The sequence below is a fragment of the Furipterus horrens genome, unplaced genomic scaffold, assembly GCF_987537825.1.
Source record: "Furipterus horrens unplaced genomic scaffold, mFurHor1.1.pri manual_scaffold_5, whole genome shotgun sequence".
NCBI lineage: Eukaryota > Metazoa > Chordata > Mammalia > Chiroptera > Furipteridae > Furipterus > Furipterus horrens.
This window is the reverse complement of record NW_028327175.1, coordinates 123133426-123204328: the sequence shown is the minus strand read 5'-3', so window position 1 is coordinate 123204328 and position 70903 is coordinate 123133426. Positions and strand designations below refer to the sequence as shown.

General features: G+C 45.9%; 2 protein-coding genes and 1 long non-coding RNA gene across 15 annotated transcripts in view; 1 reads left to right on the top strand and 2 right to left on the bottom strand.

Annotated features, from left to right (window-relative positions):
• The window catches only part of LOC150009731 (uncharacterized), a 16231-nt gene extending 15737 nt beyond the window's left edge, over window positions 1–494 (bottom strand). For both annotated transcript variants that reach the window (XR_016511198.1, XR_016511197.1), the window contains exon 1: window positions 90–494. This is a non-coding gene — a long non-coding RNA (uncharacterized LOC150009731). The remainder of the gene's footprint in view (window positions 1–89) is intronic.
• A 226-nt stretch (window positions 495–720) lies between these two features.
• KDM8 (lysine demethylase 8 (putative)) lies at window positions 721–19592 on the top strand. Of its 4 annotated transcripts, XM_090277695.1 has the most exons (8): window positions 721–774; window positions 3290–3813; window positions 5671–5837; window positions 7017–7149; window positions 11751–11795; window positions 17236–17385; window positions 18270–18362; window positions 18449–19592. In XM_090277695.1, exons 2-8 carry the CDS (start codon window positions 3319–3321, stop codon window positions 18611–18613), a joined length of 1248 nt encoding a protein of 415 aa, XP_090133821.1. In that variant the 5' UTR covers window positions 721–774; window positions 3290–3318; the 3' UTR covers window positions 18614–19592. The 4 variants fall into 4 exon arrangements, with proteins under 4 accessions (XP_090133821.1, XP_090133822.1, XP_090133823.1 ...); XM_090277696.1 differs by lacking the exon at window positions 11751–11795; XM_090277697.1 differs by lacking the exon at window positions 17236–17385.
• Window positions 19593–25974: 6382 nt separating this feature from the next.
• On the bottom strand, window positions 25975–64809 carry NSMCE1 (NSE1 component of SMC5/6 complex). Of its 9 annotated transcripts, XM_090277700.1 has the most exons (10): window positions 64742–64809; window positions 54391–54435; window positions 53804–53949; window positions 34489–34610; window positions 33407–33484; window positions 32113–32259; window positions 27719–27835; window positions 27452–27501; window positions 26722–26842; window positions 25975–26180 (listed from the first exon to the last, which is right to left on the bottom strand). In XM_090277700.1, exons 3-10 carry the CDS (start codon window positions 53937–53939, stop codon window positions 26043–26045), a joined length of 909 nt encoding a protein of 302 aa, XP_090133826.1. In that variant the 5' UTR covers window positions 53940–53949; window positions 54391–54435; window positions 64742–64809; the 3' UTR covers window positions 25975–26042. The 9 variants fall into 9 exon arrangements, with proteins under 9 accessions (XP_090133826.1, XP_090133825.1, XP_090133827.1 ...); XM_090277699.1 differs by lacking the exon at window positions 54391–54435; XM_090277701.1 differs by lacking the exon at window positions 54391–54435 and having other exon boundaries at window positions 64769–64809.
• Between the last annotated feature and the right edge of the window lie 6094 nt (window positions 64810–70903).

The following is a 70903-nucleotide window of genomic DNA, read 5'->3' as shown; positions in this document are numbered from 1 at the left end:
TACTACAGGAAGCAGCCCTCACATAAGAAACGAAGGCAGGACCCACGTGGAAGTAAAAATAAGAAGCCCAACCCTGCGCCACCACCGACCTAAAACCTTTTAACCCCGGCGGGCCCGCGGCACCCGCCCCTCCTGCAGGCACTGGGTCCGACCGGACAAGCTGTGAGAGATCGATATCCCTCGTTCAGGCCTCTGACAACTCGGAGGACACAACCCTATGTAGGGACCAAAAGGAACCAGTCGTCGCCGGACCCCAGACGACTCCACATGGTGCAAACGCGAGGAAAGTTAGCTGTAACTACTCGGGAGAGCGGACCCTCTCCTCACACGCTGAAGGGAGAACTGCGCGGGCGTCTTGCTAAATAACTAAGCAAGAAAGGACTCGCGCATGCCCCCTGCAAGGCTCGTCAAAGAGGTGCCAGTGCCGGTCCACGCGCTCTGAGAATGCCCATAGCATTCTCCAGCTCTCCAGCGCTGCGCGGAGTAGACAAAACTCTCTGCGCATGGGTAATGATTTTAATTTTCAGAATTCTGTTTTGCGCATGCGTTAGCCAGGCTTGTGCACCTGCGCAGTTCTTGGTGTTGCGCTCGTGCAACGCTAGTGCGCCTGTGCGGTCTTTTGTTTCTTCCTGGATTCTTCCGGTGGGTAGCAAGTTCCAGGGTGCCTGGAAACGCTTGACCGTGGGGTTCGGAATGGCCCTCCAGAAATAAAGCCCCGGCGGAGGGGCCGGGAAGGGAAAGGGTGTGAGGCCTCGGAGTGGAGAGTAGGTGTGGGTAAGTGCCGCACCGGGAGGGAGTAGGTGGGGCCGACGCGCTGGATGTCTGAAAGACAGCTTTTCCCCTCGGTGGGAGTTAACGCAGCATCGGTATCGCGTTATGAAATCGGTATCGGGATGCAAAAAATGGTTAAGTCACCCTGCTTATGCGTAACTGCCCAGGAGGGAGAGAGGGGTTGGGGCCACACTGGCAAAGTGTATGGAACAGAAAGAGTGCGTTCACCCTGCGCTAGCTGAGCCAAAAACTAAACAGGAGAATTACCATGGAGAAATACTGGACGTTTTACTTATCAGTGGTGTCATCCAGGAGAATGGGATGCTGTTGCTCAAAAGCGGGAACTTGATAGCGTGTAGGTTACAGATTATATCAGGCAAAAATTGAAAGACATCGTCGGTTAGGGGTTCCAGTTGCGCTGCGTGCTGATTGGTGGGAGGTGAGGTGAGGGTAATGAATCTTCAGGTCTTAGGACAGCTCTGAGGTCTTGTCCCGGTCCCTCTGTTCAGTCTTATGGGAAAGTAGCCAGGGAGTCATTTTACCTTAGGACTCAGGATCTGAAACATAAATTAGGTCAAGATATTATCTTCTTCCTGCCAGAGGTCCAGACCAGTGATCATTAAGTCAGGCCCAAGCTAGCGTCCAGCTGCCTGGTGTGTGTGTGTAGGGGTGGGGGGTGCAGAGGGGTTGCTGGTCATCTAGGGGAAAGGCTAGGTCTCTGAGTGGTATATATAGAGAGAGGGGGATGACTTCTAGAACTAGGATTTAAAACTAAATTAAAGTCATAAGGACCCTTCGTTTCAAAAGGTACCCTGTGCTGGTCAATTAAGCTTTCTGAAAAGTTGTACAGAGCTCTCTAGAAAGCTCTTGTTTTTGCAGTTTCTGTGGGATACTGCCATAATAAAATTGAAAAAATTATAATACAAAACTATTTGGGCAGCCTGTTCCCAGAAAGGCAGGTAGAGGTGATATATCCTGGATGCGGAGTGGAAGGCAGTGTCATGTCCAGCTGCTCTGGGAATGACTGTTCCAGGTCAGCCTGAGGCTTCTGTGGGGCTCTCGGGGCTGTTTCCTAGGCCGGCCAGATGTCCCCTGGGAATCGTGGTAAAATTCTCCAGGAAGCCATTTCACCCATCCAGTGTACGGACTAACCAGGGAAGTGCTTTAGAGTTTTAAAGATAATTTAAGGGAGTTCTGGGATGACTGATGGTTTCCTAGAAGGCCTTATCTTATAACCAACAGGAATCCATTTGGGCTGTTTACTAACAGCTAACCCAGGGCCGGCTTATGTTGTACATTCTGGATGTTTAATGTGACCAATAAGAAGCCTTTTATAAAGTTTGCAGTAGGCTGATATACAAAGCCAAGACTAAAGGCACTCAGAGGTTAGCTCATACAACCTTCATTGATCCCCCCTTTCCCAGATTATCATTTCATACACCAACAAACAGACCTTTATGTAAGAAACCAACACACAGGCCCTGAGAAAAGCTATTTTATGTAACCTATACCTGACCTTCCCCTGAAAGCTGTCATGGCCAATAAATGTGGCACTCTTGAAGGCTGTAATCAGATTGACCATAGGTCTGAATTTGGCTAGAATAACCCCAGTTTGTGATTTGTCCAGTCATTATATATAACCATAATTTTGAGCAGTAAAACCTATTCACATGTTAATATTTATACTTAAGGACATCCATATATAATGCCCTGGCTAATGCCACCAAAGGCACCAACTGTGATGTTTTTCCTTTCTGAATAAGCTTTATGTATTTATAGGTTTCTTCCTGAGAAGTTAAGATACCTTCTTTTTTTTTTTTTTTTTTTTTAATAGCCTTAATGAGTGCCTGCTGTGAGCCAGACTGCTTGTAGGTTCCCAGGATATGTGGAGAAGTGTTCTTGCCCTGGAAGAGCTCACAAGCTAGTATTAGAGAGAGAGATGTGTAAGCAGATATTTATGGTACATTATGACAACTGCTATAAAAGGAACTCAAGGGCTTTCGGAACACAAAACACTGTCAGAGCCTTGGCAGACTTCACACAGGGGATCACTGAAGGTGGGCCTTAAAGGTGGGATAGGTGTTTGCCACAGAGGAAGGATGTTGGAAGTGTTCCAAACAAGGACCATACATGTTCCTCTCTGAACAAATATTTATCTTGTGCCCACTGCATGCCTAATGTTGTGCCAGGACTGAACACAGTGGTGACCCCAGACAGATGGGGCCCTGCCCTCACAATTATGCCTGACAGAGAAGACCATTGTTGAAGAATCATCACAGGTGTGGTATGTGTTACAAAGGATAAGTGTAGGAAGCTCTGGGAACCTATAGGGGACCGAGTCTGTACATGATCTCCTTCTCGCTATGTTTTTTAAATCTCAGTGGTCTACATTTTGGCCACTGAATGTCATCACAACTCTGACTCTTTTACCTCAGCTTTATTTTGTAAAAACAAAATTGTATGGATTCAATTGTCCATCATGGCGTTTTGCTATCATTTTTATTTCTTCCTCCACCAGCACTCAGACTGAGCCGGCAAGTGTGCCTGATGACTGAAGGCGGCAGCCGAGACACCCAGCTGGGACTGGGGGCTCTCCAGGAGGCCCTCAGGGCACTGCTACCCCACACTAAAGAAGAACTGAAGTTGGACTTCAGTAAGAATATGGACAGGAGTGTGCAGATACTGCTGCAGCAAGCCGCCAACCTCTTCTATGGGGGCAGAAGAAGCGAGTGTCTGCAGATTAGCGAGGAGCTCCTTGACTATTCCTGGGAGAAACTCAATACCAGGGCATGGCAGGATGTGGACAAAGACTGGCGTCGGGTTTATTCCTTCAGCTGCCTTCTGAAAGCCATGTGTCTTTGTGAAGTGCCTGGGGACACTGACACTGTGGCTGCAGCCCTGAAAGTCTGTGACATGGGCCTGCTGATGGGGGCAGCCATCCTTGGGGACATCCTCAGTAAAGTCGCTGCTGTTCTCCACACGCACCTGCTCTCTGGAAAAAGACCTGCCCAAGGCCCAGCCCAGGAGCAGCCCAGCACAAAGGTACCTTGGTGGGATTGTCGGTGACCATCCTAACATAATACAGCAGCCCTGTTTTTCTAGAAGTGACAACTCCCCTCTTCCCTGAGGTGAGGCCTCAGCAGGCTGACCTCTCGGGCTGAATATAATGTCTTCATTGATTTGGAAATGGAATAGCTCCATCTGTTTTTCTTTTAATTTTTCTTCCAGTTTCTGCAGAAGCAGTACCCTTTCAGGAGAGGGGAAATATGGCAGCTTGTTGTTCCTAGGAAAGGCAGCTCAAAGGGGTTGTGTAGGAGGCTATTACTCTTGGTCAGCTGGTTGAAGTATCACCCACGTTTCTGGCAGCCTCTGTCTCTGCACTGCTGAGTTTGGGTGAGGTAGCACAACTAGCTATATTCTGTTCATGTGACAATCAGTCCTGCCCTTAGATCCTTGCACGTGTCCCTACTGGAGCTTAAGTGCATGTGGCAAAGGATACCCTAAGGCACCGAGCGTGGTTTAACTGAGAAGGCTTCAAATCCCAGTGCTGGCACACAGATCTCACTTACAATACCTCTGGGCAAGGAGGAAACAGATAAAGAAGTGTGAGAAAATGTTCAACCTCATCTCTGGCATAATACAAAAACAGGCAGTTTTATTGTATAAAACAAGGTTTTATTCAATACCCAGTGTTACCAAGGGTGCCGTGGAGCTATGGTTGTGGTGCATGGATAGACCTTATAGAGGGCAGGGCAGACATGGAGATCAAGGGACAAATACCTGTTCCCTTTCCCATGCTAAGTGTGTCCCAGGGGCACATGGAGGAGGCTTTGTGCCCAAGATGGTACTCATGGTGTGGGTGATGCTGGGCAGTGGATAGAGCTAAGGTGCCAGCCTCCCTGGGCTCAAGTTCTCACACTGCTGTCCACTGCCTGTGAGTCAGGCAAGTGCTGTGCCCCTTCTGTTCTCCTCCCTGTAAGAAGGGGTTTGCTCAGCAGCTTGATTGAGCACCAGTGGTGGCCCATTTGTGTCAGCTGCTAGGTGATGGTACAAAAGGGCCCAGACCCTGTCCTAGCACTTACAGTCCAGAGTGGTTATAAAAGGTGGGTGAAGGCAGCTTCTCGGAAGATGGTCAGGGAAGGCCTCCTTGATGAGGGATATGTGAACATAAAAGCCTGCCATGGATAGGGAGTTGTAATGTTGACGAGAACAGGCAGGTGTGCGACCTAGAGCATCGCCTGCAGGTGAGGGTGTTAGTTGCCACTGCTGCAGATGCTGAGGACTGGTTTGGGGTCCAGCGGTGGGGGAAGAAGGTGTTGACACCTACTAGGCAGTCCGTACTTTACACGAGAGCTTGTCTCTCAGTAGTTATACGGACAAGGAAACTGAAACTCAGACATAGTAATTTACTCAGCTCAGTCAGTTGGAAATGGTTAAGTAAATTATGATGCAACCACTCCTGAGACATTGCAAGGACTGCTGGTAACAGGGAAACTGGGTGGAAGAGGTAGAGTTGCTTATTCATCACCAGCATTACTACCCAGGGAGCAGGGATGTGTTTGTGAAAAGGTGGGAAAGAAACTAGGCAGTGGGAAAGAATGCTCTATGTTAGATGGTGGGGTGTGGGATAATAAGTTTCCTCAATTGCAGAATTTCTATGAAAGCAACATATTACTTTTATAATTGAACAAACATTTGAAATGACCTGGTAAGGAAAAAAATATCTTGCTCTAATGAGAAGTAAACAGTAGTAGTAGCAGTAATAATGGTAAGTGTTGACTGCCTTTGTAATCAAAGACACCTAAGCTCTCCTACCACTGATGCAAATGCCTAGAGGAATGTCTCAAATGTTGTCTTTCCTTTGTGGTTGCCATTCTGTTTTGTTTTGATTTTATACAGAAAGCCAGGAATGGCCATGTTTTGATTCCGGATATGAGGTCAGAAAAAGCAGTGGCCCGGCTTCGCTGTCCATCCCTCCCGTATTTCAGGAAGCATTATTTGGTTCCACAGAGGCCTGTGATCTTAGAAGGCGTGGCTGACCATTGGCCATGCATGAAGAAGTGGAGGTGGGTGGAAACTGAAAGCCAGAAGGTTCTCCCTCCCATTTTAGCATCCGCAGAGACTCCCTGCACTCCTCCCCCAAGTAAACACAGCCCCTGGACACATCACTACCAGTCCCTGGGATGGGTGGCCAAGGAACAAGAACTAGCAGTTGGTGCTCTGGATCTACACCAGATCTAAGACTCTTACCTCCTCCCAAGTGCTTGCCCTAAGCCATTTTTAATGAGGGCTTTAGGGGCAGACCAGTATTAAGTCTATTATGCAGTTTTATGGGATCTTAGGAATTCTATGTACTTTCTCAGGGTCCCTGAGGCTTCAGAGTAGAAAAGGAAACCAAGAGGTGGCCACATCCCCTTCTGTGTTTGCTTCCTCCTCACCCCTGCTTCTAGTCTCACCTTAGACTCAGGGGAGATAGGTCAGCTCAGGCAGCTGGAGAGTGGCCATAATGCAATAACTGTGCATAATTTTGGAAATGAGGAGTGGTCTCTACGGAGGGTTGATTGAGTCAGCCTGTCTTACAGTGGTAGCTTTATAGAGGGAGTGGCTTCCTCTGAGACTATGAGGAGGAATTCTGACTGTAGGAGCCGTCATCCTAGCAAACATGCAGTATACATACAGCGTACCAGGCACGTTATAAGTCTTACTACATACTAGGTGCCAAGGACAGGCACTTGCCACATTTTATCTCTTTATCCTTCCTGGTTCCTATGGGACAGGCATAGTCATCAACACCATTTTGCAGTGGTGAACAAGGGCTCAGAAAGGTGAAGTAGCTTGCTGAAGATTCCCCAGGTCAGTAACACTCAGGGTTGGAGTCAGTGCTGGGCCAGCAGAGTTGAGAACCCAGGCACTTCACCACCCCCTGTACTGTTGGCCGTTTACTCAGCTTAGTGACAAGGACAGCAAAGAGAGAAGGCTCTCGGCAAGCAGGGAAATATAGCCATTGGCAAGAACTGTGGCAAATGAGATTTACTGGGTCTCTCTGCAAAGCTACCCAGTGCCAGATGGGCCAGGGTCCTCACCTCTTTGCCTGAGTTGTCTTGTTGGTGGGGTGGGGGATAATGATGGTCTCCACTTCGTGAGACTTTGTGGTGATGAAAGGAGACCGTGTAAAGTATGGTAAGCAGAGTGCCTGGCAAGCAGTAGCAATAGTGATGAAATAATGATACATGTTTTTCTAATAGTTTGGAGTACATCCAAGAAATTGCTGGCTGCCGAACTGTCCCAGTGGAAGTTGGCTCCAGGTACACAGACAAGGAATGGTCCCAGAGACTCATGACGGTCAGGGAGTTCATCAGCAAATACATCCTGAATGAGGTATGTCATTTTGACTCCTTTCTCCTAATACTTACAAGGGGGAGAACACATTACATTTGGGCAAAGACCCACCATGCATTGAACTGGAAGGTTTGGAGTACAGTGTAGCCAGTCTTTAAGAGTTTAGGTCAGTAGACTGGCCAGAGCTGGGAAGGCAGGCTGCTGGGTAGGCAGGTGGGCAGACATGGCATGAAGGACTCATTTCAGAAGCTTTTTTGTTATTGTATATTTCAGGGCTTCTAAGTATATTCTAAGATTGTGCAACTGTCACCACTGTGTAATTCCAGAACATTTTCATCACACCAAAAGAAACCTCAAACTAAATAATAGTCACCTCACTCCCTTCACCAGTCAACTATGGATCTGCTTATGGTCTCTGTGGATTTGCCAATTCTGGACATTTCATATAAATGGAGTCACACAATATGTGGCCTCTATGTCTGGCTTCTGTCACTGAGCATCATGTTTTCAAGGTTCATCCATGTAGCATTTATCAGTACTGTACTTTATTCTTTTATGGCCGAATAATACTCCACTGTATGGATGGACCACGTTTTGTTTACCCATTGGACAGTTGATGGCCATTTGTGTTGTATGCACTTTTGACTAGTATGGAAAATGCTGCTGTGAACATTCATGTGTAAGTTTTTGTGTGGGCATATATTTTCATTTCTTTTAGGTATATACGAAGTGAAATTGCTGGCAGCTCCATGTGGTAGCTCTGTGTTTAACCTTTTGAGGAACTGCCAAACTGTTTTCCAAAGCAGCTGCACCATTTTATCATTTCAGATTCTGAATGGTAAGGGCAGGGGGTGATTTCCTCTCCTGACACTGGGTGGCAGAGAATGTAGATTGTCTGCCTGTGGTGCCTGAATCATCCCTATTGGCTGGGAACAAGGGGAGCCTTCAGGAGAGGGTTGTCCACCCAGCATCTGTGGTGGGCAAGGTCCTTCACGAGGTGCAGGAAGTTAGCATCAGTGGCTTGCAACTCTTCCACACATTCCCCACAGGCCGCAGCCCAGGCCCTGACTCTATAAAGCTCTGACTGAATTTGGTCATGGATCTGCCACAATAAATGGGTCCAGGTGTGTGACCATGGGGGCCTTCTCGACATTGTGACTGAACTGAGGGACCACCCTGTTACCCTTCCTAACCCCATCTCTTCCACTTCTAGATTTCCAGCCCCCTCCACAGGCACTCGGTGCAGTTCCCTGGGCTGTGGACTCCTCTGCCAGTGCCCAGAGACATCTTTCCATTTCTGCTTCTCATGCATTCCTCTCTACCCCCGCCTCTGCTCAGTTCACTGTCACCCAGGGCCTGGAAATGGGAGCTGTGGACTAGAGATGCCCCCTATTGCCATGTCCCTCTGCTTGTAGACATAAACCCAGCTAGGAGAGCCCTGCTAGCACTCTGCTGGGATGGGAAGAAGCGTAAGGCATTTTACGGAGCAGGCAGAATGGGCACTTTGGAGTCAGGCCAAACAGCACTGAATCCTGCACTGACCCTTGCTTGCTCTGTGTCCTTGGCTGGTTACTTAACCTCTCTGATCGTCAGTGCCCTAAGTTTTGGTTAGTTAGGGCTGGTTGGGGTTAGTTAGAGGTTGGCGATGCTTCATAGGGTCTTTGTGAGAATAGCACTTGTGAAGCTAAGCACAATGTGCACAGCACTGTTACTGTCGGCGGTTAGTGTCCTCTGTGCCAGGCTCTGGGAGGGCAGCGGTCACATCAGGTCTGGCTCTGCCCGGTGCTTAGCACAGGCTCTGCCATTTTGTAAGCTCTTAATGTTTGTTGGAAGAAAGAGAGAATGAGAGAGAGAAAGACAAGTTTTCGAGGAATCTTAGAGGAGGCTTCTTTACTTCAACACCATGTCAGCTTGAGAGTAGTTAGACCCAAGCTGACCCTACCTGGAGAGTTGGGAGAGAGGCATCTGGCATGCCTACTGCTCTGCCCACCAGTCCTCGCAGAGGCCTGCAGGCACCTTCAGGCAAGCCCTCAGCACCGCATAGCCCAATTTGTAAAGCACTGACCTTTTTACCCATCAGAGCAGCAGAAGTTTTCACCAAATGATAATTTCCAAGGTTAATTGCCAGAGAGAATATAAATCATTTAACTTTGAGGAAAGTAACCTGGCAGAAGCTATGAAAATTTTAAATGCACATACTCCTTGACTCGGATGTTCTGTTTTTGGACGAGATTATTAGACTGTTTATTGAAACACTGGCAAAACAACCCTACGGTCCACCAGTAGGGGAAAGGTGAGTTAATTATGATGTGTCTATAAAATGTGTATCCATCAAAAGAATGACTCTGACACGAGTGTATGGACTTGAAGGGATATTTGTGCTGTATCGTTAACCGAAAAAAAGATTTCAAATTAATACATATAGTATGATTTCATTTTTTCCCAAGAGGATGTTAAAGAGTATATTAATGATACATGATAATGGATGATACACAAGCTTTATTCCCATCTATAATTTTATCTGGTACTATAATTCAATTAAATATATTACATAGGATTGGCCAACAATCATTAATAACCAGACAAACTCCATGACTCTGTTTGGGTGACCCTTTTAATGGTGAACCCCGGGTCACAACACAGTAACTGTCAATTCCACTACACCAAAGTTTCTGGAAACAATGGCTTCTAGGCCCAAGCAGACTGTAAATAAGTTTCAAGTGGATCCTGGCATCACCCTGAAGGAATTCTAACTTCACACTGTTGGGATAATTTACCAATATGGCTCCAGAGTAGAGTAACTTTACATAGCACATTTTTTAAAAGATGCATTTATTCAGAGTCATGATCAGACTATTAATTACATTTAGCAATCAACAGCATGGGTGAAAAAGAAGAACTACATTAAAACACTTCGTAGGAATGCTTTACATGTTCCACAGAACAGAAACTAAAATCACTTGTTATACAATTAGTCACAAATACAGTCCTTGAGGCTTCTTAGACAACATTCACATGAGTGTTGTCTAAAACATGTTCTTTGTAGCAGCTGGGCCCTGCCACCACTGTGCTTGGCTGAGTTCACAAATCTTGTCTTAACTGTAGCTTCCCTCTCACTTCTCTGGCTCTCCTCTCCTGCTAAGTTTTGTTTCCTGGCAGTAATTAAAACCTTCTACCACTGCCATTGCTACTGCTGCTGCTGGAACCATCACAGCCACCTGGGTTTTGTGGTTTGACAAAGAATTGGCCTCTACCACCACAGAGCCAGAGCTTCTGCCTCCAAAGTTTCCTCCTTTCATGGGTCCACAATTTGAAGATTGATTGTTGTAATTGCCAAAATCATTGTAGCTTCTGCCACCTGCAGAGTTGTTTCCATCATTACGAAATCCATGATAGCCATCGCCACTGCCACCATATCCACCACCACCACAGCTGCCACCAAAGCGCCTTGACCACTGAAGTTTCCTCCACAACCAAAGTTGTCATTCCCACCAAAACCACCTTCACAACCACCTCTGAAGTTTCCAGAACCACTTTGACCTCTTTGGCTGGATGAAGCACTAGCCATCTCTTGCTTCGATAGGGCTTTCCTACTTCACAGTTGTGGCCGTTCACAGTACGTTATTCCTGAGTGACAGTCTTGTCTATGGAATCATGGCCATCAAAGGTTGCAAAAGCAAAGCCTCTCTTCTTGCCGTTGCCTTGATCAGTATGGTTTCGATCACTTTGCTTTTCCCATACTGTTCAAAATAATCCCTTCTGTGATGTTCTTCAGTTTCTTCCTTAGTACCACTGATAGAAATCCTTTTTACAGTGCAGTGGGCACCAGGGCTTTGAGAATCCTCTCTTAAGACAGCCCTCTTTGGTACCACCCGCCTCGTGTGGCCTTGCACTCCTGACTGCATCCACCTCCTCCACAGTGGTGTATGTGACAAACCGAAGCCCCTGGAGCCCGTGGTGTTTGTATCTCACCACCACACAGCATCCCCATTGCTCACCATGGCTCCCCAGACTCTCTTCAGATGTTTTCAAAGCTCAAACCTCTGGTAAAGAGCTCCTGCAGCTGTTCCGGCTCTTTGGGAGACTCTGACTTAGGCATGATGACTGCAGGAGGGGAGATTTTTTTTCTTAAACTGATTTTTAGAGAGAGAAATAAAAGTACTGATTTGTTCCACTTACTTATGCATTCATTGGTTGCTTCTTGTACGTGCCCTGACCAGAGATATAACCTACAACCTTGGCATACCGGGACGATGCTCTAACCAACTGAGCTACCCAGCCAGGGCAGGAGGGGAGACTTTAATGATGCTTACTCAGCAACAGCCACTGGCAGAAAAGAGTGATCTAAGAAATATATCTGCCCCTTCATTTTTAATTTGAGGAACAGCCCCGGGTCACAGGGTGACAAACCAGGCAACCTCCGTGGCAGAGGCAGTGCCAGATCCTGAGTCTCCCCATCAGCCAGTCCTGCCCAGGAGGGAGCTGATCACATCAGCCCCTGGGTCTGAAAGGAGGGCCCTCCGGGTGGCTGCCCAGGGCTGGGGCAGAAGCATGTGGGTGCTGAGAGCCAGCTAAACAGCAGTAGCTATCACCATTAACAGGCTTTCTGTGTCACCTCTGGTTTTTCTTCCATGGATTAGCCGAGGGACGTCGGGTACCTGGCCCAGCACCAGCTCTTTGACCAGGTAAGTCTGAGACCATGCTCCTCTGGCCTTCACTCTCTTGGCTTTCCTCCTCCCTTCCTGGGCTCTGGCCCCAAAGGGCAGCAAAGGATGTAGCAACCTTGTTTGCCATCCACTGGTGCTGCTCCCTGCAGTGAGCAGGGTGGCTGTCTGTGCATCGCCTGGTTCCTCTTCACCAGCCTACTAGTAGCAGGAGAGCAGGAAGGCCACCAGACCTGAGAGGCTAGGAGTGCTGAGCCCAGGGCCCCCAGGACTGAGGGTGGGGGGTGGGCCCACAAACACCAGGGTGACCCCCGGGGTGTGGAGTCAGAAGTCCATCTGTGGTCAGAACTGGGAGAGGGGTCTCAGGGAACCAGGCAAGGGTGGCAGACTCTGACCTGACCCAGAAAGAGCAAGTTGCTACCTTCATTGCAGCAGAGCTCAGGGTAGGTCCCAGCACTGCCCTTAGCATGTCTCAGATGTCTCCCAGCAAGACTGTCTCCCTACCCCTGCGCCTGTGTGTCTCTTGCAGGGGCCAGGTTCAATTCTCTGGGTACTAAGCCCTGGTGGGCCAGATTAAAGGCCCTCTGGACACACTTGTTGAAGAATGAAAGAGGAGGGGGCTGGGGCAAGAGGACGCTCCCAGTGAGGACCATCTCATGCCAAGAGCCCCAGAGGGCAGAGTGGGAGAGGTCCATGTGCTGGGCATCTCGACCAGTCTGAGAGGGTTTGTCCAGAATTACAGAGCAAGGAGAAGGCAAAGAGGAAGGCTGGGGCCAAACTAGGGAGGACCTTGAATGCCAGGTCAACAGCTCGGATTTCTCTGGAAGACAGAAGAGCCCTGTGAGGTTTTCAGCAGGAGGGTTCCCAGTAAGAGGTAGTATTCCCAAAAGAACCCAGCAGGACAGACAGGGTACTTGCAAGGGACACTGGCTGTGGACAAGCAGAGAGAGAGAGTGCAAGTTGCAAAAATACTCCTCTCGCTCTTTCTCTGTCACAAATCAGCCCCTACAGACAGACACCAGAGTGCGGCCCAGTCTGCATTGGCATCCCTGGGGACTTGAAGCAACACGGGCCGTGTCCCAGGGCCTGGTGATTAGGCTTAAGGTGACCAGGACTCCATAGCCAGCAAATGCAGAGCTCACGGGGATTGCCTGCCTGTGGAGAGTGAGAAAAGCAGGGTGCATGCGTAACTGTAGAGAATGTTCTTAGCTGTGCTGAGGACAGGAGAAATGCCACAAAAGATCAACTATAATTGTCTGTGGGAGGTGAGTGGTTTTTCCTTCTGCAGTTTCCAAGTCATCTGTGACTGTACACTCATCATGAGAAAAAAATACTTTATTTTTAAATGCAAACAAAACAGAACAAAATATGGCAGGGATCAGATTGCGCTCCATGTTTTCACAGCTGTCTAGTGAGGATGTTGGAGCAGTCAGAGGAAGCCTTGTCCTGGGGAAATGATTGAACAGTTTGGCTTTCTATCCAGTCCCTTTCCCCATCCTCACTCACTTCCTCATTCGGTACTTGGGGGTGTGGCTGCACCAGGACCATGGAGGCACTGCAGGAATGGGTTTCTTTGTAGGCCCCTGTGCACCAAGCACTGGGCTCTGCCCTGGGTACAAGGCTAAAGAAGTCAGTCACTCCCTGCCCCAGTGGACCTAAAAACCAACACCACAGATGGCGGCCTTACAGAAGGCAGCTGGGAAGGAGAGAGCTCTTTGGATCAGTCAGGGAAGGGGTTTCAAGGAGGTAACATTTGAGCAATGACCCAAAAGAAGAGCAGTGGCCAGCCATGTGAGGAGGTAAGAGAAGGGGCGAGCCAGCTAGAAACGCAAAAGGGGTTAACTTTCACCTTCAAGGGGCACAAAAGTTCAGCATTGCTGGAGCAGAGTGCATGAGGGGGCGGGAAGCAGCAGGTGGGGGCTGAGTGAGGACGGATGGTTTTCTGAGCGTGGCTGGAAACGGAAGGGTGGTGTTTCTAGCATCTCTGGCCACTTTCTGGAGATGAAGTTGATGTGAGCAGGTGTGGTGGCAGGGAGACCATTAGGAGGCAGTCGCAATGGTCCAGAGATAGCTGATGCCGTGGCAGTGGAGAGGGTTAAGAGACATGGAGTGCTGACACTGTACACTGGTGGGTGGGTGGAGGTCAAGGGAAAGGAACCAGTCAAGGAAGACCCCTAGATCTTGGAGTCAACCAACTAGTTAAATGAAGCTGAGGAGTCCAGGAGAGGCTGCTGGGGTGGTCTCAGCCAGCCCAGAGACACTCAGGGCAGGGCTCAGCAGGAGGCAAGGCCAGGCAGGGTCAGTCTGGGTCAGGACCATGGCCAACATGAGCTGGGCCCCTATCTGCCAGCACTGCTGTGTCTGCTGCTGGGGGGAGGGGGGTATCCCAGGTTCAGATGGGGCTGGATCGGCTGTGGTGTCTTTCCCAGGCCTCCCATATTAGGACTTATAGGTCCTGCCTCCTGAACTCTCTTACTAAGAAGAAAAGGAGGATTCTAATGGATCAACTCCTACTGTGTGATCCCAAGAGATCAGTCGCACTGGGCACAGCCCCTGGGCCTTTTGAAGCCACAGGTAAACTTGGCTTCCTGCCCTGGAGCAGCCAGATATCTTCCATCCGACTAGAACAAGAGGGAGCCATTTTAGAAGGCAAAGTTTGTGATTATTTTGAAGACGTTTTGGCTATTGCAGGGCCACCAGTCTTTATCTGGGGTCCCCAGAGGTGTTCGCCTCTGCTGTTCAGAGCACCTTAGGGGAAAGTCTGAGCAGCCTGGCACTGGGGCATCATGTTGGGGCGGGAGGTGGGGAGCTCTGCACTGTTTTCTGGGCCTTCTGTGCTCACTTAAAGCTCAGTGGCTCCCACTGAAAGCCTCTGGCCCAAAAACCTCTTACTGACTTTCCTTTCAGAGACCCCATGTTTTAGAATTAGAATATTTTGGCTACTACACTAGGCCTACCTTCAATTGTCAGTTATATTGCGGGGGCCTTTTCTCTTGGGGTCTCTGAATTCTTGGCCAGTGCTCTGATAACATCAACCAAGCACCTCTGGGAAATCCCAGTGATGTCATCAGGAGCCAATCAGCCTCTCAGCATTCCACAGCACTAGGTGTGTAATCCTCTGGTAGGAGGTTCCCAGCAGCCTTTTGGAATCTTGTACGCAGCTTGAGAATCCAGGGACCTTCTACTCTAAGCAGCGGACATAGTACATGTCTGTGTTTATACATAGGCTGTTGGAGGCAGACCTAAAGTGCAGAAGAGCAGTGTCTGGGTCAAGGCTGCCTGCAGGAGGACATTCCAGCTGTTCTTTTCTCTCTTTTTTATTGATTGGAGATAGACATTGATTTGTTGTTCCACTTATTTAATTTACACATTCTTTGGTTGATTACTGTATGTGCCCTGACCAGGGATCAAGCCCGCAACCTTGGCATGTTGGGACAACGCTCTAACCAACTGAGCTACCTGGCCAGAGCTTGATCAGTACTTAACCAGCAACCTGAACTCAGAGTAGCTGCTACTGAAGGAATGCCCAGTCTCCCTGCAGTTGTCTCTTCAGACCAATGGGTGCTTATTCTGAAAATACCTGAGTAAAGTAGCAGAGGCAGCTCATCCTTACAACCCTGTTTTCATACCTCTCAAGCTTGAAAAATGCCACTGGGTTCAGAGATTGTCCCAACAGGGGCCTGTGAGGAATCCAGACACCCTGAGTGGGGCGCTGGAGGCTGGCTCAGGGACATTCAGCACTGAGTTGCCTTCTGAAGGTCAGGTCAGGAAATGGGTTTATTCTGGGTGAGTTGTGTCTTCACTGTGAGCTGCTGGCTGGTTCTTTCCAAATGAGGCCAAGACCACCGCAGTCCTGCCCTGCCCTGCCTTGTCGCTCCAAGGTTGTCTGCTGTGCTGACAAATGGCCCTGAGGTTTTGGGAAATTAAATAGAAACTTAAATCTGGTCCCTAAAAGAATCATGTTAAAGCCATAAAGGTAAATCTGGTTGTGAGCATAAAATGGGCTGAGCTTGAAGTGAAAATGTCTAAGAGATGGTCTCCCCCTCAGTGCACTGAACACAAACTCTCTGGCCTGCCTGTTTCACCAGATTCTTTCTATGCTCAGCCTGTTTCTGCTGGCTTTGGAAACATGCTTTGTACCTGCCCTGGCTTTTCAAAGGAAGAAGCCAAGAATCCACACTTTGATTTTAGGTGTCCTCTTGGTTCATCCTTCCCCTGAGGCAAAGATGTTAGAATGCCTCTGCCCAAAAGAGGGTGTGGGGCTGGGGAGGAGCTAGGGTAAGAAGACACTAGAGGAGACAAGTGCTTGCAGTCTTCAAGTATATTTTTTCAGACACATTGACGTCAGACACTGATGGTACCCAGGACAGGCGACAGACAGCGCCTGCTTTCTGGGGCAGCCTCCTCCCTCCTGCAAGCCAGAACATCAGTCTCCTTGAGGGATTCCATGGCCTCCACGCAGAGGAGCGCTGCACAAGCTCACTTCCATCTGAGTCAGAGAAGTGTGGACGCTTCTGAAGACCTGTGCACATCCCCACTTTGTATGTGGGCAGTTGCCCCACTGGACACACTAGCAGCCCTGCAGTAGGGTGCCCCCCCCCCCCCATCCTCACCACCCCCGGTGTTACCACTTCTTCAGCTTTTGCTAATTTGGATAGCAGGAAATGATGGCACTTCATCTGGATTTCTTTGCTAATAGGACTGAACCACAACCTTATATTTAATTCATTTTTATGTATTATTTTTGTCCTGTGTATTGGGATCCTTATTATCTGTGTACATTCATCCTTATTTACCACAGTTAGTTCAAGTAGGTTTCCTAGTCTGTTGGTCTTTATAAATAATTTACTTAACATGTGCCAATTGTCACTGCTTTACCATTAGCAAATTTGGAAAATCTTCCCCTTTACAGATTTGCTAGTCAATCCCATTTTTTTGTTTGTTCCTTGATTTTTTTTTAATAATTAACTTTAGAAAATTATCAACTGGTTTATCTTTTTCTTTTTTTGTTGTTTTTTTTTTTTAATTAATCTCGGAGTGAGACAAACATTGATTTGTTGTTCCACTTATCTATGCATTAATTAGTTGCTTCTTGTATATGCCCTGACCAGGGATCACACCCACAACCTTGGCATATTGGGACAATGCTCTAATCTACGAAGCTACTCAGCCAGGGCTCAACTGGTGTATCTCTAAGTACAAATACAAGGAATCTGTATCAGGTTTATTTAAAAGGAAGCAAAAATAAAATGCATATGACATGAAAACAAATCTGAAAATAAAATAACTTTTCTCTAGTGATTATCTATTTTTTAAATTGATTTTTAAATTCCTGTTCAGCAAAATGTGAATACAGTGGTACTATTACACAAGAGGACAATGCATGTTTGGCTCTTCTGTCAGATAGTCATATGACTTCTGGCCTGGTTTCAACCTTCCCCATCTGCTCTGACACCCACAGATCCCGGAGCTGAAGCAGGACATCAGCGTCCCTGATTACTGCTGCCTGGGCGATGGGGAGGAAGAAGAGATCACCATTAACGCCTGGCTCGGTCCCCCAGGCACCGTCTCCCCCCTTCATCAGGACCCCCAGCAGAACTTCCTAGTCCAGGTGGCAGTCACTGCAGAGCACTGGCCCAGCCCCATGCCCACCACATTACCCACCTTCACACCCCAGAGAGGCGAACCACTGACAGGGCCGTGGGCACAAATGAAAACAGAAATGCTATTGGACCTGGGGGTAGGGGGTGCGGGGGCAGAGCATGTAGAGGAGCTGCTTCCAGAAGTGCTTCCTGGACAACCAGGGCTCATCCACTGGGACCCTGGCACCTCACTCCCACAGGGCAGGGCCAGCACCGCCTCCCACCTTGGGACAGGAGGGAGCTGAGTGCCCTCTGGCTGCCTCTGCCCTCCCTCCCCCTGCCTGCCCTCCATCAGAACCAGGCCAGCTTCTCCTTGCCAAAACCCTCTCTCCAAATGAGGAACAGCTCCTCGGCCCCTCGGTGGTTTTCCTGAGACCCAGAAGAGGGTCAGAGGGAGCAGCACCTTGTAAAGCCACCTTCGTGTTTTCCTAAGCAGAGGGTTGAACAGAAGAGCACGTGCTTCCAGCCAGGTGGACTGGTCTGTAGAGCACAGACAGGTGCTGGGGTGGGTCCCAGTGTCTTCATCTGTAAAATGGGGTGACAAACCACTTCCTTGTTGTGAGGATTACAGTTAATACACATAAAGCACTTAAACTGGTTGTCACAGTCAGGTGCTTCATAGTCGGCTACAGTAACAACCTGAGTGATTTATAATGTATCTGGAGGAAAAACACCCTGAGACTCCAAGCACATGTGTGGTAGGACTGGGGCTGGCTGGGCACAGGGAACAGCTTGGGGAAAGGCTCAGAGAGAAAAGGGAGGATGAAGGTTCAGGGACCTGCAGTTAGTGTAGGGGCAGCAGTGGGAAGTGAGGTCACTAGCCAACTGGTTGACAGGGTCGCTCTCTTCCCAGGTGCTCGGGAGGAAATATATCCGGCTGTATTCCCCACAAGAGTCAGAAGCTTTATATCCTCATGACACGCACCTTCTTCATAACACAAGTCAGGTGGGACCCAGTGTGGTATTGCAGCTTCTCACCCATCCCACCCTGTTTCTGGAGACCAGGCACATTACTTCTTTTGCTTTCTTCAGGTTGACGTGGAGAATCCTGACTTGGAGAAGTTCCCCAAGTTTGCTGAGGCCCCATTCCTGTCCTGCATCCTGTCTCCTGGAGAAATCCTGTTCATCCCAGTTGAATATTGGCATTATGTGCGAGCCCTGGACTTGAGCTTCTCGGTCAGCTTCTGGTGGTCATAGCCAGGACAAGAGGAAGGGCCTGCTCTATGCCCACCTGGCGTGGCATCCTGGAGTCCAGAGACATGTTGACTGATCCTGTGCCCTGAAGAAGCCTTCACTGGGCGGACAAAGCAGAGTGTCCAGGCCAAGTGTGTGCAGCAGAGGCAGGCAGGGGAGAGCCCAGGACATTTGAGGCCACACTGAGTTATAAGGCATCAGAAGGCCTAGAATGTGTGGGAAATGGGCAGGCAGCATGTGCTCTGAGGTTGGCTGCCTGGGTTTAAACCCGGCCCCACTGCTTAACTGCCCCGTGCTTCAGGCAAGTGTGTCCATCTGAAAACGGCAGCACTGGGCCTCATCACAGAGGGTCTGGGAGGTTAACATCTACAGAGCCCCTGCCACTCCCCAGCCCCATGACTGAGAGGCAGGCTTATCCCAGAAGCTGACACCAGAAACGTCCCAGGCCCCTACTTGCTGGGAGAATCACTGATCAGTGACATTTATGCAGTATTGTCTGGATTTGACAACATTTGTCACACCATGAGGTAAACAGTAATCTCTTGCAAAGAGATTTCTTTCATAAAAGAAATTTTAGAAGCTTATAATAGGCCTTAAAAAAATACAGTCTTACTAATACTCAAAAATACGCAGTTAAAGCCACCAGTGAAATTATAGCACCATGTTTAAACCTCTTGGACTCAGTGCTGAGGGGGTAAGATACCCGGCTGGCAGTTTAGCTCAACAGAATCAGCGCAAACCAAGCAGCTACAGCTCATGCACATGTTGGGTCTGGTGATCCTACTAACAGAAGTCTACCCTAAGGAAATACTTGAAAACTGGCCCAAGGTATGCATACAAGTGACTATCATAGCATCTTTTGTATTAGCAAACCTTAAGGAAAAAGCTGTATTGTTTTCATTACACACAGCCCTCTTGGAGTACTGCCGACACCCCTGGTCACCAGGTATGTGGGTCCAAAACAGGAAATTCTGCAACACCAGCTGGGAGTCCTGTGATTTACTTCACTCTGACACTGTCTACCTGGAGGGAGAGTTGGTCCCACAAGACTTGGGGCAGGCAGCCTTTGAGGCGCCAAGAACAGAAGAGTAGGGTGTCCTCAGGGAGCAGGCAGTGTAGGGGAGGCAGGGAGAGTCCAACGCATTGGCAGGAGTCACAGCGCTGGAGGCTGCTGGGAGCCATGTGAGGTGGTCATATGAAGGAGGAAAAATTCGATCAGGGAGGCTAAGGCCAGAGATGGGTCTAGAAGGATACATAGGAGATGGAGCGTGGGCCCAGAGGCAGAGGTGAAGCTTACTGTGTAGGGGACTGCAGGAGGCCGGGGGTGAGGGGGGCAGTGAGGGCAGGGGTGTGGGATAAAATAAAGGTGTAGCAGGAGTCTAGACTGCAGGTTCTGACTGCCAGGCAGGCTGGGACAGAAACCGAGCTTGGAGCAGTTTAAGCAGAAATACACCAAAGCAGAGACATTGGCTCCAGAAGCATAAAGGGGTACTGCGGGAGGAAGCCCAGCTCAGGCCTCCCCTGCCAGGCTTCTCTCCATCCTCGCCAGCACCTGCTGGTCTTGCTCCATTCTTCCCCATCTTGCAGGTAGGCCTCCTTAGAGGAGAACATGACCCCAGCTGATCAGCTCCATATCCTTCAGCACCAGTATCCGACCTGTAGGTTCAGAAACCTCAGGGTAGATCTGACTCCCAGGGTCACCCTGAGTAACTAGGAGAAGAGGGGATGGAAGACTGTTGGTGAAAGCTGAACTAGCTGCTAATGTAACCAGGCCAAGGAATTTTAACTTTACCTCAAAGGTCTTGGGGCTTCAGAGATTTGAGCAGACTTGGAATATACACAAGAAAGTTGCTGGTGGCAGGGAGGCTGTGGAACTAATTGAGGAGCAATCACAGGTAAGGCTGTGTGCATGGAGGACCAGCAAACACCAGAGTTATTTAGAACATGGAGTCAAGGGTTCCAAGCAACTGCTGGTGAGGAGAGTGTTTACTCCCTTCTCTGGCATCATTGTTATTTACTTAATTTTTCATATGAAGAATTTCTCCCAAATAGTAACACCACTGAGTGTAGTGAGGCATAAAACAGACATGCCACCAAGCCTCACAAGCTAATGAGGCATGACTGGTGCAGGCTGCAGAGAAGCCATAACACAGGGGCCTTGAGTTTAACTGTTGCCCTTCCCTTCTGCAGTGGGAGATAGGGAGCGGCTACGGCTCCTGCTCTCACCATGGGCCCAGCCTTCCCGGCTACCCCACTCCTGCTCGAACCCGCTGTGGAAGAACAGCAGTTCACCTGGAATGGGGTGTGATTCTAAAGTCAGGCACTACTTCCCGCCAAGATGGAGGCCTAGACAGACATGCTTTATCTCCCTCCACAACTAAGAAGGAATACAACTACCTCAAAACTAGAGACAACTAGAAGTTCCAGAAAATCGAGCTGTATGGAAGTCCAACAGAAAAAGATATAAAGAAGAAATACTCATCCAGACAGGTAGGAGGGGTGGAGCCGGGGCAGAAAGGACATGGTGTGGGGGCAGCAGCGGTGGCAGTGGCAGGCCAGTGGAAAGCGCAGTCACATGTTTCAAAAACTAGGGAGGGACACCTGGGGAGTACTCCCAGCACCAGATCAGAGCACACAGTTCACAGTTCCAGCACTGAGAAAAATAAATCCTCATTGCTCTGACTGTGAAAACCAGTAGGGGTTGGGGTGGAGGAAGAAACTGCCAGTCTCTCGGTAGAGTCAGCTTGTTTAAAGGGCCCCCATGGTCCTAGAACATCCACAGACCCACCCACTCTGGGAACAACAGCCAGGGCAACAGCTAGAGAGGTGCCAGTCCCACATGGAAGTGGGAGAAGTGCCTGAAAAAGGGGCGTGTGCTGAGCAAGCAGGATTGTTCCCTCTCAGACCCCTCCCGCACATACAGCGCCACAACATGGTGAAACGGTTCGCCCTGTACTGACAAATACCTAAGGCTTCACCCCTTACAATGTAACAGGTGCGACAGCTCTACCTAAGACACAGAGGCAAACGAACAGCAGCATGTCAAGATGAGGAGACAGAGAAGTATGGCCGAAAAGGGAACGAATCAAGGTTCCAGTGGGAGACCTAAGCGACAAGGAGATAGCCAACCTAACAGACATAGAGTTCAAAACAGTGGTGATGAAGATGCTCACAGGCTTAACGCAAAAGGGAAGAAGTGAAAGCTATGCTAAATGAAGGAAAATCCACACAAAACCACTGATGAAGAAAAGGAAGCCAAGGTTCAAATCAATGATTTGGAACAAAAGGAAAAAATAAACAACCAGTACAAAATGAGAAAACAGAAATTGAAAAAACTAGGAGAGGTTTAGGAACCTATGGGACAACTTTAAACATGCCAACATCCGAATCATAGGGGTGCCAGAAGGAGAAGAGGAAGAATAAGAAGTTGAAAGCTTATATGCAAAAATAATGAAAGAAAACTTCCCAAATTTGGCAAAGGAAATAGACATACAAGTCCAGGAAGCATAGAGTCCCAAACAAGCTAGACCAAAAGAGGACCACACCAAGACACATCTTAATTAAAATGCCAAAGGTTCAAGATAAAGAATCTTAAAAGCAGCAAGAGAAAAGCAGAGAGTTACCTACAAAGGAGTGCCTATAAGACTATCAGCTGATTTCTCAAAAGAAACTTTGCAGGTATGAAGGTACTAGCAAGAAGTATTCAATGTGATGAAAAGCAAGGGCCTACCACCAAGATTACTGTATCCAGCAAAGCTATCATTTAGAATGGAAGGGCAGATAAAGTGCTTCCTAGACAAGGTAAAGCTAAAGGAGTTCATTAGCCCTTACTATGTGCAATGTTAAAGGGACTTACTTAAGAAAAAGAAGATCAAAACTATGAACATTAAAATGACAACTCACAACTATCAACAACTGAATCTAAAAAATAAAAACAAAACCCAATTAAGCAAACCAGAATAGGAACAGAATCATAGGTATAGGGATCATTTGGAGGGTTATCTGTTGGTAGGGGGGAGGGGGAGAAATGGGGAAATGGTGCAGGGATTAAGAGCATAATTGGTTGATACAAAATAGATGGGGAAGTTAATAATAATATAGGAACGAGTGAAGCCAAAGAACTTAAATGCACGATCCATGGACATGAACTAAGGAGGGTGGGATTGCTGGAGGGAAGGGGGTTACTTGGCGGAGGGGAGCAAAGGGAAGAGAAATTGGGACTACTGAAACAACATAATCAATAAAATATACTTAAAAAAAATTAAGTCAGAGGAAAGTTCGTTAAAACATGACATCGAGACCTGTCAGATGCAAAGACCACAGAAGATGAAATCTTTATGTGACCTCTGGGCAAGGCTCCAATGTTGCTAGTAATCCAGCTAGAGGGCTGGCTCTACTCCTGAGGAGTATGGACTGAGATCAGCTCAGAATAAAAGTGCCAAAGTTCCCAGAGCTGAGGACAGGTGCTAGCAAGAGGTCCCCATTGTCCATCCATCAGATATACTGAGTCAGTGAGGACACCTCGTGGTGTTTAACACTATCATGGGGGACCCAGTGAGGAAATCGACAATAAGGTAGTATAGTGGTGAGTGCAATTAAGACAACAGAATAGGATCACAAGTTAAAATGTGACGAGAGGGGTTGGTAGGGACGTGACTGTTTGATAGTTGACATTTGAATAAGAAGTCTGAAGAACCAGGGGTCCAGAATTGGCCATGACATTTGAGCAAGGAGCTCCAAGAGCAGGTACAGCTGTCCTGAGGCAGGAAAGCCTTCGCCTTGAGGGAGGCGGAGCCAGTGCAGCAGGAGCATAGAGCATCAGGATGTGCAAGGGGCAGGGGCAGATCGGCAGGGCTCTGGGCTTTAACTGCTAAGCCAGGGAGACATGGTCAGCATGTTTGTGTGAGAAGAGCCCAAAGTGGGAAAGATAGGAAATCCGAGCAGTAACTTCTGGAGCAACTGTCAGGGCATCCGTGGGAGACAGAGCAGTGGAGAGGCTGTGCAGGGAGCAAGCGGGACTACCACAAGGGCCTTGCGTCCCCGGCAATGACTTCGGGATTTTGTGTAAGTTTTGGGTGGGCCAGGCCAAGGAGTCCTCAGGAAGTGCATGTTGGTATCAGCGCAGGGTAGACTGATAGCAACAGGAGGGTCAGTGTCCCTATCGGCAAGGTGCTCAGAACTCCCTGGTTCACAATAAGGATTAGCTGCACCTGCCTTCTCTTGGCAGTTAAGACCACCTGCCAGGGCAAGCAGGAGCTGCCCTGCCCACTAGTCCAGGGGGTTGGTTTGCTCTGAGCCACTAAACTATTCTCCCTTCTTCATTGATTGCATTTGGGAGACATACCTTTCCCTAGGGAGAGCAGCCTAGCAGTCTTGGAGGGAGCCAGCCCTGGGACTGCATGCTGAGGGCATGTTGGGAGGATGATAAAACAGCTGGGGGTCATTTACAGTGGCAGCAGTGCCTGTATGACTGAGGAGTCTTACCATCCAGTCTTTTCTAGACCGGCTCTCCTGCATTCATGTCATCTCTGCAAGCTTTATTTCCTTCCAAAACATCCTTCTTAAGCCAAGTGGGGATGGTTCCTGTTGCCTGCCTGACACATGACTGAACACCCCTGCCCCAATCCAGTCATGGGCACACACGGGCCTTTACCAATGGGCTGGCACATGCCTTCTGAGGGCTGGGCAGGACCCCAGGCTGCCTCACAGAAGCTCTAGCCTTCTCACTGCCTGGAAGGTTGGCTTGAGCTCCAGATGCAGGACACATGACTGGGTGAGTGTGCCTCCCCTCAGCAGGTGTCTTCTGTTCACCATGTCCTAGATGCCTGATCCACACGGTTTATGGAGGTAAACTGTGCAGGCAGAGCATCCCTGCCTTCACAGATGGAGGCCACCCCTCCCATTCGGTACCCACAGGTCATTCACTCTCTGCCTGGTAACAGCATCTTCAGTTTGCTCAGGGAGGAGCCCCTCCTCATTCTCAGCAATGTGGTTTGGGCAGGGCTACCCTACCCGGGCTTAGAGATGAGCCTGATGTGCTAATAATGCCAATTGGACCATCCTGTCCCACCTCTGAGTATCCAGATTAGAACTGTAAGTCATGAGGACATTTTCCAAGGTCGGGGAGCCAATGAGGGAGACCGACCCCATTCCTCCCAACACTGGGCATGGGCGTGTGAGGCTGGAAGCCTTATAGCCACTTTGCTAACAGAAAGAAGAGGCTGGGTTTTCTAGGTGACCATCTTGTAGGCCTCGACCTTGAGGCCAGCAAAATGAAAATAGAGCAGAGACAGAAGTATGGATGCTTGGTGACAATGGAACCACCAGGTCAAGCCTCTCCTGAAGGACCCCCTCTAGCCAAGTCCTTCCTTGTTCATTTGAGTTGGGTTTTGTGTCACAACTAAAAGGGTCCTAAAGAGAGACAGGGAATAAAACAGTGTGGGAAGTATGATGTCCCAGGAAGTGCAGAGAGATGGGGGTCTGGGAGCTGGAGATGGCAACAGCCCAGCCAAGACCTACAGATAGGCAGATGCAGCAGGCACAAGGCAGGACATGAGAAAGGAGGTACAAGCAAAGGGGACAAGTCCAAAGGCTCAGAGGGAGGAACAGGATTGCACTCAGGAACTGGAAGGAACGCTGCCCCCCTAAAAAGGGGAAGGGAAAGGCCACGAGATGCGCAGGTACCTCATCGTCTGGCCTCGTGAATGCTGTGTGCCTTGATCCGAGTTCTTGTCAACAGAGTTCCCAGGATCTTTAGCAGGGGTGCGCCAGGCTGACTAGCATCGTGGGAGGTTCTCGGGTAGAAAAGCCGAAGCAGGGGGGCAGCCTGGAGCTGGGAGCAGTGAGAAGCTGGTGCAGAAGGGGGGCTGGGGAGGGACCTGGCCCAGGGCAGCAGTGGTGAGGCTAAGAGCCGCATAGGTGTTATGACAGCTGTGATGCCGGAGGCCAGGGAAGAGGAGGCATCTAGGCCGGCTCCCCAGCTCCTGGCTGGGGCAGCTGATGGTGGGCAGGGCTGCCAGTCACTGAGCTGGGGCCGGAGGGCCCAGTGAGGAGAGCACACCTTCAGTCCAGCCTGCCGGACTCATGCCCATTCAGACCAGTAGCATCATGGACCAAAGGAGAGTCCGTACTGTGGGGAGATTGGGCTGGCCAGTGTTGATGGGACAAATAACCAAAGCTAGAGATTGATGGAAGGCCACCCTGAGCAAGGACAGTGAGCAACCCTGGGCCAGAAGTGTGCAGGAGCTCTGGCACCCTCACCTGCTGGGACTCAACCCAAGGGGTCCCACTTACCAGTGAGCTCTCAGAAAGAAGGAAACGGCCATGATGCGAAACCCCACACACACAGGCATACGACACAGATGGAGGCTACAGCAACTGCTAAGTTTTATTTGAAACCTGCTAATAAGTGAAAACAAAGCATAGAGGTGACTCAGGTGAAATGTGAAACGCTGACGTCTCTTCCAACTGGGCCTGTGGCAGCACACCAGCTAGTGCTGCCTTGATCGCAAGGACTTTCTGTTCGATTTGGATATTCCAGCCTCCCTCTCCTTCTCAGGGTCGAAGACTTCTACACACAGAAAAGGCCAGGAAGACGCTAAATGACAGGGCTGGTTGCACTCCTGAAAACAGCTCATGTTCACAGCTACATCTGACATTCCCAGAACCCTGTCCTCTGCCTAACATTCCTCACTGCTAACCCCCTCCACACCTGCGATGTTAGGAGAACAAGCTTAGTTTACAGATGTACAACCTTGGGGGAGCTGGGGATACCGCTTTCATTCCCCCTGCTGAGAGCTGCTGGGGAGAAAGCTTTGTCCAGACCAGGTACTCATGTGCCTTGGAATTTCTTCTGGATTCAAGGGAGCCCTTTGAACTGTGAAAACAAGTCAGCCTTCACTTACTGCTGAAGCTGCTTCAACTCGGGGGGGGGGGGGGCGGGTAGCAGACCCTGCCAATGCTGACCCCCCACGCACAAAGCCCTTGCCTGAGGACCTGTCTCCCAGGGCTCCCTCCATGCCAGGCACAGTCCTCAGGCCCTACGCTCTGTTCTTCTGGCCCAGCCCCTCCCACAGGCCAGAAGAGCCCACAAGCGCCTCAGGGACACCAACCTGGTATCTCATGGGGCCAGTAGTCATTACAGTGGGGGCAGCGCGGCTCAGAATTCGACTGGAAATATTTGGCCACACAAGGCAAATGCATCCTAATCCCACAGGTCTCACAGCTTTGACCCTGAAACAAGAAAGGAGACAGCTGTGGAGCCTTGTACACACCTTCATGCTCACAAACCTTCAACTGTCCAGTAGGCTAAGCATTTCTGTCTTTTAAGCCCCAGATTAATAATGATAATAACCCCAAAGTACTTGGTGCAGTAGGTTTTATTAAGGAATTCCAAGAAATGAAGCTCAAGACTCTAATGGTCAGAGCGGGCAGTGGTGGCTGGCCAAGCCCAGCAGAGCATCAAGGCCACCCTGAAACTTGTACTCCACACAAATGTGGGCCCTCACATCCTGCAGTGGGCAGGAGGAAGGCTACAACTTTTCAGAAGGCGTTGGGCGATGTATTTCAAATGCTTAAAAACCAAAAACAACAACTCGTATATTCTCTGTTCCAGAAATTCTACTTCCAGGAATTCAGCCAAAGGAAGCAATCACCAGGCACCCAAGGGAGTGGCTGCAAGGAGACTCATCAGAGTATAGTTACGATTGCAAAAAGATAAAAGTTTTAAAAAAGAGCCCTAACATCTAGCACTGGTTCAGCTGCTGTAAAGCCCTACAAAAAAGTCCACAGTGAAAAACTGATGCCTTAGGAAATCAGCAATTGACGCAGAAAGATGCTCACCACACAACCACAGAGATAACACAGGTGCACAGCTGACTGCTGACAGCCTCCTAGAGAAAATACAGTCAAGAGCCCTGGGACTAAAACATAGGGCCAGGAGCGGAACGGGCAGTGCATTCACGTGGCCATCTCAGACACTTCCAAGGACAGGTCTGCCAGCTCACATCCAAGGTGATAGCAGCACCAGAGGCCTGGGCCCACAGAGTTCTGAGGGGCCCCCAGAGCCCCGGGGAGCAGCGTACCTGTGGGGAGCCCTGCACATGGTACCTGGACGAGGAGACTGTGGCAGATGTTACAGATCTTCACAGCATCGGGGTATGTCTCCCGGATGTGCTGCTCCATCTCCAGGATGGCCCGGCTATGCAGGGTGAACTCTCCTTCCTTCTGCAGGGACACAATGGAGGCAGCAGTCTCTCAGGCCCTTTCCTGCTAGGTATCCTGTCCCCTCTGCACTCCCACAACCCAAGGCCCAGAAAGGTGCAAAGGCGTGGACGCCCTCACCACTGCAGGTTTTCACCAACCCGGCCAACAGGTGTCTATGCTGGCCCCTCGGCAGAGCCTCAAGTGGGAACACAGGCACAGACATGAAAGAAAATCGAGGACCCCCAACCCCAACATTGTGTCTTTATAGACCTGAGCCATGAATCTGCACAGCAGCCCATGTGTGAGGCACTGTCACAGGCCACCTACAATGAGGACACTGAGGCCAGGAAGGGAGGCAGCCTCCCCAAGAGGTGAGCTCAAGACAACCCCCACCCCACTCAGAAAGCATATAAGGTGCCTTCCAGCACTGCTCCCTAGAGCCTCCATAGGGACCACCCAAGGTCACTTCCAGCCACATCGCTTTACAGACCAAGCCGGCAATGGTCCAGACAGGGCAGGGACATGTCCCAAGTCACACTGTGGTGGCACTCACGGTGGGGTTGGCCAAGAAATATGGGAAAACACAAGACAGCTCAGCTGCCCTGTCAGCAAGTTACAGGAAAGAGGAGGGCTGAGGGTGACCTAGTTCAGAGGCCAATGTCCCCGAAGACCATGTAAGTTTGATACGTAAAGTCAACCAATGAACTCAGATGTGAATCTACAAACCATTTTTGTTACATCTGAGCCTTTCCCTGATGGGGAAAAGGGAGGTGCCTTGCCCAGACATGCCACTGAAGACTGAAGCCTCCCATTATCCCCAAGGGCTCCTCACTTCTGTTATGTTCCATCTAACTTGTACAACAAGCAAGAACAATTCCTCCCATTTCTGACATTGAACCCCCCACCCGGGTTCCTGCCTCCATGCCCACATGGAATGTTGAGGAAATGGTGTGCTTGTGTAACCAAGCCCAGAAAGTGCATTCATTTCACCCGGCCTGAGTGACCACCCAGAGGACAGGGCACATGGGTGCCGAGTATCAGAGCCAAAGAGCGGACTGCAGGGAGCAGGAAGAGCGAGCGGAGGGCATGGTACCAGGCCAGCCAGAGTGGGCAGGGGCGCTGTGCTTCTGGGTGTTGTGGGCACCGTCCTGGGGCTCTTCCTTTTGCAAATGCTCCCAAATGCATATGGTGTCCACGTCCACCACAGCCACCATCCCATCCACATTCACCTCCTCCTAATGGCGCTCAGTCCACTCCTGCCCTCCTGCAACCCTCTCCAGCAACCTGATCTCTGTAGAGCAAACCAGCCTTGTCACTCTTTGCCCTAACCCTTCAGGACTGCCCCCCATGCTTAGACTGAAGAACCAATCCCGTGTGCCCACCACCCAGGCTCACTGTGCCCCACTGTCCCCCCAATCCTGTGCTTGGCACGTCCTGGCCTAAGCTCCTTGAGCACACCATGGCCCACAGGGCCTTTGCAGAGGCTGCTCCTTGAGCCTTGAATCACCTTTCACACCCTCCACGCTAGCTGCCTCCTACACAGTCCTCGGCTTGTGTCATTCCTCAGCTGAGGGCAGGCTCCTTGGTTAGCGATAATAAAATCATGTTGCTTTCTCTCTGTAAGTACAATACTTTAGTGAAATGCCTAATTTCTGGTCCCTCCCCGACCATGAGCACCTGAGAGTAGTGAGCCAGTCTGGCTTTGCTGTCTCTTGTGTCCCTAGCACTGATATGGCCCAGTACTCAACCCATGATAAACATCTGAGGGAAGACTAAGTAGATCTTGTTCCATTTCAGAGTCAGGTCCATACCAAATTTACTAAAAATCTACTATGTGCCTGAAACTGTGTCCAGTGCTTAACACTCGTGATCCTACTCAGTCCTGTGGGACTGTCACAGGGAGGGGCAGGCAGACTGCCCAGGCCTCACAAGCCTTGCATCTGACCAACCCAATGCTGGGCCTCTGAGAGGCCCCAGAGCCACCTCAGCACCCTCATGCCCAGATGGAGTGGTACACAGGGCACAGGAGCAGGGCCCTCCAGGCACTAGTCTCCTGGCATAATGAATTAAGTGCCATTGGGGCAATATTCCCACATGTGTGAGTCTATAGAAGATCCCATTAGTGACAGGATGATCACAGTGCTGCCCCCAGGAAAGCTGGTCTGGGACCAGCCAGCACCCACTCCACAGGCCCCAAGCTGTTTCTCCAAAGTGCCACAGGACTCATGGTAACCCTCACCTTGCCACGCAGTTCAGAAAGCATTCAACATTCAACCCTCATGAAAAAACACCTGACAGCAATCAACACCTGCAGTCTTCAGATGGGAAACAAGCTGAGGTGATAAGCCACTTGCCAGAGGTCGGGGCAAGCAGCAAGGCCCAAGGAGGAACCTGGAGGGATCTCCCAATGCCCCCACTGGTTTATTGCTTCCTACAGGTGAGGCTGAGGGTCATTTCGACAAGGGCGATGAGGGCTTTGGGCGACGGGAGGCGCACGCTCACTTCTGCAGCATTCCCTCAGAGAACCTCTGACCCACCAGCTCACTGGAGCTCAGAGCCACCCCTGAAGAAGGCAGCCCCAACGTACTTAATTGTACTAAAGAAGAAACAAAGGAGACAGGAGCCTGGACCCAAAGATCAAGTCCAGCCGACCCTAGAGGTGTGTTCTTTCCCCTATTGCCCAGCCTCTCTGAGCAGCAAAGGGCTGGGGCACAGGGCACACCCAACAATCAAGTCGGGTACAAATCCCTGTAACTGTGATGTGCTAATGCCAGCATGGGCTGCACATGCATGCCAACTCCCAGGTCAAGGCAGGGTGCAGAGGGTGTCCTGGATGAAGTAGTGGGTAGCTCTTGCAGGTGAGATAACAGATGGCTTCAGTGTATTTCTTTATGAATATCAGTATTTCTGGTATCATTTTTGTAAGTTTTAAATAAATTCTGTCCCCCTGGAGCTGCACCCATCTGCCCAGTCACCCACTCAGCATTTATTTACCAAGTACCCAGAGGTGGGACAAGGCACAATGTGAGGAATTTGTAGCCCTTGCCTTGAAGAGCTTTGTCTGAGGACAGAGTGAGGTCAGTTATAGTCCAAATACCCAAGAATGTTCCATATTGCCAAATTCACCCGAGAGAGGAAGAAAGACCGTGAAAAAGCAATTGCTGCAGTCAGCCAAACTGGGGCCTAAATATGATTCTGCCACTTGCTGAGTGTGGGGCATTACTCTGATCACAGAGCTGAGGCCTGTTCAGCTAAAAAACAGAAGGAAGGGGTTCTCGGTCATCACAGGGTAGCCAGGAGGACCCAAGGCCATGATGTGCACTAACATGCCCAGAGATCCTGGCACTCACTAGGAGATCCTGCCGCCCATGACCTGTTCAACTATCTTCCTCCCATCAGCAAGGTTCCTCAGGAACTGACCATTTGCAGTCAGACTGCAGGGACAACCCATCCCTGAGAGATCAGTAACTCAGAACACTGTCAGTGGGACAACCAGAGGCACACTCCCTGAAAAGGAAGTGAAGAATCATGTCAGCCACAAGCTGCAGATTCGGGCCCTGAGCTGACCACCAAGTGGGGAAGTCGAGGGCCACCCTGAGCAGGTCCTGCACAGACACAGGCACTCGGAGGGGGTGGCACTGTGCGAGAGCTGGGCCTGTACTGCTCACATTTCTGGGAAACACAGGTGCCTTTTGTGGAAAAAGGATGGAAACATCTGTTCTGCTCTAGTCAGAAGAACAAGACATGGGATGTCTAGAAACTTGAGCCTACAGTTTGGCCCTTTCACAGATGTCCACATTCCTCTCCAAAGGTCTGTCTATGTGTCCTCACTGTGACAGTAATAACTGTGGCAATGAAGGCAGTTCCTCTGGGAGCCCATCTCCAGGCAGCTGACACACACCACTCATACCCATCCTTCACACGTCTGGAGGGGATACTATTCCTTCCCTCTTACAGACGCAGAACACGAGGACCACGATGCAGGTGTGACACCACAGCTGTGCTCCTAACCACTGTACACACTGCCTCACCATCTATGGACCAGGGCTCATGTCCTGGAGCCTACAAACCTGGGCACAACCCCTAGCTCTGCCACTGCCTGTGGCCCCCTGGACAGATCACATGAGGGAACAGGAGACTCCAAATCCTCCTTACAGGCTCCCTGCGGGCATCAAAGCATAGACGGGACCCGAAAGGCTCAATGGACATCAGTTAGATACAATATAGTTCTGGAAGATAAATTGTTATTAATTCTAAAAAGTGAGCCAAGCTATCTGGGAAAACATAAGACAGAGTACCTCAATCAGCCATTTGTTTTGTACAAACTTCTGCAGCACTTGCTCAGCTTCCTTCTTCCGCATCTTTTTGCCTTTAAGTTGATCAACTAGGTTCAAAATATTTGTGGAAGAGGCAAAGCCAGTTTCTGCATCAATAATCAGTTCCAACTGGAAGAAACAGCAGGTATCACATTTGTGTATTAAACTGGCAAACACACGTTTTAAGCAATAATACCAATTCTGGTAGGGAGAAGAGTAGTAAAACTACTCATATCACAGGCAGAATTATACACTAGCATGATCCTCAGGAAAACAAACTAATCACATGCATTAAAAGGCATAAACATGTTCACTCCTTCTAATTCAAGAGTCATTCCTATAACATCACCCCAAATAAATGCTCTCAATGTCCCCAAATCAAGGAGGGTCACCTCACCTCTCATGTCTCGGAGAAGCTAAGAACTGACTTAATGAGTCAATAAAGCGGCACCCCTCCTACTCAAAGGTGGCCAGCCCGGCAAGCTGAAGCCAGGGAGGGCAGGAAAGCAGAGCTAGGGTGGGCTGGGAAGAAAGCAAGCTTGGGAGCTGCAGAAGCTCTGAGGACCAGGTCAGGACAGTCTGACAGGAAGATACAGGGAGTGTCAGACATCTCAGAGCCTGGTTCTCCAGCTGGCTGCTAATTGTCCCCAGAGGAGGCTTATAAAGAATGATTCTAGGACTCTGTGGGCAGAGACCTGCATTTGACAGTCCTATTGTGAGGCCAAATATCAAAATTATTTTTACCTACACAGTTATTACAATGTGCATCTAGGGCTGAGAACCACTGTTTTACCTAGGTGTTCAGTCAGGTGAACAAAAAGACGGCTAAGTAAACAGCTCCAAAGCAGGGTAGGCAGAGCAATGCCTCTCAAGTGTAAATGTGCCAATGGATCAGTGGACACCTTGTTAAAACCCAGACTCAGGTTCAAGAGTCTGGGTGTGGATGAGATGAGGCCTTCCAATAAGCTCCCAGGTGATGCTTCTGCTGCTTATCCCAAACTGCACTGCCAGTACCCTCTAGTAATGCTTGTTCACCTGCCTCACACACCCATGAGGCCTGATGCCCAGTCAGAGGTCAAAGCTGGACCACCCCTTCTTTCCTTGGCAGCCTCAGCAACCTCCTCCATCCATCACAGGGCAGCTATAAATTCTGGGTGAGGCTTTCACTGACATCCCCCTACAAAGGTGACCCTCAAAGACTGCAGTTTCTATTTCTAATAATGAAGGCAAAAGTTTCCCATAAGAAGCCTAACTGATAGGAGTTACTATTACTTACAGCCTTTCTAAACAGATCCAGTTCATTCTCTGCAAAATCTGAGGCCATTTTGGAGGTTGGAGTTGTTGCAAGATTCACCTAAAAAATAAGTCAGCGTGATGATCCAGCTGTGCCCGTCAATTGACAGTTAATTCACTGCTTGGCTCACCATCCCTTTTTGCCCCCTTTGTCAGTCACTGAGCACCTGTGTCTGGGCACTGGGGTCCACAGGGATAGGTTTGTAACCAGTTTTATATTACAGACTTAAATCTTTAGATCAGTCAACATGTCTAATTCTCAGAGATCTGAGAACTCCAAAAGTTGTACAATATTTTCCAATCTCAGATAAATTTGGAAAACTTGTCTGTATGCTAATGGAGCTTCAAATGCACAAAGCACTGAGAAGGGCAGTAATAAATCTGATCTAACCTATTTAAACCAGCATTTCCATAGGTATTTGACTCCACAACCCTTTTCCCCTGGTACAGAGTTTGGGAAACACTGGACTGGACTCCCCCTCACTGTTAGCCTGGCTGGTATGAGCCTGATCTCCTTTGATTGGCCTAAGGTGGTTCCTTAGCCAAGGAAGGGGGGGCTTGTCAGCTCCTCCCACATCTGTTTCAACCTCATTCCCTAGCTGGGAGGTAAAACCTGAAAACAGGAGGTCCCAAATGGGTTGCAATCCTTTGTGCCCCCAACACATTTTCTTTTCACAGCTTCTATGTATTATTCCAAATGAAAAGCATTTTATCCCTTCAAGGCCAATATTCCATACATTTGGGTGACTTCTTGCAGAAAACTGCCAACAAACAAAACAAAGCCAAAACACATGCCACCACGCCTAGGAGGCAGTCAAGCAAGCACTGAGGCCAAGAGTCTAGGTGCAGGTTCTAGTCCGCCCAACCCTGATAATGGTAGAGGGTACTGCCGAGACTACAGACCATAGAGCCTGGGGAGCACAGAAAGCAGGCTGGGCCAGGGAGGCAGGCAGGGCTCAGGGTCTGTCTCCCTATCTCAGAGCCCTTCCTTGTTGAGGCGGGTCACCCTCCTTCCCAATCCCAGCTCCTCACAAATGCCACTAGAGGGCCCTGTCTGGCACTTACCAGCGCATAAATTGGTCTCCCATCATCTTCAGTGACTCCTTTCTTTATCTCAATATACAAGGACTCCAAGACACTGTTAATGTTGTTGATGAAGTCCTCCAACTTCTCCACAGGAGCATTGCCTGGAAATAAACAGGCAAAATGTAGAGTGGGCAGGCAGGGGCAGGGTGCTTCATCAAACACTGAGTAACTTGTTTCCCATCAAACTGAACAGTACAGCAAAGCCAGAAGTGGGCAAAGGTCCCTGCCCTCTGGGTGAATGTGGCTTCTTTCTTCCTGGACTATTCAGAGACAAAGGGTGCTGTGAGTAGAGAGGCCCTGGAAATGGTACTTGAGCCTGCTATGGTCTTTCTGTCTTTGCTCAGAGCCCCAGCCTGCTCTCCCACACAGCTCCCTACTGCCCCATTTCTGTCCCCACAGAGTGCCTTGCACATGCTCATGTACCCAGCACCCACTGACTCCTGCTGCACACAACATCACAGCCCAACTCCCCCACCTCGTCCCAGCTCCCCACATGAAGCCTCTGTCCCTGAACATCTTCATAAACGTGTCTGGTATATCTCGTTTCCTTCCTCCTGTTATTGACATCCAAACACAGCCCCATGTGCTGCACCACAGGGGTGCAACAGTGAAGAACAACAGCTAGGGATACAAACAGTAGCTCACACTGAGCACTCCCAAGAGGAAAGGCCCTGTTCCCAGTGTCCTTCACACAGTAATTCATCAACCCTGCCAACAGTCCTCCAAGGCCAGCACTAGCATCCTCCTTGCAGATGCAGAGGGGTCTGGGGCCCCCAGCATCACACCAGCAGGCACGTAAGCAGCACTTGTGCTAACTGTGGGCTATCCCACCGCCACAGTGCCAACAGGAGGCGCACAGCCCAGAGGCCACAAGGACGCCACTACCACTAACAGGATCCATCGGCCCATCAGAGGAGGGGGTCATGCAGAGCCCAAGGCAGGGCTGCACAGCCAGTATTGCAGGGGTCTGGGGTGAATAGGGAGCCAAGAGTCTAAGAGAGAAGAAGGGCCAGGAGAGCCGGTGAGGTTGCAGGGGAAGCAGGAGCCAGGTGGCACAGGGCCCTGTGGGCAGGGGAATGTGTGACCTTCCTGCTGTGGGCAATGGGGAGCCTTTCTGAGCTGGAAGCAAAGGAAGGCTGGGGTCACCTTTTGCCTTGGTACCTTCCGTACTGTGATACATTTTTAAATCAAGAGTATGTATCACTATTTTCACTTATTTAAATAATTAATTGATTTCAAAGAATTTGTGCCTTAAAAAAAATCACTCTGAGGAAAAAACCCAGCAGAAAAACAGAAATATGACACCATTTATGTTAAAAACAATAATAAAACCAACAAAATGATACTGCAGGAAAAAGGCCTGGCAGGTTACTACCAAGCTGATGACCAAAGGGGGTCATCCTGGGGCACTTAAACTCTATCTGTGTTTGACTTCTTACAGAGAAGGATATTTCTAAGCTCCTTGTATAGGCTGGTGGCAGTGGAAGGCACGGCCATGTACGCCACATAAAGGAGATAGACAAAAATCATGACAGTAGCATGACAATGAAATTTAGCCACACCAACGAAGATGAAGGCGTAGGTAGATGCATTTTCCTTCTCCACAACCATAAGAAGGAATACAATTACCTCAACACTAAAAACACCCAGAAATACCAGAAAACTGAACTACATGGAAGTCCAACAGACAAAGAAATAAAGAAGAAGTACTCATCCAGGCAGGTAGGAGGGGTGGAGCTGGGGCAGAGGACACAGTGGTGTCAATGGTGGCAGCAGCCAGGCAATGGCTGTGGCGGGCCAGCAGAAAGAGCAGTCACACTGTAGGGGCACCAAATATTCCCTGTAAAAAGTTTCAAAGGTCTGCTAAATATGTAAATATGTAGGGGCTTCAGATGTCCTTTGTAAAAAGTAGCAAGGACTGCTAAAAAGCCTTGAAGAGAGGAATGTAGGAAGGAGTGTAGCAATTGGTGATTTACAAGCTAAAAGGACCTCAGCCTCTATCACCTTCCATTTACTTGTGTCTGGTTTATAACATTTGTGAAGGTTGTGCTTTGCAGAATATCTAGCCCTTTGAAGATAGATTGCTTCACAGGGAGTTCGTCCCTGGCTGAAGAGCTATGCTGCCGCCAGAGATAACCCTATAGCCTTGCGAATTTCTGTTCCTGTTACTGCCAAGACATTCCTGCAGTCCTGCCCAGCCCCCTCTTCCTAAGGCTGTTTCCTACCAAAGAAGAAACAAAGAGGGCCTCGTCAGTATCAAAACTCAGCGTTTTAGACTCCATTGTACGTTGGAGCATGTTAGAGACCAGTTCACGGTCTGCCCAACTCCTGACCATTATTAAAATCCTTTGCTTACTTTATACACCACTTCAGAGTGTTCAATATCACCTATGTAGCCGTAACAACACATTATAAAAGTCAAGAGGGACACCTGGGGAGCGCTCCCAACACCAGACCAGACCACATAGCTCACCGTTCCACCTCCAGGGAAAATAAAGCTTCATTACTTCTGACTGTGAAAACCAGTGGGGGTTGGGGCAGCGGAAAAAACTGCTGGTCTCTCAGCAGAGTCCATTTCTTTGGAGGGTCCCTGTGGTCCTAGAATGTACACAAACCCACCCACCCTGGGAACAACAGCCAGGGCAATAGCTAGAGGGGCGTCAGTCCCATATGGGAAGTGGGAAAAGTGCCTGGAAAAGGAGCAAGTGCTGAGCAAGGGGCACTGTTCCCTCTCAGACCCCTCCCCCACATACAGGGCCACAACGTGGTGAAACAGGTCACCCAGCACTGATGAACATCTAAGGCTCTGACCCTTACAAGATAAAAGATGTGACAGCTCTACCTAAGAAACAGGGGCAAACAAACACAGGAGTCTACCAAGATGACGAGACAGAGAACTATGGCCCAAAAGAGGGAACGGATCAAGGTTCCAGTGGGAGAACTAAACAAGGAGAGAGCTGACCTAACAGACGCAGAGTTCAAAACACTGATGATAAAGATGCTCAAAGACTTGACAAACATGCTTGAGTACAGCAAACGCATAAGGGAAGAAATGTAGGCTATGCTAAGTGAAACAAAGAAAAACCCACACAAAACCAGTGGTGAAGGGAAGGAAGCCGGGGTTAAAATCAATGATTTAGAACATAAGGAAGAAATAGTCAACCAGTGCAGAATGAAGAAACAAGGACTGAAAAAGACAAGGAGAGGCTTGGGAACCTCTGGGACAACTTTAAACGTATCAAAATCCGAATCATAGGGTGCCAGAAGGAGAAGAGGAAGAGCAAGAAATTGAAACACAGGGAGTCCCAAATAAGTTGGACCCAAAGAAGACCACACTAAGACACATCATCATTAAAATGCCAAAGGTTAAAGATAGAGAATCTTAATAGCAGGAAGAGAAAAGCAGAGAGTTACCTACAAAAGGGTCCCCATAAGACTATCAGCTGATTTCTCAAAAGAAACTATGCAGGCAAGAAGGGACTGGCAAGAGTATTCAAAGTGATGAAAAGCAAGGACCTATAACCAAGATTACTCTATCCAGCAAAGCTATCATTTAGCATGGAAGAGCAGATAAAGCTTCCCAGACAAGGTAAAGCTAAAGGAGTTCATCATCACCAAGCCATTATTATGTGAAATGTTAAAGGGACTTATTTAAGAAAAAGAAGATCAAAACTATGAACATTAAAATAACAACAAACTCACAACTATCAACAACTGAATCTAAAAAATAAAAACAAAAATAAAGTAAGCAAACAACCAGCAGAGTAACAGAATCGTAGGTATAGGAATCATTCGGAGGGTTATCAGCTGGGAAGGGGAAGAGGGAGAAATGGAAATGGGGAAATGGTGCAGGGATTAAGAAGCATAATCGGTAGGTACAAAACAGACAGGGGGAAGTTAAGAACAGTATAGGAACGGGTGAAGCCAAAGAACTTACATGCATGACCCATGGACATGAACTAAGGAGGAAGGGATTGCTGGAGGGAAGCGAGGTACTGGGCAAAAGGAAGCCAAGGGAAAAAAAAATTGGGACAACTGTAACAGCATGATCAATAAAATATACTTTAAAAAAAGAAATTTAGCCACAACAGCTAAAACATTGTGATCAGAGGAGTGAGACATAACTGTATTTCCTGCTTCCGTGCCTTTGCTCACGTGTTCTTCCTTTCTGAAATGCCTCCTTCCTTCTCACTCCTTTCTGCCTACTAGTTATGAAAACCAACGCAAATGGCACTTTCTTCCAAGAAAGGTTCTCTGCTGGCCCCACTGCGAAGTGCTTTAGAACATTCTTCCTCTTCTATACCAACCCAAACATCTCTTTGCAATGTGTGGGCCTAGCTTTTCTGCAAAAGCCTTTGCCCTTGGCTTGCTGGAAACCTTCTACCTGCAAAGAACACAACTCTGGGAACCTCAAGCATTTAAGAACCACCTCTCACTGACTGAGTGAGGACTCTTCGTAGGCAGGAACCACTCTTGCCCACCCACTATGACACAATGGGAAGTCCCGTCTCCCTCTGAAAGTGAACATTCACATTTTCCACTGAAAAGGCCTCTTCTGGGTGTCATTCAGAAAAACGCTCTTTGGGGGCATATCAAAAGCTATTCTAATACACTGGACTTTCCAGACACCTTGTGCACATGAAGCACCCAACTTTCCTTTCTCCCCACCACCTCTGGTTTATTGTCCAGCCTCGTATGTCAAAATACAGTTTTTACTGTATTTTCATTTAAGAAAAAAAAAAAAATCCACTTCAGACTATCCTCACTTATACAGAAAGCAGCCATCTACTCAGTTGCTCACCACACAAGCTTCTGTCACGGGCCATGTCCCTCTTCACTGTTGATACTATGCATGTTTGTAACAGACACCCTGTGCCATAAGATCTGTTTCACTCATTACCTGAGAATAAACTTCTCTTTTGTTCACCAACTTAATTTTCTGGTGGCAACAGAGGCAGCATGGTGCCATGGAGCCAACAGCGCATGGGCTTCAGCCTATCCCACCCCACCTCTCTGTGCGGCCCCCACAAATCTCTCCCTTTGTCTCATCTCTAAAGGCCTCCATCACCTTACTTCCTCCAACTTCACACATGTTTAGGACATGTCCCCCCAACCCTGTCTCTATCCCCACCTCTGGCTCCAACCACCCAGGCTCCAATCCTCTGGTGTCCTGGACATGTCTTCTCCTGTACAGGCCTTCCCTGACCAGACTAGATGTGGTCCCTGGTCTCTGTACTCCACAGTTCTCAAGCACTGCCTTCCCCAACACACTTGGTTCTAGTTACCAAACCTGGCTGCCCTACTACTAAAGTCATCTGATGACATTTGGCTGCCTAACAGCCATTTTCATCCCTAACCAGACACTAGCTTTGTTGTTGTTGTTGTTTTAAATTGTCTTTCCCCTATATGTGTGATTTCGGTGGGAGAATTATACCCATATCCACAGAACCAGAGGGTGGGAAGCTCAGGGGGTAGATCTTAGGTCAGCCAGGGGTGGTCCCAATATCTATGCCCAACCTATCAGACTTACTTTCAATCTGAGGAAGAGGGACAGGGGATGGCTGGAGGTGGTTCCAGGCCAGCTGCTTCAGAGGGAAATGTAGCTTTGGTCACAAGATGCAGCTATGCCTCTTGAACCCTTGTGCCCCCTGATTCTGCCAATTCCTAGCCTGGCCCCTAGCCATCAGTCAGTCCCTTTTTCTAGTAGACTCTCAACATGTTCCTTTTTAAGTTGGTTATAGTTGGGGTCTCACGCTTGCTAACAAGATCCCTAACGTGACCATTAAGTGTCAAGATTACACCAGATTGGTGCCTCCAATACAGTTTTCAGACCAGCTAATTTTCACTGCTCTGCCCCACTCCCTCCGCTATATCTGTAGCTCATGGTCTAGAGGCTAAAGTTTGCAAATCTATAGGGACACATTGGACTAAAGTAGTGTCTGAGGATCCATTTGGCCCCAATAATCTATGTGTCCATGCTCAAGATAAAGTGCATGAGATAAAAACCAGATCACCCGATTCAGAGGCAACTGTTTCATTTCTAAGTATTGGTTCTACCACTTTAAGAACTTCAGAGAACTAATTAATAACATCACCTCTACCTTCAGAATCCCAAACCAACTGAGAAAAAACTACAAATTTCATGTAAGTATCAAAATATCAGGGGTGTTTTTCAGGTAGCGCTGGATCAGAGCCCAGAGCCCTCGACACTACTGAACTGCAGTCAGTGACGTGAGAGCAAAGAGATACCCTAACCACGACACACAGTACTATATTTGAACCAAGCAAGGGTCTAGAGATCTTAGGTGCCACCTGTGTTCTCTCTGCTTGTAGGCAGGCTATACCTGGGCATGTCTTGTAAGCTGTGGTGAAGTGTCTATGGGTAGGCTGAAAACTAGGCCTGCAAATATGTGGCTGTAATTCACCTTAGTGTGTGCTGGACAAAGTTCATTAGCTTGGTTCACCTCATCACTGCAAGAACAATAACTCCATTAGGTGAGTTATTAATATCATCTTTATATACAAGAGACTTGGAGATGTTAAATAACTTCTCCAGAGTCCCCACAGCTTGGAAATGAAGTCCAGGCCGGTCCAACTCCAGAACCCAAGCTCCTGGTACTAAGCCACAGCCTCTGTAGAACAGAGCCAATATTCTCTGAGAACGTTCCCTACATAAGACCCCACCACAGTCAGATCTACATCCGCTGAACCAGGCACTGCAGCTTCAGAGTCACAAAGAGGGACTCAGACAATACAGAAAGATGAAAAGTATCTGGGAAGTACCTGGTAAAGACACCAGAAGCAATGCTAAAGACAAAGGGCTGCGCTCAGAGGACACATACTGGAAGCTGGGCCCAGGCCGACACCCATCCTTCCCATGGCCCTGATCACTCGCCCATGTCCCCCACATCCCGGGGGTTTGGCACACGCTGCTGCAGGAGGAACTGAACTAAAAGCCAAAGACCCAGGAAGGACAGAAGAGCACTTTCTAGCAGGAAACGCCTTTCCATTGGAGCAATTAAAAACTGGACTCAGGGCAGTCAACAGGCTGGGGCAGCACTGAACAAAGTAGGACATTCCTCCTCTGAGCAGCAAGGATTGCCTCAATTCATTCTCAGAGACTTCTTTTCTAGCCACTCTTGTATATCTTATCTCATTTTCTTTTAAAATAAAATTTTAGTTTAAATCTTCTTACTAGTCAGGGTCCCTGCTTTCCATAGGTACTAGAACCTAGGGCTCATTGCATTCTTGGGCAGCAGGCAATCAGCAAGTCTGCTGTCCTAACTTCTGAACAACAAATAGTTTTGTTCCAAACTAGGCATCACAGATAGGAAATGCTATTTTTGTACAGAGGAAATAACAGCAAAAAATAAGACCCCAGGGGACCAAACCACTTGTGGGCCAACTTTCCCTGTGACAGCCCACTCATCTGATGGGGCCAGCTGGGGGGGACCTGCTGAGTATGGCATTAACAATGGGGCATGCTGGGCCCTAGATTAGACAAGGCAGCTAGGACACCTCAGGCTGAGAAAGCAACTCCTGGACTAGAAAAGGCTAGAAGGCAGGACTGTGGACTGCAGAGGTGTGTGAGGGATCACTTCTCAGCCTGTGGCTTTCACATCAGTTTCCAAGGGAAAATGGTTCTCTCAAAATTCAGATATGTGACTGAAAAGATGGAAGGTGACAATGGCACTTCCCGAGTATGGCTGGTGAACAGTGCTGAAAACATGGAGAGAGGAGAGTTATCATTCATGCAGCAAATACATTACACAAGTAATTCTCTACATCTGTACATCATTCACTCTGCGCTCCAGTTCTGCTCCCTCAGAGTGTCATCAGACCCTCATGAACCACCACAGAGGTGATGCTGGAAATCAAGGTTCCTAAACTGAGGCATGCTCTCATGCCTCTCGGTCCAGGTGTTCTATGACCCGAGCTGGCGAGCTGGACTTGCTGGCGCCGACAGTCTTTGACTGATCAGGCTGCAGGGTTTCAAGACATTCTGTGACTTAAAAGGAATCTTGCAGAGTACTCCATCTTCCCTGATGTTGCCAAGGAAACCAAACAAAGCCGAGCACAGGTGGTGCTTAACCCTGCGTGCTTTCTGTTAATGTTTAAGGAACAGTGTGGCCATTCCCATAGTCTTAAAAGAACAGATGATTGAATTCCTATTTTTTGTTTTTGATAGAAATCATTCTTTATAGTTTATATATTAACCTCCTTTTGTTTTAATCCCAAGTAATTGTATATTGTAATCAATATTAGAATGTGCCTGTGAGCTCATTCTTTACCCTCCCTATTGATTTCTATACTTGTAAAACTCAATAAAAGGAGAGGTCTTTGCGCCGCTCATCGCTGACCTGCCAGAGCATGCAGCAGCCCTCCAACCGACTCATTCTCCCTGCTGGAATTACTTCCGCACCCTCAACCACATTTAATACAACACAGAGGGAAGTCAAGATGCGGCACAGTGCGTTTTTCAAAAGAGGACACCAAGGATCACAGAGGTTAAGGACTTACCCGAGATTACAGGGCCAGTAAGTGACAAAGTCTGGACCAGAAGTCAGATGTCTGCACTTTGGGGCAGTGACAAAAGGACTTGAGCATACATTTAAGAAAAGAAAGTTCTTATCTGGATAGGCAATGATGTCTGAGAATTACTTTAAAATAATATGGGGGTAAGCAGGTTAGGGTACAGACAAAACAAGAGTAGCCCTGGCTGCTGTGGCTCAGTGGATTGAGCGTCAGCCTGCAAACCAAGTGTCGCTGGTTCGATTCCCAGTCAGGGCACATGCCTAGGTTGCACACCAGGTCCCCAGTTGGGAGCGCGTGAGAGGCAACCACACATAAATAAAATAAAATTAAAATAAAAAATAAAATAACCCTGTTTAAAAAAAAAAAAAAACCTTTAAAAAAAAAGGAAGATCAAATAAATAATTTAAAAAAAAACAAGATTAGTCACGAGTTATCATTTTAATTGAGCAATGGGTATATGGGTATATAGGGCCTCATTGTATTATTCTCTCTACTTTCATTGTTTGACTTTATTCCATAATAAAAGCTTGAAAAAATACTTCAATATTCAACAAAAATATAACCTCACACCTTAACCCTCAGGAGTCTGAATCACAAAAGAGAAAAATGATAGTGCTCTGTGACAAGGAGTCTGATGGTACAGGGGGGATAAGCTTTAATAATGGACTTTTCAAATTTATTGATTAGAGATCAGTTTTCAAGTATAAAGAAACCATTTTTAAAAATCAAGAGATTATTTCAGTTAGAAAGTCTACTCTTTGGCCTTTCTTCAAATGACAGTGCATAGAACTTGGTTTACAGTATTTGGCACAGTTCCTGCATCTCAGCCACAGGCCCTATAACCCACAACACTGTTGGAACGGTGACAGGGACATACACTGACTATCCCTACATGTGCAGGAAGCACACCTGTCACCATTGCTCTTACCAAAGGTCTGCTGGTCAGCACTCCAGTGAGCAACAGAGCAGCACCAAGTCGTCATCATGAAGGCACTGAGGCAGGGCCAAGTCCTGATGTCCAATCTGGGTCATCACAGAAAACTAAACCACTTTCAGCAGAACTTTACTGTTGATACTGTTAACATGCATTTCATTTTTCTCACCTTCAAAAATAGGAAGTCCATCTACCAATGAGATGAGTGGCAGCCCCCCACACCCATCTGCCTTGGAACCTTAAGTTGCTGATGGAGGGGCTCTGCAGGGGATGGCTGCCTGCCCTGAAACCAGAGCAAATCACTCTATCCTCTTCCTGAGATTTCATCTGAGCAAAGCTGAGATGACAAATCAGATGCCTAGAGGCCAAGTAAGAAGCCCAGATGCAGAAAACAGCAGGCATAGTGGGTGAAGTACAGAGGCAGAGGTACTCAGCTCTTAATTTTTTTTTTTTAAAACATGGTACTTGATTTTTAAAAATTAGAAACACTGAAGGACAAACTACCTGTAAGCTAGATACCATTGACATTCCACCAACTTTCAAATTCCAATGTGGGCGAAAACTTTCAAGTTCCAATTAGACATGGTAACAAATGAGGCCACTCTATTACTTGACCCACCAGATAAGTGGCTGTGGTTTCTTACAAAGGCTGAACCATAAACAACTCAAAGGAACGACTGCGTCACTCATTCTGAGAGCCTGAATATACAAACAGATCATGGGTAGACCACGTATGAAAACAGAAATCTGACCCACAATCTGCATCAACCGGCCCAAGCAACCAACCCAGGATCGACAGTAACCAGCCCAGGAGGGCCAGGCAGCTACCTCTAAGTCAGACTTGTAGGATGTTAGACCACTATGCCTAACAACCATCCAGGAAGCTAAACAGCTCTGTAGTAATCAGCTCAAAATAACCAAGACTTGATTAATAACTCACAGTTTCCCTAAATTTTGCCCCTACTTCCAACTTAGGACCAACAAGAGATAGCCAAATATGCTCCTTAACCAATCACAGATGTTCTGCTTCTAGGGGGCCCTCCTGTAGCTTCCTCATTCCTCCAATCAGGGCACACCTGAAGCATCCCATTTCTTCCACAATAAAGCTATCCCACTCCTCTGCATGCCTTCAAGTCTCTGCCAAAACCCAAGTGGGGGTGGCGACTCCCTGTTGGAGCAAGCTCTGATAAATAGCCTTTGCCTGTTCTCAGGCAGGTGGTCTTCACTTGTTTCTATGCTTTCTATAGGCAGGACATGGCTGAGTGTCCTGTCCTGGGCAGGGCTTGGGAAGGTTGCTGAATGGTAACTGAGGGCTTGTGGTGCTGTCAGGGAGATAACTCCAACCTCTTTTCCCCAGTTTCCCAGTCTTCTTCTGAGCCTCACCCCCTCAGCCCAGGGTGTGGAACAGCCTCCTACAGTCTCCCAGTGTCCACTCTTAGTTCCCTACACCTGTCCTCCACATAGAGCAAGAGCGGGGCCAGATCCCAACACACATATGCACATACCTCACCTGCAAGCCACCGGTAGCTCCCATTACCCTTCGCCACACTCTGTGTGGTTCCCACTGCACCCCCAACACTCTGATTGCACTGGCCTATTGTCACTCACACATGCAAAGCTCCCTCATCTCAGCACCTGCACTGGCAGTTGGAAATGCTGAGCACACTTTCTGGATTTTTTTTTTTTTTAGGAAATTCCAGCACCAAAATTTCAGCCCTGTGTTCTACAGTCATTCCTACTGCACTCCTTACCAACATTATGGATCTGATAGTCACAACGTCCTCCCCCATCCCTGGGATCTAGAATTAGATGACATGGAGAGGAATGCAGAAGGGGCAGAAGTAGTACATGCTGAACATCCACCAGCAAGTACTCAGCCAGGCACTGAACAGAAATGCCATTGTTTAATCCTCACAACTTTTCTGTGAAGTAGGTAAGATTTCCTTTAAAAAAGGACTTTCCCAAATCCCTGATTTGAACCGGTGTCTTAACTTAAAAAATGGCTTCACTGTTCCTGCCAGTTCCTTCCTACTGAAGAATTTATCTCCAGTCCTCTCACCTACCTACACGTATCCTCTCTGTAAGGGAGGACCTGCCCACCCTAGGTTCCTGCTGCAAAAAGTCACCAAGAGCAGGCTGGGGTTGGGACACATCTAGACCTTCACAAGCCAGAGATATGAAAGTGCAACATTCACTTCATCCTGGCTACAGAGCTTTCTAAACCCAAAGATTCCTGCCTAAGCTCATAACGGCTGACTGTTATGAAATTTTGCCTGTTTAAAAATCCAAGTTACATATTATTTTTTAAGTCAAATTTTTATTTTTTTATTATATTTTAGTAATTATGCTATTATAGTTGTCCCACTTTTTCCCTCCTCACCCAGCAACCCCCATTCCCTCAGACAATCTCCACACCATTGTTCATGTCCATGGGTCATGGGTGTCAGTTCTTTGGCTACTCCATTTCCTATACTGTACTTTGCATCCCAATGGCTATTCCTTAGCTACTTATTTGTACTTCTTAATTCCCCCCACCTCTTCACCCATTTCCCCAAACCCCGCTCCAATCTGGAAAACATCAAAATGCTCTCCATATCCATGATTCTATCTCTGTTCTTCTTGTTTGCTTAGTTTGTTTTTTAGATTCAACTGTTGACAGATATGCATTTATTGCCATTTTACTGTTCATAGTTTTGATCTTTTTCTTAAATGAGTGCTTTTAACATTTCATATAAAAATGGCTTGGTAATGATGAACTCCTTTAGTTTTTTCTTGTCTGGGAAGCTCTTTCTTTGCCCTTTGATTCTAAATGATAACTTTGCTGGCTAGAGCAATCCTGGCTCTAAGCCCCTGCTTCTCACAACTTTGTATATTTCTTGCCAATCCCTTCTAGCCTGCAAAGTTTCTTTTGAGAAATCAGCTGACAGTCTTATGGGAACTCCCCTGTAGGTAACTAACTGCTTTTCTCTTGCTGCTTTTAAGATTCTCTCTTTATCTTTAACCTTTGGCATTTTAATTATGATGTGTCTTGAAGTGGTCCTCTTTGCATCCATCTTGTTTGGGACTCTCTGTGCTTTTTGACTTGCATGTCTGTTTCCTTCACCAAATTAGGGAAGTTTTCTTTCTAATAGATTTCCAATTTCTTGTTCTTTCTCTTCTCTTTTTGGCCCTTGTGATGTAAATGTTGGAACACTTGAAGTTGTCCCAGAGGCTGGTTACACTATCCTTGATTTTTTTGGATTCTATTTCCTTCTTGTTGTTCTGTTCAGTTGTTTTTTGCTTATGTTCCAAATCATTGATTTGAGTCTCAGTGTCATCCACTCTACTGTTGTTTCCCTGTAAATTGTTCTTTATTTCAATTAGCGTATCCTTCGTTTCTGACTGGATCTTTTTATGCTGTTGAGGTAGGTCCCCCTAAGTTTCTCGAGCATCCTTATAACCAGTGTTTTGAACTCTGCATCTGAAAGATTGCTTATCTCCATTTTGTTTAGCTCTTTTTCTGGAGTTTTCATCTGTTATTTCACTTGGGCCATGCTTCTTTGTCTCCTCGTCTTGGCAGCCTCCCTGAGTTTGCTTCTATTTATTAGGTAGAGCTGCTCTGACTCTGTGTCTTGGTAGTGTGGCCTAATGTAGTAGGTGTCTTATAGGGTCCACTGGCACAGCCTCCCCAATCACCCAAGCTGGATACTCAAGGTGCGCTCTTTGTGTCAGCTGAATACACCCTCCTCTTGTAGATGAGTCTTGGTAACTGTTGGCAGATCAATGGGAGGGACTTACCCAGGCCAGTCAGCTGCAAGGACTGGCTGTTACCACTACCACCAACCTCCTCCCTCCCTGGAGGATCAGCTGTGCAGGGGCAGGATGGTGGTGCTCTGACATGGTCTGTAGCTGTCCACAGGGTGTGCAGACTTTGGAGTTTCCTGGTGGTGCAAGCCAAGGTCAGCCCCCACCTGTATTCTGCTTGGGGCCACCCTGCATAAGCTACAAAGTGATCTGCAGATGGCTGCTACTTGTGCTGGGCTTGACAGTTCCCAAGCAAAGCCAAAGTATGAACCTAGGCTGGCTACTGCTAGTGCCAGGCCTGGGGCCACTTAGCAAGAGGTACAGGAAATGGGGACTCACTGAGACCAGCTGTTGCTTGGTTGAGAGGATTTAGGAGATTGTAAAGCATGAGCCAAGACCAGCAATTCATATGGAAAAGCCACTGTTAACAGCGTGGGTGGGTTGTTAAGTTGAGTGAGGCAGAGCCTCAGACAGATCAAACAGTGTTAGCCAGGTTGATGCAAGTCTCAGATATGGCAGCCCCCTGCTGGATCTGTGGCTCTGCAGAGGGAAGGTTCAGAAAAGGAACAAAGGCCTCTGCCTTTCTGTCTGGGAGAAAGCTGTTCTCCAGCTCTCACCTTGATTCTAGACACTTCAGTTCCTCCTTGTATGCCATTGGTACCTTTCAAGCTGCTAACCCTGGGGCTGGAGCTCAGAGGAAATGAGTCTGAGTAAGTCCCTGTGTGGATTCCTTAAGAGGAACTGCTTGGGACTCCAGAAGTTTCTTCCATCAATTCAATCTCCCCTGGCTTTTGCAAGCCAGAAATTATGGGGACTTATCTTCCTGGCACTGGAACCCTGAGCTGGGGAGCCTGGTGTGGGGCAGGGGCTCCTCACTCCCAAGATATCCCTCCCAAATTTTTATACACCACTTGTGGATGTGGGACCAGCCTATTCCACATCTCCACCCCTCCTACCAGTCTGAATGGTTGCAGTTTCTATAGTTCTGTAGTTGTCGGACTTCCATTTAACTAGATTTCTGACAGTTCTGAGTGAATGATGTCCTATATTTTAGTTGTAATTTTGATGTAGTTGTACAAGGAGGCAAGCCATAGTTACCTACACCTCCATCTTGACCGGAAGTTACCAAGTTACATATTAGATGTTAGTTTTCATGCCAATTTTAATGCCAGTTTTCAGTTATGATCACAGACCTATTCCCCCTCGATTAACTGGAAAGACTAGCAAGCCCTGACTGTGGTAAGCTTATTAACTGTTCATCATAGCCAAAGAGGAGAAATGTGCAATGAAATCTTTAAAAGTAGGAGGAAAATTATTTGGAGCCAGCTTCTAATTATCAAGTCCTCTTTGGAAAGAGAAGGTACTTACAAATATAACTACAGATATTGAGATGGAATACTAACCCAAGAGGTCAACAAATATCACTGTGACTCACCATGCATGAACACCACCTAGTGGTATGCATAAGTCCTGAAGTATGCACCAAGACAACGAAGCAAATATAGTCCCATAAGTCAGCATGAGAAAAACAAAGACAGGGTGAAGGCAGATAAAGAAAATATCTATTAAGCCTCAAGTTTCTCTGATCCTGTGTTCACTAATCTATTTTTGGTACATGTATTTAAATTAACCTTTTTTTTTTTTTTTTTTGCCTAAGCATCGTATTATTTATTCTACTCACTGAAATAATTTCAAGTCTTAATTTTTTTAATCTAAAATTTTAGGTATTTTACCTACTTTTTCCTTAAGACAATAGATAATTTAGAAACCCACTAAAAGTTTAAATAAAACATAACACAGCATAATTTATTACAAAATGTTGGTGCTACAGTATAAATAGCCCCTCATAGCAAGTTGGCAACCATTAAAGAATGAGGGAATTTAGATAAGAAATAGCAACAGACACTAAAACAAGTGGGTAGAAGTATAATGTTATCCCTACAACTTTACTAAACTCATTTACCAATTCTGGTAGCTTTTGTGAAAACTCCAACAGACTTTCTGCATAGAAAATCATGTCTCTGAATAGAAAGTGCTACTTCTTTTGTTTCTTGCCTGAGTATACTGGTTAGAACAGAAATGGTGAGAATGGACATTCTTGTCTTGCTCCTACTATTAGGGAGAAAGCTTAAATCTCTCACAATTAAGTGTGATGTCTACATAGATCCCCTTTATCAGATTAAGAAAGTTTCCTTCTTTTTCTACTTTGCTAAGGGTTTTTATCAGAAATAGCTGTTGGCTTTTTAAATTCTGTGCAGATACTTGTTGGTTGGTCTCATTTTCTAAGCCCAAAGATCCTGTTTATCTTGTTTATGCCCTGCTCCTTAGAGTCTCTTTAGTTTTCTGTAAGAAATGTCTGCTGCATCAGGCCACAAAGAGGTAAATGGAGTGTTTTCCTGGTATCTGTGAGCCATTCTAGCAAATTATGGAAACTGAGGAGGGTGTCATGTGATTGGCATTTGAAGTAGGGGAAGTCTTGTGGGATTGAGCCCCTTTAACTTACGGGATCTGATGTGCCAGGCAGACAGTGTAAAAACTGAATTGAGTTACTGGACATCCAGCTGGTGTCCAGAGAACTGGAGAGGTGGTGTTAGAAAAGACAACAAGTATTTGGTGTCAAGAGTGAAAAAATCTTCATTGTCTGTCTGTCAAAAGATCGCTGTCCTTCATTGACTAACGTCCAGTGTTTCATATATTCTGTCCATTTTTTAATTATTGGGTTGGCAAAAAAGTCCAAATGGTTTTTTCCGTAAAATAAAAGACATGCTTTTCATTTTTACCAATAACTATTGATTTGGATATTTTGAGTACGTCAGCTATCTCTGAGTGATATAATGTTGATTGTTCTCAATTAATGTCCCAATTTGATCACTATCAACCTCAACTATCTACCCAACCATGGAGCATTATCCATCGAGAAATCTCCAGCAGGAAACTTCACAAACCACTTTTGACACATTCAATCAGTCACAGCACCTTCTCTATACACTGCATAAATCTTTTTTGTGTGTTTCAGTTGAAATAACTTGAAATAACAAAGCATAATATGGCAAAAATGTTGTGTATTTTCTTCCATTTTTACATTAAAATATTTAAAAATTCACCAATTTTGATAAGTATTCACACTGATATGATAGCTGTCACAATACAATCTAATAAAATTATTTAGAAGGAAGTTAAAGACAACTACGTGCTACTAGAACCACCTTATGGGAAAAAACCAAATGAACTTTTTGGCCAACCCAATATTTCAGACAGAAGGCAAACTGATCCCTATTACTCTATATCAGTCTAAAGTGGAAATCCTCAAATCCAAGTCTTCTTAACCATCACTCCGCAGCCTCCTGTACCTACTTCCATCAGGGGACTTCTAGTGGAATCATCTCAGTCTGTATCTGTATGACACACAAGACCCAGGATGAAGCAAAAGCTTTACCTCTGTGCCACCATCCCTAGCACAGAGGCCTGGTGCCCAAGGGATTCTCAGGAAGTTATGCTGGATGACCACATGCATGTATGCAAACCCTGGCACAGAATCAAAGGGGCACTAAGAACAAAGTTCCCAGTGCCATTCAGAAAGGCCAAACCCAAAGCTTTCCACCAGGACATCAGAACAAAAGCTAAATTCACTAGCCCAGAAATTTGGGAATTTGTTCTTCCCTACTGAAAATAAGAAGCCCAAACCAAAGCCCAGAACAGGAAGTATTCTGATAAACTTGACAAACCCCACAGAAAACCGCCATTCTAGTAACTCACATTTTCAATTACTCCTTTGTTTTTAATTCTCTTAGAAACTAAATATGTATCTAGTTGGGAAAGGGGGGCCTTTAAGAGCATCTCTTCAAAAGATAAGATATTGATAACATTGGGTCTTATAAGTATTTGCTTAATTTTAGATAATTTCTTTCCATCATTCCTTGTTTAAAATCTCTCAAATAAGAATAATGCTTGTGAACAACCCTTTTTTAAATGCAGAATAGGAAAGAGCAAACTACAGTTCTATCCTGATTACCCTAGCCATAACTATATCTTGATGTGCAGAAATGGTACATAAAGTGTGAGAATAAATCAATTCCTAGACACATTCTACAGGACTTTCCTAAATTAGATCATAACAACTTTAAAGGTTAAATAAAGGCAAAACACTTTCAATCTTAGTACTAAGGCATCATATGGCTCTTGGCAGTGAGCTAAGAAACTTTCCCTTCAATAAAGCTCACATCCCAGACACATGCATATGAAAGATACTAATGGGAGGAGGAATGAATTGTTATTTAGATAAAAGATTTAGAAAAGCCTGCTATGCCCATCACTGGAGAATATTAAGGGGTGGGTTTAAAGCCCTGTCATTCTTTTCAAAGAGCAAGAGAAGCTAGCTTGACAGTATAATATTCCCTTTCCATGAAGGAGGTTCTCAACAAAGACCCCCGTCCACCACAGTTCAGGCAATCAGAACAGGTATGTTCTCACCAGGAGAGTTCTCCAACACAGCACTAATTATGTCACTTCCTACCTCAAATCCTTCGGGAGGTCTGCACTTTCTACAGAATTAAGAGAAAAAAAATACCACTATTATGGTATATATACTATGGGTTCTTCAGGATCTATAAGCCTACACACCAAAAAAGCTTATTCTCTCCCCACACATCATGACATCATATTTTCTTGTCTAGGGTTTCCTGAAGTATGTTATTTGTAGGTCAATTAAGTTTGTATACACGAGATTAACAAAGGTAAACAGGTTTCCTTACTTAGAACCTGTCAAGCTTTTATTTATGGATGTGCACCAAAGTTTCCAGAATTCCCCACAGAACACCTCAATGGACCAGTGGCTCATTCCTTGCCTCTTCTCCAAGCCCAGAGGCTCATATTCTTTCTTCTGTATATCATGAAAAAAAAACTTATTTCTGTACTCGGTCTCTCCTGTCTGATGCACACACCCTTCATGCCAGACGGCAGTTCTCCAAATGTGGCACCACTCCTAGTGTCCCTTCACTTGGGTACTCCCAGACCTTTCCTTGCCCTCTCGGCTTGCCTCCCCTCTGTTTTTTTCCACTCTCCTTTTGAAAATTAAAAATATAGACAAAAAAAGACAAAACACAGAATAAAAAAACCTATATTCCCATTCATCAAAAGTGACAACCATTAGACTAAACTAATAATGCCTCAAGCCTTTTTTTTTGTCAATAAAAGAACAAAATAGGATAAAGTATGCTTTGATTGCTGGTGACAAACCTATTCCTCTCCTCCTCTTCCCAAAGGAAAGTACTTCATGAGTGTGTTGCATATCTTTCTGGTCCACTTTTATATTTTTTCATGCAGATACATGTATTCATGAACAGTAAGTCATTAAATTTTACAAAAAACTTAGTGACATCATATAAAAAGTATAGTTTTTAAACTTTCTTTTTCACTCAACAAGACTCTACCAATATTGATTTTACCAATCTATCAACATTGATCCCATTGCATTATTTCTACTTCTAGTTGCTGAAAACATAGTATGCACCAAGTCTCATCTCTTAAGTGCTTCATGTTTATTAGCTTATTAAGCCCTCCCAAAAACCCACTGAGAAGATGTCCCAAATGCCTATAGCTGGTACAGGGCAGGAAAGGCACTCTCTCCAGGTAAGGCCAAGTCCCAGGCTAAGCTGCCCCGACTACCAATAGCCAACTGAGCACTTCCCCTGTGTCTGGTGTTTTGTATGTATTGTGTCTTTTAACCCTCTGAACCACAATATGTGATAAGTACAATTAATTATCCTCATTTTAGTGGTTAAGAAATTCAGGCTAAAGAAGGTGCTAGAGCCCTGGTGTGAACCATGATTCTACTGCTTCAGAGGTCAAGTCTTACCTAACACTGCACTAAATGTAAGATTTGCTTAAAAAAAAAAGTCAAAGATGAGATGAGAAAGATGAGCTGATGGGAGACAGTGAGAGAACTGATGTAGAGGTTGACTGGTTACATGACATTATACCAATGTCACTAGTCCCTGACCACACAGTACCAGAGCATTCTGGGAACAGAGAAACCATACTTACAATCATGGACTTTATAGCAGTGCTTCTGCAAGCGCTTAACGTCCCATTCCTCCAGCACTCCATGAGTCATCAGCAACTGGAGGAACCGCCGGTGGACATCAGTCATGATGCCCGTTCTTCTTGTGCTACCCTGCATGGTGAAGGAACTAAATAAGAAGTAAATGAAATCAAGTTACCTCTGAGCACACCAAAAGCAATGTTCTAGATCCTGCATAAATTTGCATTAACAAATATAAATTTGTTATGGTTTTTAAAATCAAGGTCATCATGCTGAATACTACAACAATGAAAAGGACACAAGTCAGGGGCTAGTCAAAAGATGAGAAGTGTGGGTTCTGGAGCCAGCCACAATGCCTGTATTCATGGCCTGCTCCATCACTTAGGGTGTGAAACTGGGAAATGTCATTCCACATGCTTCAGTTTCTGATTATATCAGAATAATGATAGAGATGTCCTCCATACAAGTACCTTGAGGATTAAATGAGATAATAAACATAAAAGCCTAGTAACAGACTAAGCACTAAGTACATGTTAGCCACTTTCACTATCAGATGATTCTGGGTCTGAAACTTGGCTCAGCCACTTACCAGATCTATGGCCTTGAATAAATTTAGCTGAGGCCCATCTTCTCACTAAAAAATTAAAATAACATTCACTGCTTAGAGAACTGCTAGTAAACATTAAACAAATGTTAGTTTTCTTCTCTTCTCCCAAACCACTAATAAAACTGACATCATAGGACCGCAGGGTATTTTTAAAATCTCCTGCTCTCTACTAAAACATTGTCTTTCCACAAAACACAAAGATTAGAGCTGATATAATCATTACATAAGTCCTGATCAAAAAAGGCTGTTCCTGCCAGAGGTCCAGTGGCTACGAGGGGCTAAGAACATGGCTTCAGAACCAGAAAGGGTGGTTTTGAAACCAGTCCTTGCTAGGCCAGCCTGATCTTAAGAATCACCTAAACGGTGTATTAAAAATACACATCCCTGGCTTCTTTCCTGGAGATTCTGGGTTGCAGAAGGGCCTGGAATTCTGAGCTTTTAACATTCACTTCAGGTTATACTATGATCTGACAGAAATGTGCTGTTACCTAGCAAATATAGCACAAAAACATTTTTAGCTAACATATTAAGTCTCCCTAAGCCTCAGTCTTTTCATCTATTATATAACATGGGGATAATAATAACTATATTTAAGGCATAAAATAAATTTAAATGAGATATGACTACCAAAGGTTTGCCAAGGACCTACCTAGCACATAGGATCCACAAAATGGCTACTTAGTGTTCTTTTCAATAGCATCACCAACCGGACTCCAGAGCTGTGAAGAAGCACTATCTCAGGACCAGTTTCTCTGACTGTCTACTAGATTTCCTCAAGAATATCTCACCAGCATCTCAATCTCAACAAATCCTAAACTGGAATCCTTCTCCTTCAGCATCCTCCACCCTTTTCTCCCTGGGTCCTCTTTGCAAATCATCTGGTTTAGGTGGTACAGTCCACACAGTCATACAAGCACCACAGACCTGATCCTCTTCTCCCTCAACCTCAGATCCCAGCCAGGCATCAAGTCCTCCCAAGTTTACTTCATATCACTAGAATGGGTATCTTCCTTTAGCCACTCCATTATTGTGTAATGAATACTCATTATTTGCCAGTGATTGTTTTGGACACAAGAATAGAACATGTGGGGATAAAGAATTTAGGCTTTTGTTGTAGAAACTTTGGAGACACAGGCTCTCTCCAAACTAAGGATCTTTAAGCAGATAATATAGCCAGGCTATTAATTTTTTTTAATGTAAAATTGAATAATGAGTAAAATACAGCTATCTGATTATAAGAGTTGCTTCTAAAACATAATAGCAAAAAAATTAAAAGGAAAGAAAAATATATACTCTGTGAACTAACTAAAAGAGAGCTGGTGTGGCTTTGTAACTATCACACAAAATACTCATAGACTCTAAGACAGAAAGAACAGTGATAAAGAAGGTCACCACAAAATGAAAAATAGGTCCGACATCCAATAAGATATAATTATTTTAAATGTTTAGGCATCTTAATAACAGAGATTCAAAACAGTTAAGGTAAAAATTATCAAAACTACAATGATAAACATACAAATCCAGAACCACAGTGGGAGATTTCAACATATCCCTATCAATAGTTAATAAAATGAATTAAAAATCAGTAAGATTAGAAAGGATTTGTATAACACAGCAAAAATTTTAAGCTGATGTACATGTATAAAACACTGCACTGCTACAGAATACAAAATCTTCAAACACACCCAGAACAATTATGCAAATTGCCACATACTAGGCCAAAAAGCAAGTCTCAGCAAAAGTTAAATGAGTGCTCACATAAAGAGAACATGTTCTCTGACCACAATGCAATAAAGTTGGAAACCAGAAACAAAAAGATAACAGGAAAAATTCTGCTTATAATTTAAGAAACACAGTTCTAATCCATTATCAAAGAAGAATTATTAATGAAAATTAGAAACTAATAAAATATACATAAAAACTGGTATTGATGTCCGGCCAAGACGGAGGTGTAGGTAGACATGCTGCATCTCCTTCCACAACTTAGAAGGAATACAACTACCTCAAAACTAGAGACAACTAGAAGTTCCAGAAAACTGAGCTGCATGAAAGTCCAACAACAAAGATATAAAGAAGAAATACTCATCCAGACAGGTAGGAGGGATGGAGCTGAGGCGGAGAGAATGAGGTGTGGTGATAGCAGTGGCGGTAGCAGCAGCTGATGCAGCAGGCTGGCAGAAAGCACAGTCACACATTTTTTAAAAAGTTGGGAGGGACACCTGGGCAGCAATCCCAGAAGCAGGCCAGACCATGCAGCTCATGGTTCCAGTGCTGGAGAAAATAAAGCCTCATTGCTTCTGACTGTGAAAACCAGTAGGCTGGGGCAGCGGAAGAAACTGCAGGTCTCTCAGAAGAGCCCACTTGTTTATAGGTGGCCTCCACAGTCCCAGAGCATCTGCAAATCCACCCACTCTGGGAACCAAGGCCAAGGCAATAGCTAGAGAGGTGCCAGTCCCACACAGAAGTGGGAGAAGCGCCTGGAAAAGGGGCGCGTGCTGAGCAAGCGGCATTGTTACCTGTCAGACCCCTCTCCCACATAGAGTGCCACAGCATGCTGAATGGGGTCAATCCATATTGACAAATACTGAAGGCTCCACTCCTTACAACATAACAGGTGCAACAGCTCTACCTAAGAAACAGAGGCAATCACAGGAGCCTCTCAAGTTAAGGAGACAGAGAAGTATGGCCCAATAGAGGGAACAAATCAAAGTTCCAGTGGAAGAACTAAGCGATGAGGAGATAGCCAACCTAATAGATGCAGAGTTCAAAACACTGGTGATAAAGATGCTCACAGACTTGAAAATATGCTTGAGTATGGCAAAAGTGAAGGCTGTGCTAAGTGAAACAAAGGAAAATCCACCCAAAAACCAGTGGTGAAGAAAAGAAAGCCGGGCTTCAAATCAATGATTTGAAACATAAGGAAGAAATAAACAGTCAACCAGTACAGAATGAGAAAACAAAAATTAAAAAAAAAAAACTAGAAGAGGCTTAGGAACCTATGGGACAACTTTAAACATGCCAACATCCAAATCACAGGGGTGCCAGAAGAAGAGGAAGAACAAGAAGTTGAAAACTTATGTGCACAAAAAATGAAGAAAAACTTCCCAAATTTGGCAAAGGAAATAGATATACAAGTCCAGGAAGCACAGAGAGTCCCAAACAAGCTAGACCCAAAGAGGACCACACCAAGACACATCATAATTAAAATGCCAAAGGTTCAAGATAAAGAGAGAATTTTAAAAGCAATAAGAGAAAGGAAGAGTTCCCTACAAAGGAGTTCCTATAAGACTATCAGCGATTTCTCGAAAGATACTTTGCAGGCACTGCAAGAAGTACTTAAAGTGATGAAAAGCAAGGACCTACAACCTAGATTACTCTATCCTACAAAGCTATCATTTAGAATGGAAGGGCAGATAAAGTGCTTCCTAGACAAGGTAAAGCTAAAGTAGTTCATCAGCCCTTACTATGTGAAATGTTAAAGGGACTTATTTAAGAAAAAAAGAGGATCGAAACTATAAACATTAAAATAACAAAAAACTCACAACTATCAACAACAGAACCTAAAAAAATAAAAACAACAACAAACTAAGCAAACAACCAGAATAGGAACAGAATCATAGGTATGGGGATCATTTGGAGGGTTATCAGCTGGGAGGGGGAAGAGGGAGAAATGGGGAAATGGTGCAGGGATTAAGAAGCAAAATTGGCTGGTACAAAATAGGCAGGGGGAAGTGAAGAATAATATAGGAAAAGGTGAAGCCGAAGAACTTCTATGCATGATCCATGGACATGAACTGAGGGGGGTGGGATTGCTGGGGGGAAGGGAGATACTGGGAAAAAAGAGGCAAAGAGAAAAGAAATTGGGATTACTGAAACAGCATAATCAATAAAATATACTTTAAAAAATAAAATGAAAAAAAAAAACTAGTATGAGGCAATTAAAACAGCATAAGTAAATTAACAGCATTAAATTTTTTTTTTCATATTTTCCTTGGAAATTTTTTTATTCTTGTTTATTTATTACAGTTGGCCCAATTTTACCCCTTTGCCCTCTTCAGCCCAGTCCACCCCACTCACATAGTCATTCCCCACACCACTGTTCAAGTCCATGGGTTATTCATACATGTACTTTGATTTGTCCCTTCCCCTTCTTTCCACCATTGCCACCCCACTGCTGTCAGTCTGTTCCATGCTTCCATGTCTCTTGTTCTGTTTTGCTCATTAGTTTATTTTGTTCATTAGATTCCTCTTATAAGTGAGATCCTATGCTATGTGTCTTTCACCGGCTAGTTTATATTTTTTAAAAGTGGGAGGCCATCTAAAGAAACTATAAAAAGAACAGCAAATTAAATCCAAAGAAGTAAATGATGAACAGAAATTAATGAAAAATAAATGCATACCTGAGATCAACAAAACCAAAATTCTTTTTTTTGTTTTTTTTAAAGTATATTTTATTATGTTGTTACAGTTGCTCAATTTTTTCCCCTCTACTCCCCTCTGCTGGTTTAGCTCAGTGGATTGAGCGTCGGCCTGCGAGCTAAGTGTCGCTGGTTCGATCTTCCAGTCAGGGTACATCAGAGAAGGAAAACTCTGACTCCAAAAAACCTCCGCTGCCTTGCGGCATACCTCTTCAGGGGAAAGGCTAAGGGAGTAAACCCCGACAGAAAATCCGGAGCCGGAGTCCCTAAGGCGGTTTGACGTTGTAGTCAACACCGGCAACTCCTGCGGCGCACCTGAACCCAAGCTGTATCGACTCCGTCTTTCCCTTGGACCCTTCAGCTGCGAAGAGAGGGGGGGTCTGCTGCATGGGCAACAGCAGACCCTCCATATTACCCTGCCCAGGCTCTGTAGCTTCAGCGTCATCACAAGATGTCGATTCAACACGGGAGGAGACAGATACCATGTCACTCCCGAGTCGGACTGCACAGCCATTCTCGGCGGTGCAGATAGACTCTTAAGAAGCTACACCATCGTCTCTCGAGACGGACGGCTGCCGACGACGACTCCCCTCTGCCCAGTACCCACTTCCCTCCAGCGATCCCACCTCCCTTAGTTCATGTCCATGGATCGTGCATGTAAGTTCTTTGGCTTCTCCATTTCCTACATTATTCTTAACTTCCCCCTGTCTATTTTGTACCAACCAATTATGCTCCTTAATTCCTGCACCATTTCCCCATTTCTCTCCCTTCCCCTTCCCAGCTGATAACCCTCCAAATGATCCCCATACCTATGATTCTGTTCCTATTCTGGTTTTTTGCTTAAGTTTGTTTTTGTTTTTATTTTAGATTCCACTATTGATAGCTGTGAGTTTGTTGTCATTTTAGTGTTCATAGTTTTGATCTCCTTTTTCTTAAGTAAGTCCCTTTGACATTTCATATAATAATGGCTTGGTGATGATAAACTCCTTTAGCTTCACCTTATCTGGGAAGCACTTTACCTACCCTTCCATTCTAAATGATAGCTTTGCTGAACAGCATAATCTTGGTTGTAGGCTGCTTTTCATCACATTGAATACTTCCTGCCTGCAAAGAGTTCTCTGAGAAATCAGCTGATAGTCCTGTAGGCATCCTCCTGTAGGCAACTATCCGCCTCTCTCCTGCTGCTCCCAGGACTCTGTCTTTATCTTTCACCTTTGGCATCTCAGTCATGATGAGTCCTGGTGTGGTCCCCTCTGGGTCCAGCATGCCCGGGACCCTCCATGCTTCCTGGACCAGTATGTCCATCTCCTTCAAAAATTTGGGAAGTTTCCCCCATTTTTTTCAACTCTGGCTTCCTCATTCTGTACTGGTTGACTGTTTTTTTCTTCTTTATATTCCAAATCATTGATTTAAACCCTGGTTTCATTCCATTCACCATTGGTTTTGCGTGGATTTTCCTTCATTTCATTTAGCAGAGCCTTCACTTCTCCTCTTATGCATCTGCCACACTCAAGCATATCTGTCAAGCCTGTGAGCATCTTTATCACCAGTGTTTTGAATTCTTCATCTGTTAGGTTGTCTATCTCCTCATCTGTGAGGTTGGCTACCTCCTCGTCACTTAGTTCTCCCACTGGAACCTTGATCCGTTCCCCCTTTTGGTCCATACTTCTCTGTTGCCTCATTCTGACAGGCTCCTGTGTTTGTTTGCCTCTGCATCCCAGGTAGAGCTAGGGCGGAGCCTTAGGGATTCATCAGTATAGGGCGACCTGTTTCACCACATTGTGGCGCTGTATGTGGGGGAGGGGTGAGAGAGAGAACTATGCTGCCTGCCCAGCACCTTCCCCCCCTCCAGGCACCTCTCCCACCTCCACACCAGACCGGCGCCCCCCCAGCCGCTGCCATGGCTGTCATTCCCAGAGCGGGAGGGTCTGCAGACGCTCCAGGACCACGGGGCCCTTCAAACAAGCAGACTCTACTGAGATCGGCAGTTTTCGCCTCCACCCCAACCCCCACCGGTCTGCACAGTCAGAAGCAATGAGGCTCAATCTTCCCTGGCATTGGGTCGTGGGCTGCGAGGTCTGGTGAGGAGCTGGGAACGCTTCCCAGGTGTCCCTCTGATTCCCTAAAACACATGACAGCACTTCCCGCCTGCCTGCCGCTGCTGCTGCCACCACACTTCATCCTCCCTGCCCCGGCTCCACCCCTCCTACCTGCCTGGATGAGTATTTACTCTCCATATCTTTGTTTGCTGGACTTTCATGCAGCCTGACCTCCTGGAACCTCTGGTTGTTTCCAGTTTTGAAGTAGTTGCATTCCCTCTCAGCTGTGGAGGAAGACGCAGCATATCTGTCCATGCCTCCATCCTGGCCAGACCAAAATTATTCTTTGAAAAAACATAATGAAAGTGACAAACCTCTGACAAGATTTTCCGAGAGAGGATTTACAAATAAACATTTGAAATGAAAAAGGGAAACTAACTACAGATACAAATGTTTTTACAAGATATTATAAAAAACTTACAGCAGTCTGAAGTTTTAAATATGTGCAAAGTCATTTAAAAATTCATTAAAGATTGACTAAAGAATTACTTGAAAACCTAAAAAGTTTTACAACTATTTCAGATACTTTATGGGAAATCTATCTTCCCACAGAGGAAACTTCAGGTCCAATGGATCTATCAAGAAGTCCTACCACACATTCTAGGAACAAATAACTTCAAATGTTATACAAACTATCCCAGAGCCAGGGAAAGAGCAGCCCTATACAATTCACCTGATAAGGCTGACATAAGTTGGGCACTAAAACCTGACAAAATCTTCAAAAGGGACCAAAATGAAAGGCTGGCATCTTTCAGGAACATAGCTGCTATAGTACTCCCTAAGCAGAATGTTAACAAACCACATCTAGCCATGTAAAAATGGTGATACATCATGACTAAGATGAGTTTATCCCAGCAATGATTAACATTTGAAAATCAATCAAGTGTTATATATCAATATCTCAATAAAGCTGGGGGGGAATTAATCATTGTGAGTCACCATATTAACAGAATAAAGAAGAAAAGGCATATGATCATCTTACAGTTGATAAAATTCAACATTACTCATACTAAAAAAACTCTTAAATTTGGAATAGAAGAAAATTCCTTTTATCTACTAAGTGACATCTACAAACACCTCCAGCAAACATAATACTTAAGGACAAAATGTTGAAAGTAATCATTTTAAAATCCAAATTAATCCAGTGCAACAAAATCAATGTAATTCCAGTCAAATTCCCAACAGGCTTTATGTGTGTGTGTGTGATCTGACAAGATGATTCTAAAATTTACATGGAAAACAAAAAGGCAAATCAGCAAAGACATTTTTGGAGAAGGTAAAGGCAGGAGGACTTGTCCTGCCAGATACCAACTTATTCTAAAGCTAGAGTAATGAATAAAATGTGATACCAGTATAGAAGTAGACAAATAAGATCAATGAAAGAGAATAGAGAACTCAGAAGCAGAAATGTATACATGTATGGATATTGGCATCTTGGAGCAATGGAACACCAGATCAAAGCAAACTTTTCAATAAAAGGTGCTAAAACAACTGATTATCCATACATTGGGGGGGGGGGACAAAACCCTACACCTTTACCTCACACTATACACGAAAGTCTTAAGAATGGAAACACTATGAAACTTTGGGATGACAATATAGGAGAAAGTTTTTATGACCCCCAAATTAGGGAAGGATTTCTTTAAAAGGTATAAAAAGTACAAACCATAAAGGAAGATAATTATATATTTAACCTTGTTGAAATTAAAAACCTATTCACCAAAAATACCAGAGTGGGAAAGAGAATGAGAAAAGCTACAAACTGAAAGGTATCTGAAACATATTTAAGCCACAACAGATTTGTATTCAGGACATATGAAGAACTCCTACAAATAAGGAGAAGACAAGCATAAGAGAAAACTGAGCAATAGAAATTTTACAATGAGGACGCATAAATGATTATAAATACATAAAAAGATGTTCAACTTCAGTGTCATCAGTCAAATGAGTATGAAAACCACAGTCATTAGTGTCTTAACCACCACCAAAGAGGCAAAAATCCTTAAGAATGGCTGAGACTGACACTTCCATCCACCACTGGTAGATTATAAACTCTTCAGACAGTTTGGTATTACTAGCTCATTTGGATATCCTTAGAAATCTACTAGATATATACCTTACAGAAACTTTTCCACACTTGCCCAAGAAATACATTTATAAAAGCAACATGTAACAGCAAAAATCCAGCAAGACTATAAACTGAAGACTGCCAACACAAAGCACATATAATCAATCATACCACAGAATTCAAAGCAACAAAGATGAAATAGAGCTACTTACATCAACATGGAGGCAACAAATATACATGTTATGCACAAAAGTTAAGTCACACAAAATACATACTAGGATCCCATTTATACAAAATTCAAAAGCTAGTAAACTGTTCATTGCATTCATTATATACATAAACAGCAAAAACTACAAAGAAAAACAAGAAAATGAGTAACAATATTCAGGGCAGTGGTTATATTTGGTGAGGGGAGAAAAAGTCAATGGGAGATTTGAGCATATGAAATTCATAATCTCCTATTTCTTAAGTTGGTGGTGTTCCTTTAATTTTCATTCTTCAAACTTACATTTTTACAATTTTCATAGGTGTGTTACATATCTTAATAGAGAAAATTATGTAAATATGTTAAGAAACAGCCAAAATGTGAATAAGAAGAATGAAGTATAGAATGGCATAGAATGCTATAATTTGGGGAAAGGGAGGAAAATGCAGGTGAAAGAGATATAGACAGATTTGTTTATGCACAGAAATCAGTGGTCTCTGTGACGACGGACTGGGTAGGAGAGGTTAACCATGGACACGTACATTTTAAAATAAGAAATGTTTGTGGAATAACAAGTCTCAATCATAACCATCTGTGCCATGTGCTAGACACAGTGCTTCACGTGCACAGTCTCATTTACTCCTCACCAGAACCTTACTAGGAAAGCATTACTGACTCCGTCTTACAGATGAGGAAATAGGCTGAGGGCACAAGGTGACACACGGTTAGTGATGGAAGTTGGGGGCGACCATACGAAAGCACAGTTCAGGAACTGTGGCAGCCCCAGTCAGTGAGAAATGAGAGTGGACAATAAAATGATGATCCCGGTTCCTTATCTGCAATTCTCAAATCATTTTTTCAGAAAACCGAGTTTTTTAAGTTTGAAAACTTAACCTGATCTAATGTGAGGCTATTGATGGCTGTTCTTCATCCCCTTTAGAGTAAAGAAGCATATACTTAGCTGAGAAAATATCAGTGTATTTGATCACAGACGCTGCCCCAGACCCCACTGACTGTATGACAGAACAGAGAATATATATGCACCACATTACCTTACGAAAACTGGAGAAACCCGTGATTCTTAACACAAGTAGCCTCAGGGCTTTAAAATAAGGAGCTGTGGACTTGTACAGAGAAGTTCGGTGCACAGAATAGAGGGGAGCACAAAGTACCGCGATAGTTAACTAAGGGGTGCTGGGAGGCCTATTTTACGTATTCAGTTTCAGATATACTTTGTATTTTTCTTTTTCACCTAATATGATTACAAGTATTTCTTTCAACTAATATTATGATTTTAAAACGTCTCTGTGTGAAAGGAACGAGGTCCTGGTCTACCTGCCTCTTCTAGGGCCCGAGACTCTTTGGGTCTCAGTCTCCCCATCAAGAAATGAGAAACCCCCGGGTCCCCGAACCCCCAGCGCCACAGTCGGCACAGCACACGGGCCGACCATGGGCTTGACCCGAACTTCTGTCTCCCCTCGCCTCTCTGGACGACCCTCTCCCTTCCCGGTCAGCCTCGCTAGCGAACGACCGAATTACCCACCGCGACACCCAAGTGCAGGCCACACACCCCGCGGAGTTGGCAGAAAGGCGGCATCAGTTCCTCCTTCCCGGCGGAGCGAACGCAGATACGACGCTTCCATTGGTGGCTCATCAGATTCGTCCCGCCTGTTGGGTGACGCACTTCCTGTTCTCCCGCCCGCCTTGTTGCCATGGTGCCACAGGATGCGTCAGTTAGGTCGGACACACGTTTCCCGCCCCTGTCTTGGCACCTTAGGCGAAAGGGAAGCCGTTCAAATGTCTCCTTCCGCGTGTCTCCCTCCGCATCCCGTCCAGCATGACAGCCCGCGACCCAAAAGGAGGAAAAACAGAAATGCAGGTTGCCCCACCCTCATGACCGCGATTCCGCAGACACAAACTATTGCCCTGCCCCGGGCGTCAGTTTCCCCATCTGTAGAACTGGTAGTGTGAGCTCTTGGCCAAGAATGAGGGCTCCGTTGTCATGTCCTGATTAGAATCCTGGCTCTGCCCTTTACTAGTTGCCAAATCTTGGGCAAATCACTGAGAGGGGCTGAGCCTCAGTTTCTTCTGTTGAATGGGGTAATAGTGTCTGTGTGAGGTTTACAAGAGATCACACATTGTTACAGAAACAGGAGAGTCCAAAAACAAACCCCAGAGTTTGCAGCTGGAAGATAGGGAAAAGGAAGCAGCTTTCAAGATGCCCTTGCCTGCCTGGGGCTAGTGGCTGGAAACTTTGTTGCACAAAGATCCGCTTTGAAACTCCAAGGCTCAGGAAGATGGGAGGGGTCTTAGACTGTGGGCTGGTACAGAAGGAGCCTACAGAGCCTGCGTAGGGTTCTGTGAATGGTCAGAACTGCTTGCAACATCCACTGTGTCAGAGGATGCAGTCAGGGATATAAAAGCAGCTGCGGTCATTTTAGGGTGTGCTCCCTCCATGTGGATTGGAGGAGGGGGCCTCCAGGCTGCTTTAAGAAGAGGCTCTTGCCACAGTTTACAGGAAGAAGGCGGTTTACAAGGAGGCTGAGAATCCAGGCGATTCTGCATTAAGAGCTGGAGGGCACCACAGCACAGAAAGGACCTCCCCAATCAGAATTGAGTGATTGGCAGCTACTGGTAAAGCTGAACTGTGCATAGGAAGGAGGGAAACGGTGTTTCTGACTTTCCTCTGACTGGCCAGGTCTGGGAGGGAGAGGCAGAACTATGTGTAAATAAACATTTTTTTCTTTTCACCAAACTCTGGTAGTGAGAGTTATAATTCTGGCGGTGGGCAATCGGGCCCCTAACTAAACAGCCCATGGGTTCTGTTTCAATTGGAGCAGCCCAGGGGTTCTGTTACACATGGACATGAGGATTATTAGCTGCTGTCTTACCCAGGGATTGTTGTGAGAAGCAAATGCAATTATTAACAGAAGTCAGTGGATGGACCATTTTTAGTCTTCAGGCACTTGTTACAAACGTTTGTATTCCATTCCCTGGTCTGAGACGTGAGGCCCAGACGCAGTTCAGCAGGGCGAATGGCTGGCTTATTATGGAACAGCAGAAAGTGCAAATATCTATCCCTGTGACGACAGCTTCAAACCCTCACTTGGCCAGTTACCACTCCTGTTCTGTGACCTTGTACACCTTCATAACCTCCTAGAACCTCAGTTTCCTCATCTGCTGAGTGGGGAAAGCCCTAGAGTATAGTGGTTAAAAGCTTGAGCTCCGGAGCTGGACCACCTAGATTTGAATCTTGGTTCTTAAACTCAATATCTCTGTGACCCAGGACAAAGCATTGAAGCTGTCCCTTGTAGTTTGCTCCTCTATAAAGCAGGCATAATAATAGCACTTTGATGACAAGATTGTTGTGAAGATTAAATGAGTTCACGCATGCAAACCCCTTAGATAGTATGCCCTTGACAAGTGTGAGCTAACATTACTAATGAAGTACTTTATAAACTGCCTTAGGGGCAGTCAAATAAGAGAACAACCCGAAGGAGGACCAGCTATGTTTTGTTTGCCTTGCACAATTCATCATCAACATTTAAAGTGAGGGATTTCATGTAAAACTGGGGTATCTGACAGCTCTTGAAAGGGTGCAATGTGGCGACAATAGGCCACACTTGTTTAGAGCTTAGTAGGAACTCTATCCCTTTGTAATGAAACATGTGCTTTCCTGGTGTGTATAGAAATAAAAACTGAGGATAGTGAATAGAAAACACTTGGAACACTGACATTTCTGGATCAAAAGGCAAAGAAGGAGGTAGAGAGAGAAGAAAGGGATTCAAGACTGAGTGGTGTCAGAGGCAGATAGGAGAAAGTTTTGAGAAGCAGGGTGTGGTCAGGATTGTCAGTGCTCTGGAGAAGCCAAGAAAGATATGCCACACTGATTTAGAATTTAATGGTCAATAAGAGCCCATGGAGAGGGGAGAAAGCTACATCAGCCTCCAAAAGAAGTTACTACGTGGAGGCTGAGGGAGTGCTGATTACTTTTAGGAAGGATGGTGTTTGGGAAAGTGAGACTTAGGAGCAGAGGGAATAATCAATACATAAAAACAAGGAAGATAGGAGAGGATGGGGTCAAAGGAACGTGGAGACAGGTTTACTCTTACCATAGATAGGAAGAGAAACACTTCTGAAACAGGAGGGAAGGACGTGGAAAAGGCTAGATGAAGGCTTACCCTTGATGTTTTCTATTTTCTCCATAAAGTAACAAACTATTATTCTGCTGGATAAAGGGGCTGGGGAGATGCTGGTGGATTTGAAGGGGATCAAAAAGTTTGAAACAGATGCTGAAGGAAATGCAAAAGTGAGGTTCCAGCTAAGGTTGAAACCAAAAATGTGTAGAGAAGATAGTCACTTACCTGATTTCCCCCACAATCTCCCATGCCTATGCCAGGGCCTCAAAACAGAAGTTTGGTGTTGACTCAACCTCGCATAGGTCTTGATTGGGCATATGCAGCTGTCTCTAGAAGGCAAAGCAACTGGACAACATGGGAAGATAGAGATAGGAATAGTGGGGAGCGCGGAGAAATTAGCTTGGAGGATCACAGCAAACAGAAGTCTCAAGGAAGTGGGTTGGGTTCAATAAGAGAAAGTAATGAGTGAAAACTGGAATATCAGAAGAAAACCCAATCTCTGGGTGGCTCAGTGAGATTCTATTAGGACTTTTGACATGCCTGACATTGGACTGTCCAGTATAAGACAATTCTGACAGTTCAAATATTTTTCTCAAAGTTGACCCTAAAACATACAAGAGCTACATGAACATAAATTTTTTGTATGTAGGGATGTGGTCAAGGTCTTGGCTAGAGAGGAAGTTTGGGGCCAAATAATAGGCTAAGGGACTCAGTCTTTTGCCTGAAGACCATTGAACTTAAGAAAGGAAGTGATGAGACCATGGTTGTATTTCAGAAAAAGAACATCCCTATATCTGTTCTTTTCAAACATACTTGACCCACTTACAGAAATTGACTATGTACCAGCCACAAAGGAAGCCTCAACAAATTCTGAGGAATCTATAGATCACATTCAAGAACCACAATGAAGTAAAATTAAAAAACAACAAAAAGGAGCCCAAAAGAACCCCATACAAATTATAGAAATAACTGCAGTTACTTCTGAGGAGGAGCCAGGAAAACAGGATGTTTATTTATCTTGTACATCAATGACTTAAAAATAAAATTTAAAATTATAAGTATACTTTCTAGTTCCATTTAAGCTGACTATTCATTGTATTTTTGTACATTTTGTATGTTGACAGGTTTTGTAATACATTTTTAAAAGAAAAAGGATATGTGTCTGCCTGGTGTGACTCTGTTGGTTGGGCATAATTCTGCAAAGTAAAAGGCCACAGGTTCAATTCTCAGTCAGGGCACATGCCTGGATTGCAGGTTTGTTTCCCAGTCGGAGCACGTACAAGAGGCAACAAATGTTTCTCTCTCAACCAATGTTTCTCTCCCCTCTTTCTCCCTTCCCCTCTCTCTAAAAATAAATAAATAAATAAAATTTTTTAAAAAGAAAAAGAATATGCATGTAGAAACTGAAAAACACATGTGGTTTAAAAAGAAAAGCAGTATGGAAATTACAAAAATTTAGTAGTGAATGACAATAAAAGTCTTGCATAATAAAACCTGTGGGATCCAACTAAAACAATAATTAGAAGGGGATTTATAGTCTTCAGTGTACTTTATACAAAACAAAGGAAAAAATTAATTTTGTGTTAAATTTAAGAGGTAAAAATAAACCAAGAGAAAACAGAGAAAGAAAATAATAAATAAAACAAAAGGCATAAGTGAGTAAAACAAGAAACGAAAGAAAATTGCCCTGGCTGGTTTAGCTCAGTGGATTGAGCGTCGGCCTGCGAGCTAAGTGTCGCTGGTTCGATCTTCCAGTCAGGGTACATCAGAGAAGGAAAACTCTGACTCCAAAAAACCTCCGCTGCCTTGCGGCATACCTCTTCAGGGGAAAGGCTAAGGGAGTAAACCCCGACAGAAAATCCGGAGCCGGAGTCCCTAAGGCGGTTTGACGTTGTAGTCAACACCGGCAACTCCTGCGGCGCACCTGAAGCCAAGCTGTATTGACTCCGTCTTTCCCTTGGTTCCTTCAGCTGCGAAGAGAGGGGGGGTCTGCTGCATGGGCAACAGCAGACCCTCCATATTACCCTGCCCAGGCTCTGTAGCTTCAGCGTCATCGCAAGATGTCGATTCAACACGGGAGGAGACAGATACCATGTCACTCCCGAGTCGGACTGCACAGCCATTCTTGGCGGTGCAGATAGACTCTGAAGAAGCTACACCATCGTCTCTCGAGACGGACGGCTGCCGACGACTTAACATCCCCATGGCTATTCTGTAGCTACCTATTTGTACTTCTTGATCCCCTCATTTTTTCACCCATTCTCCCTCACCCTCCTCCCATCTGGCAACCATCAAAACGCTCTTCGTATCCATGATTCTGTCTCTGTTCTTGTTTGCTTAGTTTGTTTTATAGAATCAATTGTTGATAGATACGAATTTTTTGCCATTTTATTGTTCATAATTTTGATCTTTTTCTTAAATAAGTCATTTTAACATTTCATATAAAGGCTTGTTGATGATGAAATCCTTTATCTGCCTTTGATTCTAAATGATAGCTTTTCTGGGCGGACAAATCTTGGCTGTAGTTCCCTGCTTTTCATGACTTTTAATATTTCTTGCCAATCCCTTCTAGCCTGCAAAGTTTCTTTTGAGAAATCAGCTGATAGTCTCATGGGAACTCCACTGTAGGTAACTAACTTCTTTTCTCTTGCTGCTTTTAAGATTCTCTCTTTATCTTTAATCTTTGGCATTTTAATTATGATGTGTCTTGAAGTGGTCCTCTTTGCATCCATCTTGTTTGGGACTCTCTGTGCTTCCTGGACTTGCTTGCCTATTTCCTTCACCAAATTAGGAAATTTTTCTTTCATTATTTTTCCAAATAGAGTTTTCTTGCTCTTCCTCTTCTCCTTCTGGCACCCCTATGATGCAAATGTTGGACGTCTTGAAGTTGTCTCAGAGGCTGCTTATATATCCTTTTTTTTTTTTTTTGGATTCTCTTTTCTTGTTGTTGTTCTGAATGGTTATTTTTTTGATTCCTTATGTTCCATATCATTGATCTGAGTCTCAGCTTCATCCACTCTACTGTTGTTGCCCTGTAAATTGTTCTTTATTTCTTTTTTCATTTTTTTTTATTTCTTTTATTTTTTGGTTTTTCAATTACAGTTGTTCCATTTTCCCCCCATTGCTCCCTCCACCCAACCCATCCCTTCTCCCACAATCATATTCCTGCCCGTTGTCCATGTCCATGAGTCATTTATACACGTTCCTTGACTAGACCCTTCCCTTACTTATCCCCCTTCTCTCCCTCCCCTCTTCCCCCTACTGACTACTATTCTACTCTTTGTCCTATTTAGTTCATTTGTTTGTGTTGCTCTTTAGTTTCCTGTATTAGGTGATATCATATGGTATTTTGCTTTCTTTGCCTGGCTTATTTCACTAAGCATAATTCTCTCTAGTTCCATCCATGTTGTCGCAAATGGCAGGAGTTCCTTCATTTTTTCTGCTACATAGTATTCCATTGTGTAAATGTACCACAGTTTTTTGATCCACTCATCTACAGACTCATCTTAGGCTGTTTCCAGCACTTAGCTATTGTAAACAGGGCTGCTATGAACATAGGGGTGCAT

Coding starts and splice junctions, on each gene's coding strand:
- KDM8 (XM_090277695.1), top strand. CDS start 3,319: ATGACTGAAGGCGGCAGCCGAGACACCCAGCTGGGACTGGGGGCTCTC. Junction 5,838..7,016: donor CCATGCATGAAGAAGTGGAG/GTGGGTGGAAAC, acceptor TTTTTCTAATAG/TTTGGAGTACATCCAAGAAA. Junction 11,796..17,235: donor AGCACCAGCTCTTTGACCAG/GTAAGTCTGAGA, acceptor TGACACCCACAG/ATCCCGGAGCTGAAGCAGGA.
- NSMCE1 (XM_090277700.1), bottom strand. CDS start 53,939: ATGCAGGGTAGCACAAGAAGAACGGGCATCATGACTGATGTCCACCGG. Junction 27,836..32,112: donor AAAACAAATGGCTGATTGAG/GTACTCTGTCTT, acceptor GTGTCCCTGCAG/AAGGAAGGAGAGTTCACCCT. Junction 26,181..26,721: donor CTGGCCCCATGAGATACCAG/GTTGGTGTCCCT, acceptor TTCTGTGTGTAG/AAGTCTTCGACCCTGAGAAG.